This window comes from Macrosteles quadrilineatus, unplaced genomic scaffold (genome assembly GCF_028750875.1).
Source record: "Macrosteles quadrilineatus isolate MER2022 unplaced genomic scaffold, UCM_ALF_1.0 Scaffold_1__1_contigs__length_201487025, whole genome shotgun sequence".
Lineage (NCBI taxonomy): Eukaryota > Metazoa > Arthropoda > Insecta > Hemiptera > Cicadellidae > Macrosteles > Macrosteles quadrilineatus.
Window position 1 is genome coordinate 61,156,004 of NW_026542594.1, and position 72,089 is coordinate 61,228,092.

At 32.0% G+C, this 72,089-nt stretch overlaps 2 protein-coding genes across 3 annotated transcripts; both read right to left on the reverse strand.

Moving 5' to 3' along the window:
* Positions 1 to 5,086: 5,086 nt before the first annotated feature.
* LOC128997492 (uncharacterized protein K02A2.6-like) lies at positions 5,087 to 25,466 on the reverse strand. The gene is made up of 2 exons (XM_054423134.1): positions 24,782 to 25,466; positions 5,087 to 5,205 (listed from the first exon to the last, which is right to left on the reverse strand). Exons 1-2 carry the CDS (start codon positions 25,464 to 25,466, stop codon positions 5,087 to 5,089), a joined length of 804 nt encoding a protein of 267 aa, XP_054279109.1.
* A 13,710-nt stretch (positions 25,467 to 39,176) lies between these two features.
* On the reverse strand, positions 39,177 to 56,043 carry LOC129005875 (dopamine receptor 1-like). 2 transcript variants are annotated; one of them, XM_054434918.1, is made up of 6 exons: positions 55,982 to 56,043; positions 52,610 to 52,919; positions 49,591 to 49,867; positions 48,915 to 49,124; positions 43,662 to 43,838; positions 39,177 to 40,360 (listed from the first exon to the last, which is right to left on the reverse strand). In XM_054434918.1, exons 2-6 carry the CDS (start codon positions 52,768 to 52,770, stop codon positions 40,235 to 40,237), a joined length of 951 nt encoding a protein of 316 aa, XP_054290893.1. In that variant the 5' UTR covers positions 52,771 to 52,919; positions 55,982 to 56,043; the 3' UTR covers positions 39,177 to 40,234. The 2 variants fall into 2 exon arrangements, with proteins under 2 accessions (XP_054290893.1, XP_054290885.1); XM_054434910.1 differs by lacking the exon at positions 55,982 to 56,043 and having other exon boundaries at positions 52,610 to 52,932.
* Between the last annotated feature and the right edge of the window lie 16,046 nt (positions 56,044 to 72,089).

Genomic DNA, 72,089 nt, shown 5'->3' on the forward strand with positions numbered 1-72,089 from the left:
TTAATAATTTAGTAAGACATTTTTGTTATTTCTTAGTTTTAGTATATCCTGTATATGACTTTATGTCCTGTCATAAAATGATGTAATGACATGTAGTAAATAAATAAATTAATTAATTAATAAATAATAACCAAATATATACTATTTAAAACAAACCATTGTCCAGATGGTTTTATAGTCTTTTGGTGCACTCGCCACACTATTTATGATGCCATGCAAGATCTATTGATTGTTTTGCATTTGAGGCGAAATTACTTTTAAAAATTCACCTCAGAGAGAGTAAAAGAGGTGTCAAGTAAACCACAGGGGCTGTAACAAACGTGGCGGAGCGTGACTCGTTTAGCAAACCAGGGGTTGACGTAGTTTATTAAACGATGAGGTCCATAGTCAATAGCATTATGTCCCAAATTCAAGTTTTAATTTTAGAGAATCTCTTTCTTAGGCTACGGGACAAGTATTTAGTGGTGGTTTGAGAACAATCATTTGAATAAGCTACTTGTAAACACCTAGCCGTTTTAACTCATATTTATAATATTAGGATATTTTTACGATTTATAATTTTAGTGACTTATTAGAAGTAATAATCACAAAAAATTAAGCAATAAGTGCCATACTTACTTACTCACACAAACGCAATTAAAATAATAATTGCTATATACCAATCATTCTTGTCGATCACAAACAGTTGACCACTTTGAGCAAAAGTAGAGATACACTTTTTAGTTGACCTCTTCCTCGTCTTTAGTTCTATCGTGTTATAATCATTCTGTTAACAGTAACTGTAAAAGTAACTAATCAAATTTGGGTGAACTTACTTCCACTACCACATCTTAGACCGTTTTTATGCACAGGGGCAGTGGTTAGTACCACCGCGCCCGCTGAAAACCTACGGCTGAGGCAATTATAACTATCTGGCAATTAGCAGCCCGTAGCTATAACCACAGACAATGGTATATTCTCTGTGCTATAACTAGCTTCCTATACCAACCGTGGTAGAGAAAGTAAGTGTTTTCAATATCAATTCATTACTCTTTAAGAGATGAATTCACAACACTTTATATCGAAATTTGTCGAACGCTCGTGTATGCTACTTTTTAAAGATCTGGGCATTCTTACAGCCTTCAGTCATTGAATATCTTAATACTTCTGAAAGAGAATGTCCATCTGTTTGACCGAAGATAAGTTCATCACCGCTATGACACCCGGCAAGCACTACACCTTGACATGCCGCGATGTCGTCTCACCCCTTAAGAGCTATCCCCGCTATGCCATAAGGCTTTTTAATACCTTGCCGGATAAGGTGCGGGAACATCAGCTCTTGCAAAGTGGCAATGAGAAATAGCTTAGTAAATAGGCCACTATACTAGCTGGAGATGAGTGAAGAGCCCCTAAAAGTTACGTAAAAGCTCTTCTCTAAAAATTGGAAACTCGTTTTTTATTTACCGCCACAGCCTGATTAAGTTTATATGTATGTAAATAGTAGTGTTTATTTTGTAAATGTATATATAATAACGCAGTATATCTGACATTGTCGGTCAACGACGCAGCAAACAAGTATCAAGTATGATCTTCAGGTTTGACCTCAAACCTGATGTAAGGTTAAATTATCTGAACCTAACCTGTATAGTAAGCCAAGTCTCGCCGAGGTAATGAGGCGCTTCTATCTTGAGAGCTTTGTTGTCAAGCAGCAGGTCAGCTACCCACATACATCATCCATCATCCATCATACATCATTTGTCAGCATCCATTGGGATACGCTTTCTACACACTTGAAGGGCACACTTATTCAAGACATTGATTTAAAAACAATACCTTGCTTAAATGTTTATCCTCGCTATATAATCCCTAGTGAAGTTATTCTTGAATAGCAGGAAGGTTGTATGGTATTATATGGTATGGTAGTAGGATAAAATAGCAGGATAGTAAGATATATATAAACCTGCAAATAATCCATGCGTGTTAAAATGCAGAGGTGAAATATTCCAAAACAAAGGACAAAATTATCGTTTTTAAACGTATGAACACTACCTCTTTGTACTGATCTCACATAAAGCACTCCTTGCCCTCAAGGGTAACCTCGATGGAAATTAACCTGTATCATAATTTGTGATACAGCACCGTGATGGCGTACACATACGACCTCCTCAATCATGGGATGTAAGCTTTTTTAAGCTAGTAATGACAACACATTTAGCTGAAATGTATTTTGAAGTCATGTATGGCCGGCTCACAGTTTTAGGCCTTGCTTTACAAAACATTACATATTCATTATGTTTCTAATCACGATTGAAAAAAATTATATATTTCATTACTTATTTTGTAAAGAAAAAAAAGAGATTCTTCACTTATATTCAAAATATACTCTTTACTTAACTGATCATTCCATCAACCAAAATCACCTCACACCTTTATGTAATACAATTTGGCTATTCCATACAGGTGTGAGTATTATAAAAAGTTGCCCCGTGGTGGGGTTTGAAAATGAAATTTAATTTATTTAATCAGACTGCTGAGGACGTTACAATCACAGAGCTGCGCAGTGGAAATAAAGATGTTAAGTGTGGGCCCTGTAATTAAATATCCCAGCAGTCCGATTTATGGACCGTGAGAGGTCTGATATGTTGTCCTCCTTCACACCTTCTTCAGCTTAATTCTAACACTTCTTAAAACTAATAGATGTGTCTATTTGATCACTCCATGAAATAAAATGTGCTGTTCTGATGAAAGATTGTGATATGAATTGATACTCTGTAAAACTGTAAAATTGCAAATAATAATATTGAAATATTGATTGAAAATATTTGTGAAACTGTTTGTTCAGGAAATATTTATCAAAAGTATGACTTCAAGATGTTTATATATACTGGATTCGGTTAAGCCGATTGCTCATGAATTCACCAATTTAACATTAAACATTATGAACTGAGCTTATAAAAATTGCACTGTCAAAATATATTTACAAAATGTGATCATCAACACTCATTGTGAATACTTTGTATACCTCTTTCAGTTAAGCCATTTACCTCTTTACTTTACCAGTTTTATACTAATGATACTAACAGCTGAAACACAGGATAATGAAAAGATGGTGATTTGTAAAAATACTGTATAATGAATCAAAATTACGAGCTGTGATACAAATATTGAACGTAAACAATGTAATAACCTTTTTTGTGCACAATTTAACAATATTTTGAAAAAGAGAGTGAGAGAGTTGATTGTAAGATTGAATGTTCAAATTGGCGGTTTGTTCATTTTTTAAAACTGCAAAGTCTCGGGAAAACCTAGCCTTGATGATTTTATTTATTTGTTTTGGATCACCAGACTCCCCAAAGATGTTCGTACTTATCAAACTGGCCAGTTTACAATTTAATCAAACAGGGACTATTATGTAGGTTTGTGATCTACATCACTCCTTGCTGATCAGTGCAACGGGGCCAATCGACTGCTGAGTCGATTATTTGATAATTTTTTATTTAATATTTAATATTTATGAATTTAATGGGAGTCCATCCTCATGACCCTTTATCAACCCTAGCCTTCGACCGAGCACTCTGTTACCCCCATTTACGTTACACAATCAAACTCTCACTATTTAAAAAATGTAATACTATTCAAAAATTATTCTACACATGAAATTCAAACGTTTTAAATAATAATACTGACGATGATAGAATCTGACTTTACATAGAATACAAAAATAATAATATCACAGATAAACATTGCTCTTTAAATTAATATACCATTTCAATTCAATTTAATAAATAATTTTCATTTGACTAGGATCACTATTATAACTTAAATTCTTTGTATGACATGACCAAATTTAATAGAACATTTTATCCTGAATCGTGACCATGTGCTCTAAGTAGACCAAATGAAACATGAAAATCTCAGACCAAACAAAACATGATTCATAACTTGTAAAACGAGTGGTACATGTGAAAAAATGTGGCAGATTGGCAAGACTATTTTAATACTAAAACACAAATAACACAAACATTTACTTACGTACACATGTCGACACATTAACATTCATTCCGACGAAGATTCACGCGTACCGAACATTTAAAAACTGACTCGTGGTAATTTTGACTTTTGTCTGACCGAGCGGAATATCACGACACGGTTTTTTCTGGTGTAGGACTTATTAATTCTTGTTTTTTCGAGCTGGCGTTTAATGATTCAATTGAAAATACCGTCACGACGACCCGTGATTCGCTAGAAACTGACATTTGCTATCGATATGATGCATGTACGAATTTTCATCACGAACGCGAACAATCAATCCGGCATCTCAACTGTCTCGACTTAATACTAATAAAACACACACCCAAATGCAATTCGGCGAAATTTTGACAATTGCGATCGTTTGATGCACGTACAATTTCCGCCCGAACGCTAATTTCCGAGCTACGAATTAAGATATTAATAAATTCGTCCTACACCAGCGACAAAACGCGACTTCACATGTTGACTACGCGAGTACTGAGCCACGAGTGACTACGACGAGACGCTTTGCACACGGCCCGGTTCCCAACGGTCGTTGTATCCTTCCGCGTTACGTCATGTTGGACTGACTTGTCCATTGCCTGTCGCGGATTTTAAATCTTTTGATTTAAAAATCGGCACAGAAATCTCCCCTGCCAAAAAAATTGGCCCGAGCGACCTTCAGGTCCGCACGAAGGCCTTTTCCATCCCGGGACAATTTCGACCCGGCGCGACGACGCTTGACGTGGCAACAGACGCTTCATTCATACGACACATTTTTTTTGTTCATTTTCCCATTGATTTACATTTAATACATTTAACACGAAACAATTTTACACATAAACATTTGAAATTTGAATAACAAAAATAGAAAATCTGAAACTTTAACAATAATAAACATTTTGCTTTGAGGTCGGTACTGAGAAATTAAAAATTGTTGTCAACTAACACCTTGTGTCATAAACCAAAACTGCATCAATCCATCAACAATTTGAATGGTGTAAACGCGCACGCTTAACACACTGTAGAATTATCTAGCATTCAGCGTTGAGTAGATGTCAACAATCAGTTCATTGACCCGTAGCGCAGTCGACAGTCAGCTGTTGCCGATGGAGTGGGCGGGGGCGGGGGACATTGTTGTGGTGAACGGCCCGATGTCTGCCTGTCTGTGCGGGTAGGTTCTACTCTCGCCCCACCACAGCTGGAACGTGACCTCTGTTGGCCAGCCTTCATGTCGCTCACAGTGGTTACATAACATGACTCGGATGATTCATTGTTTCTCAAAATATGTAATTATGAAAATGTTTAAAACAATTGATCTCAGTTTGACTCTATTTACTCAAAATTGAAAACTATTGCACATGTAAATATAAATGTAAATATAAATATAAATAATCTCTGTACGAATATGACACAAATAAATAAACAAGTAAACAAACACAGAAATATCAATGTGGATAATTGCCTTAGAGATAACAACTGATACCCTTATCAATGCCAACCTGCCTTGGTAGTAATGCCAATCTGCTTCCTTGTTACCAGACCTCTCAAATTAGTGCTATCACTTTTTGTAAAGAAAAAAAAGAGATTCTTCACTTATATTCAAAATATACTCTTTACTTAACTGATCATTCCATCAACCAAAATCACCTCACACCTTTATGTAATACAATTTGGCTATTCCATACAGGTGTGAGTATTATAAAAAGTTGCCCCGTGGTGGGGTTTGAAAATGAAATTTAATTTATTTAATCAGACTGCTGAGGACGTTACAATCACAGAGCTGCGCAGTGGAAATAAAGATGTTAAGTGTGGGCCCTGTAATTAAATATCCCAGCAGTCCGATTTATGGACCGTGAGAGGTCTGATATGTTGTCCTCCTTCACACCTTCTTCAGCTTAATTCTAACACTTCTTAAAACTAATAGATGTGTCTATTTGATCACTCCATGAAATAAAATGTGCTGTTCTGATGAAAGATTGTGATATGAATTGATACTCTGTAAAACTGTAAAATTGCAAATAATAATATTGAAATATTGATTGAAAATATTTGTGAAACTGTTTGTTCAGGAAATATTTATCAAAAGTATGACTTCAAGATGTTTATATATACTGGATTCGGTTAAGCCGATTGCTCATGAATTCACCAATTTAACATTAAACATTATGAACTGAGCTTATAAAAATTGCACTGTCAAAATATATTTACAAAATGTGATCATCAACACTCATTGTGAATACTTTGTATACCTCTTTCAGTTAAGCCATTTACCTCTTTACTTTACCAGTTTTATACTAATGATACTAACAGCTGAAACACAGGATAATGAAAAGATGGTGATTTGTAAAAATACTGTATAATGAATCAAAATTACGAGCTGTGATACAAATATTGAACGTAAACAATGTAATAACCTTTTTTGTGCACAATTTAACAATATTTTGAAAAAGAGAGTGAGAGAGTTGATTGTAAGATTGAATGTTCAAATTGGCGGTTTGTTCATTTTTTAAAACTGCAAAGTCTCGGGAAAACCTAGCCTTGATGATTTTATTTATTTGTTTTGGATCACCAGACTCCCCAAAGATGTTCGTACTTATCAAACTGGCCAGTTTACAATTTAATCAAACAGGGACTATTATGTAGGTTTGTGATCTACATCACTCCTTGCTGATCAGTGCAACGGGGCCAATCGACTGCTGAGTCGATTATTTGATAATTTTTTATTTAATATTTAATATTTATGAATTTAATGGGAGTCTATCCTCATGACCCTTTATCAACCCTAGCCTTCGACCGAGCACTCTGTTACCCCCATTTACGTTACACAATCAAACTCTCACTATTTAAAAAATGTAATACTATTCAAAAATTATTCTACACATGAAATTCAAACGTTTTAAATAATAATACTGACGATGATAGAATCTGACTTTACATAGAATACAAAAATAATAATATCACAGATAAACATTGCTCTTTAAATTAATATACCATTTCAATTCAATTTAATAAATAATTTTCATTTGACTAGGATCACTATTATAACTTAAATTCTTTGTATGACATGACCAAATTTAATAGAACATTTTATCCTGAATCGTGACCATGTGCTCTAAGTAGACCAAATGAAACATGAAAATCTCAGACCAAACAAAACATGATTCATAACTTGTAAAACGAGTGGTACATGTGAAAAAATGTGGCAGATTGGCAAGACTATTTTAATACTAAAACACAAATAACACAAACATTTACTTACGTACACATGTCGACACATTAACATTCATTCCGACGAAGATTCACGCGTACCGAACATTTAAAAACTGACTCGTGGTAATTTTGACTTTTGTCTGACCGAGCGGAATATCACGACACGGTTTTTTCTGGTGTAGGACTTATTAATTCTTGTTTTTTCGAGCTGGCGTTTAATGATTCAATTGAAAATACCGTCACGACGACCCGTGATTCGCTAGAAACTGACATTTGCTATCGATATGATGCATGTACGAATTTTCATCACGAACGCGAACAATCAATCCGGCATCTCAACTGTCTCGACTTAATACTAATAAAACACACACCCAAATGCAATTCGGCGAAATTTTGACAATTGCGATCGTTTGATGCACGTACAATTTCCGCCCGAACGCTAATTTCCGAGCTACGAATTAAGATATTAATAAATTCGTCCTACACCAGCGACAAAACGCGACTTCACATGTTGACTACGCGAGTACTGAGCCACGAGTGACTACGACGAGACGCTTTGCACACGGCCCGGTTCCCAACGGTCGTTGTATCCTTCCGCGTTACGTCATGTTGGACTGACTTGTCCATTGCCTGTCGCGGATTTTAAATCTTTTGATTTAAAAATCGGCACAATTTGGATTTAATATTGATTAAATAGAATGAATCCAACTCATTGAAACAAAGGAATTCCTAAAATAGTTACGCCATGAGGTACAATTTCAGACATTCGTGCTCGGAGAACTGCACGAGGGACTTTAGCATCACAATGTTTGCTGCTGAAAGAGTAGTTTGTTAGTCAGTGTCTACTGTAAATAGCCTGCAACACTTTGTGGCAAAATTAAAATCTTATTTGAAGCTTGGAAACAACTCTAGTTACTGGGTATTCTTTCCACGTAAATACAATTGACCATTCATTTCATGGAATCGGAACGTGATTTTATTAAAACCTGTGGAACATCCAATATAAATCATTTGTGAAAATTTCTTAAACATATTTGTTTTGGTTTATGATTTACTCTTATGTATATTTGTAATATTATTTAGAAAAACTCTAATCTACATATCAATATCTAGCTTCAAACAAGATTTTCCGAAAGTTTGCAATTCGATTGACATAAAAGGCCATCATCATCGGGTAAATGATTATTTATATAGTGAATTATTTTAAATTAGTTTGAAAAAGATTTATTAATACAGTATGTGTATTGGTTTTATTTTTTCTGTCAATTATTTTAATGGTTAGGCCTGATATTATGATCATTTAAATTTTAAGGGGTTGTTATGGCTTGGAACACAAAGAAGGGTAATTGGAATTCGATTATACAAATGTTTATTTAATATTATCGACGCAATCGCTTAGACAACTACAGATGAATAATGATAACAGAACAGATATGTATTAACGAGAACAACGAATGGCAAGTGCTAAACGACAAAATATGATTCTGAATCAAATATTAAGGTTTATGTTAATATTATCAAAGAGGTATAAAAACATAGATGCAATAGAAGTTGATCTTTATGTAAATATCTACTATTGTTTTAAATAACTCTATCTTATACAATTTCTCATTTTATAAATATGAAAAAGTATTAGGTCTCCAACTGTATTCCAAAACTATCTGTGTCCTAAGTACACAAATAACTAGTTCAAAGTAAGAGTGGAGGACGGGTTTATCTTGGTTTAATCAGTGCTGGTTTCAGGAGGAGAGTGAGTCGTATCTTTTTGAAAACTGCCACCAAAGTTATTTCACAATTTAGCAACAAAAAGAGGGTAAGGCCGTGATCAGCAATTCGTTGTATATTGAAGTTACTGAATGCAGGAAGTAGCACAAATCTGCTTACACTCAGCAACCTACTTTACGCAACCGAGTGCTGAAAAAGTGACACCTACAACTATTTGATTGATTGAAAATCATATACAAAGTCTTAACACTAGCTGTTTGTTAAATTTGGTCAACTTTTTAGGAAAGAGTGTAACGTTTACAGGGTAGATACCCTTACTTATCACTCACAATCAATTATCAATTAATCAATCAATCAATTATCAATTATTTAAGATGGGGACGCCACTATGTGCGTATTTTAACCCAAATATGAGTGAAGGATGAGTGTAGGATGAGTGGCGCGATCTTGTATTCTTGTTAGTGACTAAGGCCGACATGTTCCTTAGGCACAGCTGTTAACTAATAGCCCATACAGCTAATGGCAACTAAGGGACCTACAGTTTATTGTGGAATCCGAACCACATTTTTTCCTCGTAATTAACGAGTTGGTCTATTAATTAGGATAGTACTGCGGATAGTCGTAGTAGTACTTACTAGTGCGGACGTTAATCCACACCAGGGAGCATCGCATCCACAGTGCATCCCTATAAATATCCACAATTCGTGACCTCCTAGTAGCTGGATTACAGGACGACGCCACCCGTCCCAGTCAGTTTTACTGTTTTAATAATTAAGTTTTTAACAAACGTACAATAAACGTGTTTACCTTACTAAAATGTTATGATTCAAGAGACAGCAGGAGAGCTGGAATAAGATTTTACTGCACTTTTACAGCCAAGAAAACATGGTTGTTCCTCAGGCGTCAGTCAGTTAATATACAACATTTCATACTGTGTTTATGCGAACGTAAAAATCGTTTACTGCTATCCGTGCAGTAGTAAAACACCAATATTGCTTAGGAGCATACAGTGTTTGAATACGCTTCTAGTTGTTGACAAACATGAATGTTTATGATGTTATCATTTGGTTTTAGCGAATTTCCCTATAGGGAAGTAGCTATTACCGTAGGTCTCATGGTAAGACTTAGGCCTGGCACCAATTTACTTTTTCATTTTGATGTCCCTAGAGGCCAAAAACACCATTCGTTCAAATTTTTATATATGTATATATACAGGGTGAATTTTAAATGAGTCCCCCCCCCCCTACTTTTTTCTACATTTCTTAAGATATCATCTCCGGACCACGTCAGATCATTGTTGAGTAGTAAGTATTTCATTTTGACTGGGTATACATTTTTGGCCGCCATCTTGGATCCGCCATATTGGATACAACATTTTTTTTTCAAATGTAAAGGTAGGGTTGTGACCCATTATTTCAAACTAGAATTTTACGTTGATTACAATGCCGCAATTAGTTTTTAAAATCTTGATTCGTTCTAAAGTTATGAGGACTTTTTATAACTTTATTTTTAGCGCATTTTAACATTGTGCATTTACAAACTAAGACCATAATCTCAAAATAGTGCTAGATAAAGATAAGTATACACCACCATTCATTGTCGACATATTTTCACTTGGTTATGACGGATGTAGTTTTTTCAGCCGCCATCTTGGATCCGCCATTTTGAAATTAGATAAATTAATTTCAATATGAAGGTGGTGTTGTGACCCATCATTTTGAACAACTTTTTTATGCTGAACTCAATGCCGCAATCCGTTTTTCATTTGCATCTTTGGTTTTTGAAATGTTGAAATTTTAAATAAGAGTATTTTAATATTTCATCAAGACAGCTTGATAACCAAAAACGGATTGCGGCATTGAGTCCAGTATAAAAAAGTAGTTCAAAATGATGGGTCACAACACCACCTTCATGTTTAAATTAATTGATCTAATTTCAAAATGGCGGATCCAAGATGGCGGCTGAAAAAACTACATCCGTCATAACCAAGGGAAAATATGTCGACAATGAACGGTGGTGTATACTTATCTTTATCTAGCACTATTTTGAGATTATGGTCTTAGTTTGTAAATGCACAATGTTAAAATGCGCTAAAAATAAAGTTATAAAAAGTCCTCATAACTTTAGAACGGATCAAGATTTTTAAAAACTAATTGTGGCATTGTAATCAGCGTAAAATTCTAGTTTGAAATAATGGAACACAACCTTACCTTTACATTTGAAAAAAAATTTTGTATCCAATATGGCGGATCCAAGATGGCGGCCAAAAATGTATACCCAGTCAAAATGAAGTACTTACTACTCAACAATGATCTGACGTGGTCCGGAGATGATATCTCAAGAAATGTAGAAAAAAGTAGGGGGGGAACTCATTTAAAATTCACCCTGTATATATTGTGTCCGTGAACACGATAACTTGAGTAATTTTTATCCGATTTTGATGAAATTTGGTTTGAAGGTGGAAGGTGGGATAAACTTGAATGAGTTCGCGATCCAGCATGATCGGACCGTGGAAACAGGGTTTTATGAGGGGTTTTATGGGTTAAAAATTGGTTTTTCTCACTTTTGACCCTCAAAACACAACATTTCCTAATTTTTCTCTAAACCTTCTTAAAGAGCTTAAAACAACAAACAATTCAGTATATCAAAGTGTTTTTGTACGGTTATTGGTTACGGAGAAAACTAAAAAGTGGTAAATTAAAAATTCTTATGTTATTCTTATAGAGAATAATATTGTAAAATGTTGTAGTTTGCTTGTTTATGGATATCTTTTGATCAAACTTGGCAAATATATTCATTTTATACTAAGCAATAATTGTTTTACTTAAAACACACACTTTATTAGATTCCTTGTAGCAGCAACCCTAGGTACTCGTTAAACCTAATGTTATTTAAATAGATCAATTGAAAATCAATTCAGCCAAATGGAAATTCGCTTAGACGGCAGGTTTGCTGCGGCGGGGTTATTTTACTCTTGGCTGTATGATAACCTCAGTAAGCAAGGAAAATGTTTCACCTTAATAATTAGAGATGTTCTTTAAATAACAGTATTAATTATACTATACATTACTATAGGGTAATGATAGTTATACCATTTATGATTAATCTACCAATTATAGTATGGTAGTTTGTTTATATAGTTCTAAAGGTCCACGTTATGAATATAATTTAGTCACACTCAAGATTTCACAAATGGTTTTACATGTATGGTTCTGGCTATCAATATAAACAGTAGAAACACTTATCTTTCGTTATTGGCATCATCCATTGTTAAATAGGATCCAGACTGAGGTATAAGTGATCTGTTATACAGAAAAAAACTAACTCTTTTGTAAATAACATTGGTGTTGACATCGTTACGTTCTATTATCTGTAGACGTTATACTATGTAACTACTAGTATGGTATCATTTCTTGTTCTTACAATATATGTATCAATCATTTAATTACTGATTACATAAGTATGATTTATTTTATTGTTTTTAAGACGTAATTTTATTTTTTGTGTTTGATTCTCGTGTACTTTTTACATTAAAAATATGCCGGTCAGGTATATTACGACGTTTCTTAGCATAAATCATCCCTCAATGACTCATTTTAGATTGTTTATCTGCGTCACACATTGCTCATCAAATTATTTGATTTCATAATGATACAATATTCAACGTTTCTGTATAGACCTCATGAGATTGATTATTCAGTGTGGTTTTAATAGTACTCTCGGGAGGTATTATTAAAGGTTATAAATTTCTTCTTGGAATGGATTTTTTACCCTTAATGTCGTTGAATAGACGTACAAAATACAATATATACAACTATTATGCTAATTCTGTGTTACGATTTGTGAAAACGGAGGTTTTCTTAAACTGCATACCAAAAACATAAAATGCAGGCCTACCTTTTCAACAGACTTGTGACATTTTGTTTCGTATACTTAATCTGATCCTAAATATAAAATGTACTTTAAAACTAACCCTTAATTACTTGACAATTATTTACGTAACCCTCCAATTAATATGAAGTTAACCGCATCGTATAATTTAATTTTGAAACTATACTATATTTGCAATACGAAAAAATACGTTTAAATGAATGTGCACGTAAAGCTGTTTAGTGTTTAGTAAAATCATAGCATGAAGAAGAGTGACTCTATAATATGGTACACTCTATAATCTATTACAGTTTTCGGCCAAATTCTCCTACAGAAAATCAGCTTATGTGGCAATTGTCATCTTCGAACCTATAAGTGAAATTGTGCTGCCAACATATAGCTACTTGAATTTGTTGCCAAATGTATGGATTATATGATATTGTTTTTAAGTTTTCATTATTTACACATAAAATATGAGTACAGTATGTATATATATATATTAATATCGTACTATACTATATATATATATATAGTAAAATATACACCTGGAGAGAGAATGACGTGTTTACTCTTTTTGGCCTAACTTTAAATGGTTTCCATGAAAGTAAATTTTTTAAAGATTCGTATATTGCATTATATATTATATGCCTATTGGTTTCTGATACATTAAACCGCCTGGTGTAATACCTTTAATTTCCAAAATAAAAAATTCAAACAAATATAAAAAAATGCTTGACAGTCTTGTTAAGGTATCATAGGACACCTGCTCTGAGTAATAGAACAACATAACAGCATTATCGTATTACATGTTCTATATTATTTAGTCGAGTAATATTAGTTTGTCCCGTTGGATGTATGTTTACACTTACCACGAGAGCGCGTGTGTTCGTTTGCGAGAGCGTGTTTGTAACAGGTGGTTAGACAAAGCGGTAATCAATGTTCCTCCTTCCCAGGAGCTTCGGTTTAATCATTAAGCACGTTCAACTTTACTTCCTTTGTCCCCGTGTATTTATTGATCAGTACAAAGTTGTTAAACCCCTGAACTTAAACTTAACATAATACAACATTTAGTCCATTTCAAATATACGAGAAAATGTATTCAATAGTGCAAAATATTTCAGATGAATTAATTAATAATTGATTAAGTATAAATAAATATTCTTTGTTCTTCATGGGCCAGATTTGTCCTGAAAATATGACGTATAGGCCTAATAATTATAATAGTAAACTAAAAGACAAAAATCCTACTAAAATAAATATAGCTGATTCAAATTTAAAAGCAGACTATAATTTATTATTCAAGCACCTTAGGATATATGTTTATTTGTGCAACTAGTGAGTAAAGTGGCGCTTAAAAAAAGAAAGAAAAACATGTTGGCACTCGTTTCTTATCGACCACTTCAGTTCGATTTGATGCACATTTTTGTCTACAGTGGTTATTCTGTGTAAACTTTAAAATCTTACTTCGGCGAAAAAAATATATTATAAAACATTGACGCCAGTAGTTAACATAACTGTATTTCATTTGGAGAAATAGCCTCTGGATCGTTGTTAAACATTGTTATAATCTAAGGTTTACCAATCCAATTAATAGAGGAGACCTAGGTTTCTACAACCCTTGGATTGAAAAGATCATGGCCATGCATCTAAGTTCTCCACTATTTCTCAATCAATCAATTAAAATATCCTTTATTCATATAAGTACAGTTGTACATGAATAGAGTGAAATCTTACAAAAATAAAATGTTTTACATGGAACAAAAATAAAACAGAGTACAGCATTTATTTTATTTGTTCTCCCAAAACTCTTCAAGAGAATAAGGGGCTAGTTTAATCAAATACTGCTTCGGACAATTTTTACACTTTTTTGTATAATTTTTAGTTAGAACTGTTTTTTGTAGATAGGATATAAATTTCTTTCCTGTGAATTTCGTTTTCTTGTTATAAAATTCTAGATTGTGTTTATCAATTTGGTTTGAGAACGAGTGTTATAATTATGACTGATTTTGTTTGATACCTGAGTTTTTGTAATATTTTTCACATAAATTCCTATTAATTCCTATAATTTCCTATAATAATTCCTATAAATTCCGCATAGTTTCCAAGGTATATAGTCCATGAACAGTCAGTATTCCAAGATCGGTAAAAATATGTTTTACCGAAACTTTCCTTTTCAAATTGAACATTGCCCTAATTGCCCTTTTCTGGTACGATAAAATCCTTTTTAAGTTTTTTGATGTAGTTGCTCCATACTTTATAATTTATACTTTTCGATGAAATGGCAACCATTCAAAGTAGGTATTTCAAGCCAAGTATGAATGGAGATGAGTGTATAATCAATGTTCCTCCTTCCCAGGAGCTTCGGTTTAACCTGTAAAAAACCAAATTATTAGTTGGAGCTTCGGAAAAACTGTAGTGGTGCGATCGTGTAGTCTTGTTAGTGACTAAGGCCGACATATTCCTTAGACACAGCTGTTAATAATTAATAGTTACCCCATATAATAATAGTTGCCCATACAACTAATGGCAACTAAGGGGATAATTTTACTGATCCCACTTATAGAATCAGTAAAATTATCCCCTTAGATCATTCAAATTTAGCTTACTAAATTTGAATGATCTAAGGCATATTGATATTAATGTTTTTAAGCTGCAAAACTTTATCATTTGTCTTAAAGCAGATACTCCAGAAGAATTTTTTTTAACATGATCAAAATGTTTGCCCCAGGTTAGATTTTAATCAATTAATTATTAAACCAAGAAATTTGGTATGTTCTACCTTCTGTAATTTATAATCTTCTAAGGTTATGTCTGGATTTAATTTTTTTGTTGTAGAAAACGATACAAAATTAGATTTTCAGGGTTTAAAAGAAGGGTTTTGCTATCCAAAATTGTTTTTATGATAGAGAGACTGACGATTGATGCTGTCTTTGTAAATATTTATGTACATTCAGTGTTTGTATTTTTTTTTTTTTTTTAAGTCTAACCAACCTACAATATCACAAGTAAGTGATAAAAAACAAAAAGTTTAGCTTAGTCTAGGAGTGACAATAACGCTCCGGCGTAGAAACCTAGGTCTCCACAATAAATCAATGGATCGTAAGGTAAGCCTTAGATTATAACTATAACTGTATTTTTGAGGTGACGGGGTAAAGAAATTAATTACCAGCTTCAAGCTACGGCAAAAAAAATACTTTCAGTGTTCAAATACTCCCCTGCTATGTTTAGCAAACATTTTATACTAGTAGTATGCAAAATTAGTAGGCCAGTTAAGCCTAGGTCGGCGTAGAAGAGGCGGCAGCTCAAGTCACTAAACTTGACAAATGTTCGCCGCTGTGACACACCCTCAGGCTTTATCTACAACCTCAGGCTACAAGACAACCTCAACACACTACACTAAAGCCAGCACGACTCGTAATACAAATGACTTTACATTAAATGTTTGTCAGAGCAAACTCTGTTTCTATAACTTCAAAAATAATATGGATGATAAATGGTTTCTAAAAGCGTATAACATTTTATCCTGGTTTCTTTTAGTTTTTGATTGTTGTAAGTAGTTTCATAGCAGGGAATTTGTTTATTGCCATATATAATTTTCTCATTTACATTTTAGATATTACTCAATACATTTCAATTCATTGCAATTATACCGCTGCAATTTCAATGGTGCTTATGCAGAGGAATATTTTGATTTGGAATTGGGAAGAAGGAACAGACTTAACCATTTGTGATGTTTTTATCAAACTTTGTTAATTGAAAATTTTTAGTATAAATGAAAATTGTTATCGCTTACACTTACCACAGTACAACTTGTAAGAGTTTCTATTGTTATTGTATGGGGTGAACTCATGGTCTTGGCACGTCAAACTAAGTCTATATAAGAATTTAGAAGCTTATAACTCCATCTTTGTACTTGTCATTTCAAAGTGTCATTTTCCATTTTCAAGCGTCATTTTCAAAGCGGTATTAATGGTTTCATTAACCCATTTTACCACGAAAAAATTATTAGTGACTTTAATTGGCTTTGAGCCATTGGTGGTCAATAAAACTTTAGGAATTAATTGTGTCACTTATGTCGACGTCAGAGATATTGGACACATATTAGCTGATAGCAATGTCCAATCATATCAAACTATTTCCTTTAATCATAATGACACATTTTGTTTAGGTTTTCTAATTTGTATACCAAATTATGACCGATGGATTTAAAGGACTAAATCATATCTAATCTAGATAATAACTCATCGAACACAATAATTTATCCTGTCATTAATCCTGCCATAAGCCCGGGCGTTTATGTAATACTATGGTATTGAGCACTACTTGATTATATTATATACTACTCTACATTCGTACTACACACTTAAAATTACAAATTGATGTTGAATGTGTTTTAGTGAACTGCATGGACAAATTATTTATGGTTAACAGATTGAGTCAAGGACAGAATATTAGACTATTAAAGCAAGGCTGTACAAGTCTAAATTCGTATTTTTGTTGGAAAATATTACTCCCCTGACTTTTTCTCATGATCACCCATTTATATTAACATACTTGAAAAAAGATACAGCCAATAAAACTTTGAAAGTCTGCATTTTTCTATAGAAGCATGTAAAGAAATGCTACGCTACAATGACTTCAGACGAGAAGCTTACAAACACCGAGAATATAATCCATATAACCAATGTAGGATATAATTATTTAAGAAACAGCAGAATACCCGTCCTTAATACGTGGTTGGCATATACTGTACATATAAAATGCTTATTGCAGTTATACTTGAGCTTTGCGTTTGCAATGGGGGAGGACACCGTTTGATAAAATTTGCTTCTTTAAATTTACGGTAAAAAATAGCTATAATATTCTACCACTTCACCTAAACAATAGAGAAATATAAATTATTAAAAATCCACAAAATATCACAAATTCAAGAAATTAATAACATAAACATAACTGTAAACAATCCTACTTTGACAGTTCTCATTGCGTATCACAGTTTATTGTTTGTTGCTGCTTAGTTCCAATTAGCTGTTTTTATAAATGCAAAAACATTTTAGTGCCCTGTTGGTAAATCTTGTAACTTTTTAATGCTTTTGCATATTATAGAACTAACTTTTTGGTTGAAACAGCTGACAAAATTCATTAATTCCCTTTAAATATGAATACAGTACTCATAAGGTTAACATGGGGAACTACAGAGCCACTAGGGTGGAGCCCGAAAGGGTTTGTGAGATAAGAATATGACTATATGTGTAGGTATGTGAGGTATCATCATGCCAAATCTAAGCCCAATCCGTCCAGTAGTTAAAGCGTGATTGGACTTCAAACTAACAAACAAACACACAAACTTTCACATTTATAATATTAGTAAGATAAACCTTACCTCATATATCTTTTATAAGCTCTGGTCATGCTGTGGACCATTATATCAATCTCAAGATTACAATACCAAGCACAGCGTAAAATAAGTGAACATAAAAGAAATGTCGCATCGGAAACGAATAAAAGTATCTAATAAAATGTAATGGAACTCCTCCAAATATTGTATCATACCTCTTACGGCTTAACATTCACAACTTTGTACTTTTATTACAACTAGTACCAGGGGGCCGAGCATTGCCCTGTGATTTGGTTTTTTCGTGATGTATACTACAAACAAACATAGGGCATACATATGTCAATAACATATAATTACATCTAACAATAACATATGTCCATAAAACATTCTATGCACGATTTTCATGAGGTATTACAAATATTTATGAATTGATTTAAAACAATTCACCATATTCTAGTATTGATTATTACACATTTTATCATCCTATGTGCTATTTCACAACAAGTATGAACGCAAAATTCATAGCCTGAAACTAATTTTTTTCTAATAATTAAATGAAAGACGCTTTTGAAACTGTTGTCCAAGCAAACCATAATCATTTAAACGCTAACATTAAACCTTACTTTATTGAAGCTTCCATCTATACTTATTTAATACGCAAGCAGGTTTTTTGTGACAATTACTCCTCCAAAACTACTGAACCGATTGACATGTTTTTGGTGTCATTGGAAAAAGCGGAACGTGAAATTGTGCAGGAAACTTTCTTTTTAGGGAAATAATTAGAGAGTGAGGCCCTGGGGCCCTTTAAAGTTTCGTATTTCCCCATAAGATTAACATGGGAAACAAACATTGTTATGAAACTCCAGCTGTTGTCAGAAATCAAAAGTGAGAAAAAGAAAATGAAGATTTGTTTCTTGATGCCATATGGTCAATGAATTACACTTTTGCATATATTTTAAATACAATACTCTATACAAAGTGATGGTAATACATTAAGAAATCTGTATTTAAATAATCAATAAGTATGATTGAATTTTGCCTATATGTTTCCTGATAAGTGTGTTGTAACTGTTTCTTAAAGTTTACAAAACCGAATTATTCTTTTCTGCATTCTCACCCCGTAGCGAAGCACGGGCAGAGCAACTAGTACTTATTTAATACGCAAGCAAGTTTTTTGTGACAGTTACTCCTCCGAAGCTACTGAACCGATTGACATGTTTTTTATGTCATTGGAAAGAGCGTAAAGTGAAGTTGTGCAGGAAACTTTCTTTTTAAAGAAATTATCAGAGGGTAAGGCCCCAGAGCCCTTTAAAGTTTCGTATTTTTCCATAAGATTAACATGGGGAACAAATATTGTTATACAACTCCAGCTGTTATCAGAAATTAAAAGTGAGAAGAAGAACATATTTTAATTGTAAACAGTCAATAAGTTTGCTAATTTAACAGTTTGCTACAAACATTTACTGACTTGGTTGAAATGAAATATTTACTATTTGAATTTGGGTTGGCGTAAATATTACAATGGAAAGAACGAGAGAGCCTGGATAAATTGATATACTAAAACTAAAACTGAATTAACACTGTGCTGCATTTCTTAGTAATAATTGAACGAGCCGATTTGCAAAGAATAGAAACATAGGAAAGTCATAGAACACCACCAAGGAGAAGAAATAGAAATAATGTTTTTTTTTATTATTATGGACAACCTAATGCGGCTATGAGTAAGGCTATTTGTAGAAAACGCTAAAAAACAAGATCTGCTTTTGAAAAATGATAAGATATTTAAAAGAAATGTTTATTATATCCTTTTGTTATGTGCCTCTTGAGTATTCCATAATCTTTGAGTCGAATCTTTTAAAGTCATTAAAAATTATGACTGTTATTCGTTTTAAAATAATGCATGTAATACTTAGCAATTGCTCGATTTCGAGCAACAGGGACACTAGTTAATTTATTTAAAACACTGTAACTCCAAGCTGAGTCATGTTTTGTTAACAATGTCAATTGTGTAGATTTTTTATGTTGGTGGCTTATAACGGATAAACGTCGACTCTCACATTCAAAATCATTGTAAACAAACAAAGATTTAGGCTAGGTAATAAAATATTTAGGGATTTTGAAAAACTTTGTCATTTCGGTAAATCAGTACTTTATATGTTCTAGCTGCTTATTAAATAATTAATCATCATCTATATTTTGTAGGCTTATAAGTTTAAGAAAGAAATTAATTTTAAAATATTTAAGTACCTATAAAATATTCGATAACTGGTAGATCCTTTGAATATGTAATGTTGTTATAATTCTTTGGACGCAAAGCAGGAGGAAAAGACTGGTTTGTTAGGAGACTCAAAAAAGTTTCAAAACTGTTGGAAATTGATTTCCACCAACGTGTACCAATAGATAACATTGAACAACATTTGGTTCTAGTTTTGATACGTTATTAAGGCCATACTGATTTGTTTAGCAAACCTCTGATGCACCAAAGAAGCAAACCCCTTACGCTTGGAATAACTCTATACTATGGAAAACGGCCTTCATAAAAGCTTTAAACTTTTTTCAAGGGATCAAAAACAAAAATGGCATTTTGCTTTGCCCTGATAAATTGCAACTTTAATAGTTAGAAAAAACTTCTACTAAATTCAAACTTAATCAGATATTTGTTTGATCAACTACTGACGAATTTCTTTAATTTGCTTTAACTGTCGTTTCTATTGGCCCGGTTAATCAAAGAAATATTATGTCTTTATTTAATTTTGTATTTAAATGAATCGTTAGATAATTTATTTGCAATAACCACCGTCACAAATAGCCAAATGAGGTTGGAAGCATTGGCTGCAAATCATAATAAAATACAGTAATTTTGTGTTCAAAGACACTTTCACCCAAACCTGTTAAAGCCCATTGACTTAGCCTACGTATTTTACATAACTGTTTGTGATTCTAAAAATATTCTTAGAATAAAATTTAATAATGCGCAAATATATTGGAAAAAATCATCAAGGGGCTAAGTATATTCCGTTTCAATTTATTATTCAGTAGCTTTCAATTGATTAAACTTATAACTTCAAGGGACGTTACTTTGCAATTTCCTGTTTCAGTATTAAGGGTACCATTTTTTGTCGTTTTTTATGTTAGAAACCAAGTTTCTTTGATGATTTCCCCCCACTTTTTATATTAAAATAACATATTATATCGATATTAACGATTTAAACCCATTTAAGTCATCTTCTTTAATACTAATTGTAATTTTATGATGTGATACAGCGTTTTACTTGTATACTCTTCATTCCATTGCCACTGATGTCACAGCTACAATCCATTTATCCGCAGGAAACACTGAGAGTAACGGGTTTTCAGGAAACTCCTTTTTCCCCTCCTCTGCTTCGTACACTTCATTGGCCGTTCACTCACTCGCACCAGATAAACGCGTGTCAATATTCTTCACTGTATGTCTCCAGTTTTTGTATCATTATCTGCCAACATCAAACTGTATGACATCAACATTAACTAACTATCCTCCTTAATATCTTTATTTGTAGAGTATTACGCAGAGAGAGTTTTACGTATTTGAGCTAAAGCCTCTTTGTCCAAAGAATCCAGTTATGCAATAAATCTGTGTTTTATAGATCAATACCGTTTTGTTTAACTCAACAATTATTAACAATCATTCTTATACCTAAATATGTTTTAGGCCATTATTTATGTACGATATACGCAGGACTTTGGCCTGGTTAAACAAATACTTTTCATACTTAAATATTTTTTCTTGTTAGTGAGTAAGGCCGACATATTCCTTGGACACTGCTGTTAATTAATATTATAACATTTATTCAATACAAAAAAGTAATATATAAAATATTGTTAAGGTAGTGAAGAATTGTTTAAGTAGTAGCTTACGGGTTGAACTGCAAGTTAAAGTATTCGTACAAATTCATAATGCTCATCACCGTTGTTCGAACTAATGACCGACGCATGCCAATTCAAATCTCGGAGAAAACTATAGAACTAACCTTTTGTTAATGATAATATTATTTCAGACATATTGTATCTAAAATGTTTTATATTTATTTCAGTTATGTAACTTATTTATATAATGATGCACTTTTGTTTTCTTTCAAATCTCATGCAATGGATGTATTTTTGTTGTCATGTTTAAATAACATGCCTCATAGAGCCATGTATAAAGGTCGTTTTACTGACTTAGTTTTTAACTGTACTATTTTGCTACACTTCGAGTCTTCTATGAGCTAATAATAAACATTATAATGGGGTTCAATGCATGACGGTTTTCCATCCTCAGTTTCGTTCACTTTATTGGTCACATGCTCATGTTTTGTAGATAATATATTATGATATTATCCTCTGAACACCCTGCCTTTTCTGTAGACCTTAATTTTTTATACCAATAAAACCTTTGGGTAAGAAATCAAACTGTATCTCGATGACTGTATCATTCTGTATTATGAATGGACCTAAAGTAATATAATTTGAAACATCTTACATAATAAACCTGCCAGGGCTTTTTATTACACGATCTGAAGCAATCATTTCACGGATTTTCATGAATTTGGGTTGAAAGAAATATAATTTTAAAAGGAAGGAAATGTTGGAGCCATAATTTTACTTTAAGTCTTTCGTTTTTTTATCAAGTTAATTTTTTTGTTTAATTCCATGATCCGACGCTGACGATTTAAAGTGGTTTCAGTGCTGGTTTAACTAACAGCTGGTTTCAAACTGGTGGTGGATCAGGGCTGGAAAAGTTATTAGTCTAAACAAATATTGATCGTCGGTGTTTGCCTTCGTACTGTTTCTCTTTACAGTGTAGTTTTTTCATACCGTAAAGGATTCCCGTTTACAGGAAATGTATAATTTATAAGGTGTCTAGAAACCCTTTCATCAAGCTACAGGGTGACAATAGAAACTAAACTCAATTTATATCGTACCATAACCATCCAGTAGCACAGTACTGTTCGGAAACTTAGGTACTGACCAAAGAACCTCAACACCTTATTGATGGGTTTGAGAATAGAGTGCAGAGAAAATATTCGGACCAGTTCAAGATATCGGATGTTGAGATACGAATGACAGAGAGCTAAGAGAAATGTACACATATCCAGATATAGGAGTGCTTTCCAAAAGTAAAAGGCTCGAATGGGCATGTTCATGGTAGAGAAAATATACATAAACTTTTAGAAGTATGCTCCAAAGAATACCACAAGGTATATGACCATTTGTAAAACCAAGAATGTAGTGGAAAGACCAAGTAAAGAAAGACTGAGATCTACATTAGAAGAGGCAGGGGATAGAAGAGAATGGGAGACCAGGATCCACTTAAGGTTTCAGTGGCCTCGGAGGTAAGATAAAGTGATAGTATGCAATAGGTGGTATTAGCAACCGTAATAAAACCCAGTGGGCGTGAATCGGCCGCCAATCTCACTTTTAGGCTCCACTGTATTGACTTTATATGTATGTTTTTTAACTAAATAAACGTTTAAGTAAGCTTATCATTTGAAAATTAAATCATATGGGTACAGAATTTCCATAAATGCATCAGCACCTTATATATAATTCGTACAAGGTGGCCTTATAAATTAGCCTAGCTTTAAAGAACAATATTTTTTCAAACTAAGAGGTTCGATTAAATTTTGTTTCTGAAACCAAAGGAGAAACTGTTGATTGGAGTAGTAGTTGAAGGAGACGTGGTAGTTGTGTGTGTGTGTAAGGGGGTAACTATTTTATTCAACAGATACCACTTTTTTCAAGGGCCACATTTTTCTCTTTAGTGTCATCTCCGTTACGAAGCACGGGTAGATCAGCTAGTTACAATTAAATAATGTCTCAATGTTTAATTGAAATAATATATTTCACTTCTACTTTTTGTAAAAAAAAATATATATATATATTATAAAAAAAAACAAGGACATGTGCGTAAACTAAGTTTTAACAGAAGGATACACTTCTTTTCTCCGAAGCGGGTTAAATAATGCAATACACACTTTACCTTTGAAAGATTACACCATTAGCCTTTCGAATCACTTGTAGTAAATGATTTATTCAACTACTGTACTATTATATTCAAATATAGCCTTGTAACTGGGCAAGTAAAATATTAAGTTGACGCATAATCATAATTATACAGATTGAAATGTATGAACGTTACACATTTTCAATCTTCATTTGAATTATCTCGTTTAACTGGACCGTAAAGAGTGATTCACCTATCATGCTACAACAACTGATATCAATACAAGTAGCCTATTAACCAATCTGCATAACCTGTTTCGTCTCTTGTTTTCAAAGTGACTGTACTAAAAAATACCTGAGGTTAGTTTGCTATTTACTAGATTTTCCTTTTAAACCTATAATGCACATTCGGCAGTAGCAGCTAGAAATTTGAATGCTGCCTCTAGAACTAGTTAGATGCAATGCTACGAAGTCGAACCCGTAATTGCCTTATCCTTTTATAATTACCATTTAAAATGACATCTTAATCGCAAAAATTGGCTTAGTAGAACAAGTAAAAAGTTAACGTTTCAGATAATTCTCTTATCGTGTTAAGTATATAAATTTAATTTACGAATACAGACATGGACATCTCTGAGAACACGTAAAAACTATAAATTACTTGTGTAGGATTATTGTTACCAGCTGAGTTTCCGAAACTATGTACATCATCATTTTCAGGTTCCATTTGTATTTTCCATTGAGGTGGATCAGTTGCACCTTCTCTTGCTCTCAGCTGGTCAGCGTGTTTTCTCTTTATATCTCCCCCAACTAAAACTGTGTATGATAGCTCTCCCGTCCTTTCTTGTACAGTTCCTGGTCTCCAGCCCTTCTTCGTTTCATTTTGAACCCATACTTCTTGTTTGGCAGAAAACTCCTTTGGTTTGGATTTTAAGTCGTGGTAGTACTTCTGTCGCCACACCTGATTTTCTATTCTATCTCTGCTATTACACCTCCACCTATCCAAAGCTCTTGGTAATCTTCTACCATAGAAAAGGACTGATGGTGGTTGTCCTGTGGTCTTTTGCGGGGTGTTTCGATACGCAAGCAACACTTGTAAAAGTGCAAGTGATGAACTGAGACCTTCTTGTTTGCAAGCACTGTATCGACTCTTGAAGGTTCTGATAATCCTTTCCACTAAACCATTGGTTTTTGGATGATACGGTGCCGATGTGACATGACATATGTTATTCTTCTTACAAAAAGTCTTGAACTCATGGGACGTGAAGGAAGTGCCATTATCAGATAAATTTTTTTTAGGAATACCATACCTCGAAAACCAAGTCCTTAATCTATTTACAAGAGCAGCAGTTGTCGTACGGTCCATAACTTCGATCTCAACCCATTTTGAGTAAGCATCGATTCCTAAATTGGGTGGGGAGAAATGTAGGATTATTGTTACCAGATGAGTTATGAAGTTATGAATCATCTGCTATTTGGTTTGTTTACATTATTGTTTTAGTTTTTGTAAATAAATAGTTTTTGGTTGAGTTTACTTAAAATGAGTTTTAATAATTAATTATTCTATAACTTGTTTAATTATATACTCATTTACTAATATATCGCGTTTATAAGATTAGAAGTGACAAATGTTGTTCTTAAACTATGTGGGAAGTAATATGAGGACAAGCTATCAATAAAGCAGGCTTAGCTAAAAAGTCATTATCAAGGGCCGCAAAACACTTAACTTAACAGCCCTCCGTATATTTTAGCTAATCTATTTTGGTGTCACCATTTGTCATCGCTATTTTACTTAACCAAACCCACTACTACGTAATGGGTCCAATCAATCTAAATAACGATAGTTAAAAATGTGAATTGTTTTGTAGCAAGGTCATGTAGAAAATATTCGTATATAAAATAGCCTACGACCGTAAGATTTGAAATGTCAACGTAAACACATATAAAATTAAAAGGCCTAACACATAAATTATTTAAGTTGTCTTTAAATGGTAACTACACTTTTTAAACCACAGATTTAATCGGTTTTGTACTTATTTCGCTTTACTATTAAAACATAACGTTATACATACTTTTGTTATACACCGCTTAAATATACCAACATTGCAAAAAAGTTCGATTATTGCTAATAAAAAATTACAAAGAACAATGTAAAATGGTGTTGCGCCAATCAACACGTGTCCTCTGTCGTTAGCATTGTACAAAAAGCTTATGTAAAAATATAACGTTAAACGTGTCTTGACATCATTGGAAAAATCACTTTTGCAACTAAGTTTAGAGCTTTTTTTAACACTCAACTTTTCCGCCATGTTAATGAATTAAATAAGTCAAAAAGTAAATTTCTAGTGTCTTTACATTATACATAATTTGTTCTTAATATCATTTAAATTTATTTAAATTATGGAAATCGCCAAAGAAAGTGTCTTAAAATAAAATTAATTCTTTTGGTGTATTTACTTTAGTAAGAAATCTATTTATTTAGTTTAAGTATTCAGTTTCTTTCTTCTTTATTTTTTCAATACATGTGCAGGTTTTTCACCTTATTAATTACATTTGTAGAATTACTGATAGGTAAATATGAGGTAGGTTATATGGGTTTAGCAACTTTCAGTTTTAGTAGCAGAAATTGTTATGTTAACTTCATTCTCTAGGCTTCTGCTGGTTCGGACAATAGTGATTTCTGTACGTTAACATTCTTCTTTTCTAATTTCTTTTTAAATCCAGACAAATATACCCGTGTAAGGTTTATAACGGTATCAGGTGTTCCGAGATTACCTTAGTTATGGCCTCAACATATTTCCCAGTAGCTCTGCCGAATTTATCACCGATGTTGCGAACTGCAATTATTAAGTTTCTGATATTTATATTTTACGCATAAAGGATAATTATGATATGTGTACAGTTTTGCTGTTTTTTTACAATTTTGTAAAATATTGCTGGTTTAAAAAATTTAACTAATGTAAATAACTAATCAAAATAAAAAATAAAAAACTAATGTTCCACATCAAAAGTAATAACTACTGCTTAAAAATGTAATAGAATTATTGTTTAAACTACATTTACATTGTAATAATTTTTATCGTCTACAATTTTTCGAATGTTACAGTTCAGATTATTTTGTAATTAAAACAAAACGTAAAGAACCTTGTTTGATGTAACTGTTTATTTCATTATCAGTTATAAACTCATTGTACATTAATATTATTGAGGCAAGTACATACTTGATATTATTGTGATAAATACATATTGTATTGCGAAAATAGGCCATTTACTCGACTGCAGCAAGATCAGTATCATTGTAACATTCTAGCAGTCCTGATTTGCGATTACTTATAATCCAAGGAAAGTTACATTGTACGTTTCAAAAAATATCTTAACTTTAATCCAGTCTTCTTCATTTGAAGGGTTTCCCAATTACTGTGAGGCTTTTAACATCATTTGCATTCATCATAACTAAGATATTGTCTGTGTGGGATTTCATGAGACTTCCTGTATGTCTACTTCCCATACTGATGTGTCCTTTATGATAGTAGTCGTTGCCAGTTTGCAGCCTTCCATGACAAATAGTTTGAGTATTGATTTAATAATGATTTCTTACAATGATGAGAAACTAAGAGTTTCTCTTGTTTACTGTATTTTACTCCAGACATTTTATTTGAAGCATGGTCATTATTCTTCCTTCCTGATTTTATAACTAAACCCTCACTGCAGTATTGCACATTTCTGGCATCAATTGTTTTTTTCATATGCACAAAGCTGTGTAGTAAGTGTGTAAATACTTACCTTACATTTCCCCATTGACCTCCAACTAGACCTAAATTAGAAACGTTCAGATAATATCCTGTTACTTTTAGTGTCTTTACTAATTTCTAGCTTGGTTATTCAATAGGTTTTTGACATTTGCTGGCTGGATATGTCTTTAGTCTATATATCTAAATATCTTTTGCAGCTAAAGAATCCTAAACAATATGATAAGCCTTGTCCTCTGAGACACCATCGTACATATTATGCAGTTCTAGTCATGCTTCCCTAGTCTTTGAAAAACGCATAACCTTTTTTAAAGTTTTCCAAGCCATGTTTATACTAATAATCAGTGCAATGCTGTTTGCCTTGGTTAAATTAATTATATCTAAAACATACCGAGCTCTCTCCTCTTCTGTTACTCCTGTATTCAGCCCCTTAGACATTAAACGCAACATGACAAATTTTGCCCGACGTCCAACACATTTGGTAAGTTTCTTAGAAGTATTTTGCATTTCCGAGGTGACCAATGTTTGAAATAAAAAAATATACTTTCGTTTGGTAAACTGCATTAATTATTATTACTAACAAATCATTTTGATGATGTTTACAAGCGTCAAAATTATTTAATTCTTACTTCTACACAATTTTAAAATTGGCACAAAGAAAAACATTAAATTGATTAGTTAATTTGAACTATGAACTCCTGCCACCATGTTAAATATTCCGAGAATATACGATTTAATAATTAAACAATGAAACAGTTATTCAATAAACATCTGAGTGATGCTGTTTATTCAAATTAAACATTAACACTAACTAAACCAAATGTTTTCAAACTGTTAATAAAGATCACATTACTCCTTCTAATTCTTAAACCTTTGCTTAATGCAACCAAACAACTTATTTTATTGATAAAATAAAATAATTACCTTATCTAACCACGGTTAATCGTCATACGACCAACTACGGTTGGACAAGGTGATTATTTTTTATCAATATTATATTCCCACCAAGGGTCACAATGAATTGTAAACTTATTTGAATACTGCCTTTTTTATACATTCCTTAAGAACCCCAACTTATGTAAACCCCAACTTGTGTAAGACAGAGTATGATGCAAATCCTCTTGGAGAACATACACTTTTTCAAATAAAAAAGGTTAATTACTGGAGCGTTATTACTTACATATTTGTCTTGGCCTTTGGTATAACGGTTTAAGACTTACAGTACAATTGGTCTTTTCTACTGATATTCAATGACTAAGGTTAATACCTGAATGTCTTAATACCTTAAGGATTCACTTTATGCTAAAACCAAATTAGAAGTAATACTGCATTTAAATGAAACCGTAAAAAATATCAAACAAATATCATCCAAACGGAGTTAATCATAATAGTGAAATCATCAACCCCCACTACAGCTCTTGGTTGAGAGCGTTTACATGTCGTGGGTACACACAGTCAAGTATTTACTGTTGTGTGTCCAAACAAGCCCATAAAGCCGAGATGTTACTTAAGTGCATCTTCGAACAATTGTACTACTTTTGTTATATAGTCGTAATACAAAAATTATATATTTAAATACTTGCTAAAATTTGAATTCGTGCATGATCTTATATGGAGGATATAACGCAAATGCTCATATAATAGCTATTCTGTTGGTTGTATTGCTGACGTATTATGTTTTGATTAAAGAGTAATCAGACTATCAAATTCCTTTTATTAAGCTAATTCTTTGATGATTTATAATGTTCTGTATATTTTTTCATAATTAATTGCCAAAATATCGGATAAGGGCTGTCGATTTCACCTGATGAGATTCTCTAAACAAATAATAAATTATATTTTTGTTACTCTGATATAAAAATAAATGCAAAACTCAATACTGCAATTGGACGTGTTTATTCTTGTGTTGTATCATAGGGTTTCACTTAAATGATTTGGACCGATTGATTTAAAGTTATTTTTGTCATATGTATTTTATTGCAAACATCACAGTATCATTATATTTATCTATAATATTAAAACGAAACAGTGTTTTTTTATTTCACGATTCTGAATCAACCACTCGACGGATTTTCATGATTTTTGTGTTGAAAGAAAGATAATTTTGAAAACTAGGGAATGTCGAAGCCATAACTTTAGTTTAGGGTCTCAGTTTTTTAGAAATTAAGTTTTAATTCTTTAAAAGTCTAGCAGCCGACTCTAAGATTATAAACTAGCTTTTGGCATGAAATAGTTTGCTTCATAACAGCTGTAAACATTCAGCTTTTGTGTCACAAATTCAGCATTTGGATAGAAATGTAAAGACATACTTAGGGTTGACTTTTTTATACTATCTGTAATGCTAATCATTAATACGTTGAATTCTTCTGTAAGAGGATGACAGATTAATTTAATATAGTGACCGCAGACAAGGAGTGTAATTTTATATTTTTTTGTGTGTGGTAATTTAGTTTAAGTTTAAAAATTGTAATAGATAATAACAAAATATATTATATGTTTTCAAGTCCTTAGTACCAACGCCTAAAAAGCTTCATTGAAGATCTACATAACAATGTCCCTGCTAATTCACACTAGTAAAAATGGGAATAAAATCAAAGAAAGAAAAGGTTTAGCAAATGTATAGTAATTAATAAAATTACAGTACCTTATGTTTCCAAAGCTTACATTTAACAATCAAGACAACAATAGTGTTTGAAATTAGTTTTTTATCACAATACGTTACTCCAAACTAAGACAAGAATCGTCCATAATGATACTTATTTCAACGGCACGGTTATAAATATTTGAATTTTGTTATACTTACCTGTAAATTTATTTGTCTATTTATAGCTGATTTATTGAACTTAAATGTCTTAATAATTGAGATTTATACGTTACTAGCTGTACCCGCGGGCTTTGCCCCGTTTTACTTCATAAGTGAGCTCGTTCGCATGGCTCAATCACGTCCTGGTTGAAGTTTGTTCGCTACGCTCACTCACCTTTAGGTTGGAGCTCGTTCGCTGCGCTCACTTGCCTTCAGGTTAGCTCGTTCGCTACGCTAACTCGCCTCCGGGTTGAAGTTCGTTCGCTACGCTCACTCACCTTTTGGTTGCAAATTAGCTGTTGTCATAAATTTAAAAAAGAATAATAGTGCTGAACCCTGTTGGTAATCCTTGTAACTTTAATGCTATTGCACATCATAGAACAGAACCAACTTGTTTAATTGAAACAGCTGTTAAGATTCAATAATTTCATTTCTCCATTTAATACATACATACATTGATACATTAATTCCATTTAAATATGAGTACTCATAAGGTTAACATGGGAAACTCCAGAGCCACTGGGGCGGGGCCCGAGAGCCCGATCAGAATAAAAACCACTTAGTTTTCCTATTTAATGCCTAAAGAATCAGTGTACCAAATTTCAGCCTCCTAGGTAAATGGGAAGTGGGAGAATTAGTGATGAGTGAGTGAGTGAGTGAGTCAGTGAGGGCTTTGCCTTTTATATATATAGATTCTTTGATGAACCAGTATTATATCACAACCTTTCCTTTACTGTAGCTTCATTTAATTTCGTGAAATATATAATTTATCAGTTTAATGAGTTTATTATAAATTCATATTGTATGCTAGGATGTTATATTAATGTATTTCGTATTATAATGCATATGCCAGTATCAAGTTATAATAACCATTATACCAATTATATCAATTATTCATGTAAAACGATACTCAATGTAAAATTATAAAGGAGTTTATCTTATGAAACATATACGTTTCTAGAGAATTTCCTTTATAGGGAGTAAGCTATTACCGTAGTACAAATGGTAAGACCTGGACCCGGGACCGATTTCCTTTTCCGTTTTACGGTCCCCAGAGGCCAAAAACAACTTCCGTTCAAATTCATACTATATATATACTTATAATACTTAAATGTTTATATATTTAGGAGAAACGAGTAAACCCACGTTTATTCTAACGAGTTCACAAACCAGCATGATCGGACTATGGGAACGGGGGTTTATGTGGGGTTGTATGGAATAAAAATTGGTTTTCCCATGTTTGACTCATAAAACGTAAAATTTCACAATTTATTTCCATACCATTTTGTAGAGCTTAAAAAAATAAATAATTTTGTATATTGAAGCGTTGTTGCATGTATAGCGGTTACGGAGATTATAAAAAAAAACTTTAAATTTAAAATTCCCATGTTATTCTAATAGAAAATAAATAAACTGTTGTAGTTTACTTGTTTATGCATATATTTTGCTCAAATTTGGCAATTTTGTTTATTTCATACTAAGCTATCAACATTTTAACGAAACAGACCTCAATATACCTTCTCTGTAGCAGCAAACCTAAGTAATCATTAAAATTAATGTTATATATTAAATGTTTATGTTAGGTATAGTTAATAAATCTAACAATTTTCAGGGAACATTTTAGTAGAAATCCAACCAGGTAAGTGGAAATTCGCTTAGTCTGCAGGTTTGCTGCGGCGGGAGTATTTACTATTAGCTAAGTAAGTGAAAAACATTTTGTGCAAGTGGAGCATATGATTTGTTGCCTTTCGTAAGACAATGTTGTTAGAAGTTGCATTAATAATTCATCGTGGCAGCTTTCTCGAGTGAGAGTCTATTATACTTAATATAATAGATCGACCTTTCATTCATCTTTAAACAAAATGCTACATATTTTCTCAGAACTGTGCTGTGAGGAGAATACTTCATTGTAACTTGATATCGTATTTAAAATTGATTTCGTTGAGAAATGAAAAAGGCTAATTTACTTGTTTGTATAAGCTAAGAATAGCTTTTTGAACTTATTTGTTTACCCATAAGGTGTGCACATGAAGAACGTTATGCTATACGTATTATTATGTAGCCTATATTATATGTAAAGATACAAGCATGGGGACTTTAAAAGAATAAACCATGTTAAGGGATTTACGAGGAATAAAAGTTAAGTTAATAAATTTTCGTTATATAGCAAGAATAAAAATACTCAAAATTAAGAAATAAACTACTAACTGTAGGCGTAGGTTTTCAAAATTTAAATACTAGGTTAGTGTCATATTTAGCTTATTGACAAAAATGGTTATTACAATTTAAAGTAGCATCGGAAGCAGCAACAGATTTACAACAATGGGCGATCTAAAGTAATAGATTCCGTTTGACGAATATTAACTCTTCTACGGGTCTATTGTCTTCTTAACTAATTGTTGATTTAGGTATTAGTATGCAATTGTTATTATTTTTAGTTCCAGGAAGAAGTGAAGTAATTTCACAGACGGGAGTAAACGAGACAGAAATTATCTAGCACGTGACATTTGTGATTGGATTGACAAATTGGTGGCAGCAGTGCAAGTGACGTCACTAATGAGTCCTCAGGCTGAAAGTTTAACTTAAATTTGAGTCCCCAAGTTAATTTAATGGTAATTAAAAGGTCTGGTTTTGCATTATTATACTCGAAACTACAGGTGTTACAAAGTAAAATGAGTATGGTAACTTACAGTATGGTCTTTTAAAATATGTTTATTCATGTACCACCAAACAGTAACAGTGGATTTTGAGCTTTGAAATTATTTCCATAAAACACAATTTAATTTTTATGATACCTTTTACAATAACACTATTTGTAAGATACAATTAGGTTTTAGTAAAAAAACAAATACTCACTATCATTTCAATACAGTGTGAAGAGTATGAATTGCTTTAACTTTTTTAATAGCAACTATTTGTGAAAGATTATATTTAGGCTCAAAGTATTTTTACTAATAAATTTGATTTGTAGCAGGTATCGAACGTAAATTATACTATTCTTACTGAGATATTAGTATTAAAAAAATGCACTGAAAATATTAGAATGGTAAATATTTGAACTGCAAATAACGTTTTCCTCAAACAACCCCATCACTTAATTCAGGAACTCTGGAATTCTTCCTAGGTCTTTAAGACCTAACATGCATCGACTGGCATTTGTTTTTTTTTTATTTGAATGGATATATTTTCAGATGTAATATTCTTCCCCTCTCTCTCGCTCTAATAGGGCTGAAATAGTACATTTCGTAATCAGGGCCGAAAATCCTTTCGGTCCGTGGCACAAACACTATTTTCAACCTCACTATACACAATTTAGAAAACTTAAACATTATGCATACTAACAGTCAACGCAAAAGCAACATTAAGGTAATGTGAATTAATATTTAGAGAACTCAGTAAAAATAATAATTGAGCGGAGCGAAGCGAAGCTCTTTGGGATCACCTTCAATGCAATTTTTCTAACTCATTAACTCAATAACGGCTAAACGTATTTTAGCCAATCTTACCAAGGCTGTTTTGTATGTTTGGAAGGTTTAGACGAAACTAATTTCAATTTTTGATAATGCCTATATAATTTTAAAAGTAACTCGAAGTTTTTTTTTTTATTTTAACATTAACCTTATGGGTTGCCATGATAGTTAGAAAATAACGACGTAAATGTACACAAAACAAAGAATCGTTGCATATGTTAAAATCAAGCCACGACCTAAACACAGTACAAAGGAAAAAAATCTGATTATAACCACTGATCAAATATTACTGAGAAAGTCTTTTAGTTTACATTTACATTTACAGGTCACAACTTTCAAAACGACCACTGATCGAATAGGTGCAGTATTTTACAGATTTTATGTACGTAGCTAAATAAGGTTATAACAAATAACATTTACCTTATTAGCTATTATGAAGATGTTTTCTTTTTATTGACTTTGAAATATTTTGACGATATCATCGTGTTTGCAACACACTTGTTGTATTGATTGTTGTGTTGGAAACGACTTAGAGTATATTTTTGCCTTATAAGGATAAAGTATTTTTGCGTTTTTCGTTTTACAAGAGAATTTCTAATTCACATAACAGTGTCATATTAAAGAAAATTTCTGAATTCATTCTCAAAAACATCAGGCAGTTTTTGAGAATGAATTCTGAAATTTTTTTGTAGACAATGACGACGAGCAATAAACGCCCAAAATGCACGAACAACTACTTCTTGCAATGTTTTGAGATAGCTGAATGTAGAACACTTGCTTGGAAACAATTTTGTTCATAATTAGGGTTTAAAATGTACAACATTTAAGAAAACAAACCGCATGAGGTACGGTGACAACTATTTGGTAACAACTATAACCGATTGATTTAGGTTCAAGGTCGGGTTCACAAGATGACGTTAAGCAAACACAGGGAAAATAGCAATACAAAGTAAGTGTATGTAATTTCCACATCTTTACGTATGAAACTTGTTATAGATGTTGATAGTTCTGAGGGAAACTGATATGTTAAATTGATGAAATAGTTGTATTTTTTATTATATATAATTTTTATTATTTTATCGTTTTATTAAAACCATGAAACGTGATCGCTCTCCTCAAGTGGCTTTCACTGTGTAGATATAAAGTCAATGCTGCTACGAAAGCAATCCCAGTCAATAGTTGCTATGCAGCGGTGACAATTAAACAAGTCTATTGCAATGCATATGGATACAGCTTGTGTATAATTATACATTTAATGTTTTAAATAAGCGAACAGCTGTTTTTCGGCGCTATGACCGCAAAAACCAGGTCCCCAAAAATACGATGACAACTGGCTTGGGCCTTTGTAAAACGGCTAAAAACAACATAGTGTGGTGAAAAGTATATTTTGGACAGTAGTTTTAAACAAGGTACTGATGGGTAAGGCAGAGTTCTCAATAGTCTTCCTCAAAATTACATAGGTAAATATGAACATTACCCATGTTTCCCATGAACATAAAACAAGTCATGGTTCACAACAACATACAACTTGGAAGCGTCAAACACTCATTACAGCCAATTAGCAGTAGTGCTCATTGATCGTCCTGCCAATTAAAACGCACTTTACGATGATTGGTTATTGAACTACGAAGAGATCGAAGACGCTCAAATATGCAAGAGTTAGTCAAGGAAACTGTCGTTGAACATTTCTTTCATTCTATAAGTAGTGGGGATTAAATCAATATACTTTCCAAATATCTCCCAAAACAATTTATTTTTACAATTCATATTATTATTCCGTTCATATTATTGTTCTTGCTTAAACAGGGTAGAAAATACAATATATTCAACTGTTAACATAATTAAAACTGTAAATGGTCTTAATTTTACATTGTAACAAAATACATTTAGACTTACTTTACAGAATAGTAAAATATTTTCACATCACAATCTTGTTTGGCTTACCAATCCATTGATACGAGTTCTATTGTACTACTTATTTTTTAACCCACTATTTGTTTATTTAAATCTAGTATATATTCTCCTTATTGTTATGTTTTTTTTGTATTACCCAATTGTGTCTTCAGTTAGAAACTATGTACATAAGGTGGGTACAACATACACCTTAAAGGTAACAACCCATCACACATCACAGCCTTTTAAAAGAGAAGGTAATATATCTATATTGCTTGTAACAGGTCTTCAAAAACAGGCGATCATTAATACTGACCAGATGCAATGTGCTTTCTGTTTTGTATTTTGTTAAAAAAATATATCTATACAGCTTTGAGTGAAAAACTATAAGTGGTATAGTTGTCAATCTTAAATTGTAAAAACAATAGTAGCAATTTCGATACGCGGACGTTATTGTTGGATAGAACGCTTTTATTTCAATGGAGAATTTGCGTTAACAATCTTTTCATTCAAACACAACGTACCAAATTGGCTGTAAATTTGAAATTTTTTTTGTTTAATTATCGGTAGTTTTTAAGCTAAAAAGTCTGCTTTACGTTATTTGTTAACACATCCACAAAACATGACCTTTTATCTTTTATCTTTAGTGTACGATTTATATCGTTTAATATTTTTGTATTCTTTTAAAGATACACTCCAAACGTAGATTTTTAAGTAAAGGATTGACAGGTAAATTTAAAAGAAGGATACTATGTCGCATTATTACATTAGTTTACATTGGTTAACGTTATCACAGAATGTTGTTTTCAAATATTAAGGTTAGTAGTAGAGAAACTATAGTTACAAGGTTTGTTATTAATTCACTCAATTTGTCACCTCGCTTATATTTACTTGTCACAATCCAGAATGTTACGCAGAAAAAGAAAAAAATACAATCAAACAAAACTTTAAAATAGCTATAAATAATTGATTTCGGAAAAGGTTGAATACACAAAGGAAAAGTACTGTCAAGGCAGAAGGCCAACAGTAGGCCTACAGAAGGCCTACATTAGGCCTACAGTAGGCATTCCTTTGCCTCGATAGGTTGACGAATACTGCTGAACTCAAAAGGTTAGTTTTATTTTAAATAAATAACTATAATAAAACAATCACCCAAACTGTAAAATATTGAGAATAATTAAGTTATAAATAGAAGTTTAAAGAATCATAAAACTGATAAATATTTTTAAAGAGTTGTGGCTTTATTAATATAAGCTATGTTTAATTACGAAAGTTCTTTTTAAGGATGCCGACTCCTATTATACTGTACATTTAACCTAATGTAATTATTTCCTAAGATAACATATTGCTGTGATGAAATTGTCGTACTAAGCCCACTCTTTCAATTTTATTTACAATACAATTCTTGGGACTTCATCTTACAACTAAAATAATTTAATTAGGTAATTTTTTTATATCAACGTAGAATTTACTTACATTTTTCATTCGCATTAATAAAAAAAATCTTTGCTACAAAGACACGGGCGTGTATAATTAAATTCGCACAAAAACTTACCATTGTAAATTATTGATAACTAGCTGTTAAGTATAATAGTCAATGATGTTACCCATGAGCTTCACAGCGTTTGACTTCACAAGTATTAATAAAACTATTAGTTAAGTTAAGCTAAAATAAACAAAACAGACTAAAGTTATACAAACAAATAATTACACCTGATTTTACTAAGGTAATAAATTGACGAAATAACAAACTAATAAGTACGGCTGAGGTATTTTCAACATTAGGTATATGGAATGTTCCATTTAGAAAGTAAATACGACTTTAAAAGGGCAATTTATGAAAAATAGATAGTTTTGCGCAAGGTTTCTCGTCATGGCGAACATTTTAAGTAGCCCATATGGTTTATGGGGGTGTGATTTGTTGTTTTCGCAAAAGTTCATGGGTACTTTGGTATTTATATATGGATATGTATTTAAACATATCTTTACAAAAAATATTGACAACGTAGACTTTAAGCAATACATGAGTCAAAGCGAGCAGTAGACTTTTTATCATAATACAAATTAGTACTGGTTGTAAACAGAGCACTCTCCTGCTCGATGCCAAAGTAAAACCCTTGCGTTCATGCTAACATAACCTACCGCTCTCTGTATGTATCAACAGATTTAAAAAATGTTATACCTGCTTGGAAAGCCTAATATTGACTTTGACGTGTCGCAAATAAAGAAATTGTGGTCTAAATAATATCACCGGTGAGTAAAACAAATTGAAAAACCTTATTTAAACTGCTTATTTCTGTTTTTGATTGACCATCATCAACATTTGCTCTGCTAAATAAATTATGTATATATATATATATGTATTTTTTTAAAGAGAAACAGGGTGATAATCAAAAAGCTTAAGAAAACTCTAATAAGTTACATGGTTTGAGTTTGGTATTTTTAATTAAGACAAACAAATTTATAGTAGAAAAATACTCAAAGAATGTACAAAGAATCATCCATCACAGTTCATTAAGTCGTATGTCCTATCTTATCAGCAGAGGAAACACAAAATAAACGAGACTCTTCTATTGTTTTACATTTTTTGAAATGCTATTTTACATTAAATTTTTTCCACCATTCTCTAAAATGACAAAAAAAATCCTCACTGCAAACCCCACTTTTTAATAGTTTAATAGTTTTGGACTCTACGTAACATTTTAAGATATTTTACTATTGTAATGTTTTTGGTAAACATAACTGTTTGGGATTTAATCTATAATAAGCCACAAATAACCATGGATATTGTATTGCTGTTTACAACAACATGTCAGTAAAGCTTTTGCATTAAAGAAGAAGATAATCAACTGATAGAGTAATCAGCTGATCAATTGTACATTAATTTAAAACAATAAAACATTTAGTATTCATTGAATTATTGTCCATGGTTTTATGATTGTAGTGAATAATTAATGTTCTCCTTTTATTTGAATTAAAATGAATTTAGACAATGGTTCAATAAATACTAAATCTTTAATAATTTAAAAACTAAATAGACAATTAATCAGCTGATTATTATTATTCCATCGGCTGGATATATTCTCATTTAATTCGAAAGCTTTACCAACATGTTTTAAACAGTAATACAATATCCATGGTTATGTGTGGCTTATTATGGCTGTAGATCCATCGGATAGGCTTATAAAAAAATTTACTAGAATAAAATGTTCTTAAAATTTTACGTTGAATCCAAAACAATCATAAAAAGTGAGGATGCCATTGACAAAAATTAAATATCACTACCATTTTGGAAAATGGTGGCAAATTTTGAATATAAAATAGCATCTTGTAAAATGTCACAAAAAAAAGAAGGGAAGTTGTTCATTTAAAGTTCTCTGTAAAATGCACGTCTAACAAGTTACCTATTGTAATACTTTGAGTGAATCAACCCGTATTCCTTAAGAGCATTGCTGCCAATTATACTATAAATATTCACAATTCTGATTTCTTCAAGCCTTTTGACTTTTTTAAATGTATTTGTTACGTAGTCTTGCAGGTTGTATTATTTTGGGCTGTTCTATCATTCCTTCGGGGATGAAATTCTGTTTCAATGGATCTAGAGGAGTTTATAGAAGAGTGGACGGCCGTGCAATATTTATAGGCTTTGTAGATGTTCAACAATCTGCTATTCGCGGGTTAGCCTAGGAGGTTGAATTGGCCAAGATGTGTTATCTACAAAGGCACTCTCTGAAGAGGTGACCTTCGCATGATGGAGCAAATTGATGCTTCTGTCAGTAGTAAACTCATTCGTATCTTTGACTGTACTTCTTCATCTTGAACAGCCCTATTGTCTCGTACATAGTGGCCAAATCACGATCCATAGTCTTGAGCTGACACCCTCCATGGAGGGGAGACATCTACCATCTCATCTCCCAGCTCATTACTCCGAGTTACGTGGATTTTCTGGTGCGAAAGCCTAACCGACCGTGGAGTTATCCTTATTTGCTCCAAGTGATGATTGGTCGTACATTACACGAGGACTTACATAAGTAACTCACGTCCGGTTATCTTATCTACCAAGACGAGTTCTTGCACTTTGGCAGTCGTATCTTGCAGTTCATCTGTTTTACCCTGACCGTACGTTGTAGAAAGCCAGTACTACGGTGAGGACTCCGGTTGTCTATTCCCCAGTAAAATCTCCCTACTAGACAAGCTCCTCATGTGTGAAACTAGGAGGTCAGATCGCGCATGTCTCCTCCTCAAGGATAACTTTGTCTGTAGAGTTAACCCTCGTCTGTCGTAGAGAGCCTATGCTGCTGCGAGGACTCGAGCTATTTACCTCTTTGCGACCATTCTGCTTTATCTGAAACAGAACCGTACAGAATAAAACTATATAAATGAATTCAAAATCTATGCTAATATAAAAAAGTGTACAAGAAACAAGCTTTATTCGAGTAAAACTATTTACAAACATTAAGAACTTAACTTAATGTTAATTTTCCAGACTTTAAGGACAAATAAGCAATAAATAAAGTATCCCGGTAGCCTACATGTAAAGCGGTAGTAAAATATTGACAACTATTTACTGCATGATTTGAAGCTTTGCAACCTCAGGCATCATACGTACGAACCTTTACAGACCTCTCAGTCTTCCTATATTGGTAATAATATTATTTATAGTATAGTATTAGCCCTTTTATCTCTCTTGTCGGCCGTCAGCCGACATCGGCGTTTCGCAACCGTACCGTATTATTTGCAAAAAAAATATAAACAAAATTGGCACATTTTTTTATATTCTTTTATTATTAGTAGGCTATTATTTGAATTCAAAATACTGGTAGGCTTCATTATCCGCATAATAAATTAAACCTAGGGCATGGGGTGATAATTTATACTAATATATTAATAATTAATTAAGTAATATATTATACTAAAACCCACATTCATAATTACTGTATTATGAATGTGGGTTTTAGTATAATATATTACTTAAATTGTTAATGATTGGACTAATCATTCCAACGCCAGAACGTTTAAGTTCTAATACGGATCATATAGGAGAGTCTTCGTACTTTTTTACCACAAAAGTTATTAAATTAACAAACTATATTATGAAGAGTTGAGAGTTTTATTTCGCCACTTATATCTTATTATGATTTTTTTTATTTGATTAACTTTTTTATTTAGAAATATAATTCAACTCTTTACGATGGATGAGGCTTTTAATATAAAATAATATAAAATGTAAGTATTTTTAGCACTCTCTAAACTAAAATATGAGGTATTCAGCTTAATATTGATCATGTTATTCTGTGTATGATATTTTTTATGTATAGCATGTTTCAAGTATCAATTCAAGTTTGTTAAAACATTACCACGTATTTTTTTAAACTGGGCTGAGCAAGCTTTGTAGGGCAAATATCATGTTGATCCTACTCTTAACAGCAAACGGGCAGTCAGAAATATTTGTTGTGCCCCATAGAAATATGTAAAGTAGGATTCTTATCCCACACACGTTAAACAATCACCGTTTGAGAGTGTTTGTCTTCAGAGGAGTGCTTGAAAATCAAACAGGTACGATTGTGAATAATCATAATACACCGTGCACTTTCAATTTAAATAAAGAGCTGGAAACATAAAGGTTTTTGCTATTGTTTATGCTGAAAACATTTAATGTCAAAATGGTTATGAAATTGGTGTGAATGTATTTAGTTTGAAAAAGGGCAATCATTAATACTCTTTCACAAAGACTGTTACTGTTATATTTACAAGCGGTACAATGAAAAGAGTGACAATCATTTGTTCCATCGTAAACAAAGGGAACATAAAGTCGAGCGTCCGTTATTTAATTGATCGCCTACGTTGATTTACCGATAAAATATTGTTTACTGCAGTTTTATGGCTTCATGCCGTATAATCCTGTGCTTACCGTATTGTAACATGAGCTTAAAACCTGCGATTTGAACAATCCAGGATGCAATGGCGTTTGCTTGTTATGTACGAAATATTTTACTACAGTATATGAACTGTACTCCAACTACGAAAGTTAAGTTTGAAACATGTAATACATATTGCCATTGAAGAGAATTTTTTTCATGGATATTATTAAGTTTAACAAATTTAAATCGAATTTTATATCTGTCAGTGAACACTGTAATTTTTTAAGTTCATCCTAAATCCAGATTTGTATTAATATTGGCCAAATAAATAAATAATTCGAGTATAGATTTTAAATTTTTGATGTAGAAATAAATATTACCGCTTGTCCATAAAAGTCAAAACAAAAAAATAGTGGGAATTGAACAACAGTTCACGAGGCTCACTACCGGACACCCCTCTGTAGTCTATGTATAGTAACTGACACCTGGTCCTGGTAGTAAATACGTTAAACTATTATAAATGTTAATATTTTAAAACTATAGTGTTATAATGATACCATAAAATGAATAATACTATACTGTACAAAAAAAAACCTAAACACAAAGCATACCCGATAAACACCCTGTATTATACTCCACATTATTATGAATCAGCTTTATAATCTATGAGTAAAAAATCATCATAACATATATATGAGATATATGATATGTGAGGTGTACCGCTGACTAAATAATTTTGTTCATAGTTAGTTAAAACTATAAAAATGTTATTTATGTTAGCACAGGACTGCACCTTATACAGGGTTAGGTAAAAGTCTGGATCTTTTTAACGCGTTGCAGTAGGAAAACCAAACTCGGCACATATTTACAACATAAGGAATTGCACTTTTTCGTCAAAGTTACAACTTTGCCCCAGCCCCCAAAATGGGATATTTTGGGGGAATCCCCAAATTTTCAAATGTAAACACCTATCATGTGACCCCTCATTTAAGGGTTTCTCAAGACAAATTAAATGGTGCAAATTAGAGGTCAATATCGCACCCATAATCAAAATGGCATTAATTTTTTAATATCCTCTATTAACTTTTTAACAGGTTATAGCAGGAGTACTTTGAAGAATTCACGTTTTGGTCGGTATAAAAAATATTAAATTTTTAATGTTAACAAGGGGTGTCCAGACTTTATCTTGCTTGCTCATCTTAAATAATTGAAATGGATGTCATTTTGATTAGGGGTGTTTACCTCTAGTTTGTACCATTCAATTTCTCTTGATAAACCCTTTAAAATGAGGGGTCACATGATAGGTGTTTACATTTGAAAATTTGGGGATTCCCCCAAAATACCCCATTTTGGGGACTGGGGCAAAGTTGTTACTTTGATGAAAAAGTGCAGTTTCTTATGTTGTAAATATGTGCCAAGTTTGCGTTAAAATGTTAACTGGGGGTTCCAGACTGTTGCCTAACCCTGTATAATAATGTACTTATACTGAGCCAAGCCTTTTGCGATAACTTTGTTTATATTGAATAAGTTTTCTTATCTTTGGTACGACTTCACCAATAATATCTGTATTATCGTTGTTTTCTTATACTAAAGTGTAGCCGATAGGCCAGCTAGTTGATCCTTTTGCTTGCAAATTAATCACTTTAATGCAAAGATTTTTTTGTCATTGACCATTAGCTTAAGTAAAATGATGTCTATCTGACAGGTACTTGTGCAAACGTAACCTGGTACCTCCAACGCTCAGTATGTCATTATTTTTCTTACGTTAATTTCCAAATGCCCTACCTTTGCTTGATGATGGTTGGCCCCCAGAGCGACGGTGACGTTGTCATAACGTTTACAACAACATGGTGGTGAATGTGCAGTAAGAATCTTGCGGAACGCTTCTCGAAACTCCGTGTTGAATATGGAGTAAATAATGGGATTGAACGCTGAATTGGAGTATCCCAGCCATGTCAGCACCTATGTAACAGGGAATATATAGCACAAGGAATGTCGTTAAAAAACTACGAAGTAGCTGTCAAGGCTTTTGTGGTCTATTTGTCACTAAAATGCCAAACTGCCAAAGGTAAAAGTGACATATACTATTTAACTAGTTTTATAGAGTAATTTTTTGACAGATTGATTAGATTTTATTATTAATCTTTTCTAACAGTTTACAGTGACTTAATGTAAAGATTACTTATGAAGTCTAAGGACAATGAAATTAGGTTAAACATATTTTACTTTTGACATTTTCTAAATTAGAACACATAAATCTTATGTTTTATGTGTTACTAAGTGTACTGCTAAACATATGAATTATATACTTTTAAGTTCAAAGGATTACGCTATTGGCATCTAGAAAACTTTACTCAATACTATAAATGTAAATTACAAAAATAAATAAAATGACTTAGTATATACGATGACAAGAGTTATGTTCTTATGTAGTCAAGTATCTAAATGAAACAAAAAGATCGACATGTAAATGGTAAAATTCCGCATAATAATATATTCTTGATAAAGCTCGAAAGACTGGTCCTATTTAATTTAGGCTCTGCACTTTACTAAAGGACTATTATAATGTGAGAAAATTAGGTTTGTATTTATAATTTATTCTATAGTAGAACATAACCAATGCTGTAAAACAATATAGTTTGTTAATGTTAAGTTTTATTTGAACACAATTGGATGTAGGGATTCCTAAAGGTTGACTTTTTGATATTTCATGATTCAATGGATCTAGACAACTAGGCCTATTCCTTTTGAAAAATAATAATAAACTAAATAGGAGCCTATTAGCTAACCGTCCCATGTTTTTACTGCTAAATTAAATATAAGAGACAGAACATTCTATATATGTAACTATATAACGCTTTTTTATAAATATAGGCTGAAACAGGACGGGTTGAAGGCTATAATAATTAGTTACAAATCCTGGCACTACTTGCTAATTATATAAATTGGAAACTGCAATTATTTACACAATTAGTTTGGCAATAAATAAAAATAAATAGAGATTAAGTTGTTCTATTTTTATATTATAGTAAATTTCCCTTTAGGGGAGAAGCATATTGTAATGTGGCAAGGAAAGACCTGGACACGGAACCAATTTACTGTTAAATATTTATTTTCCCTGAGGCCGAAAACATTATTTGTGTCAATTTTCTTATATATACAGGGTGATTGATATAAGTGTGCCAGCTGTTTTATTCGAACGTTATATGAGGTATCAAAATATGTTAAACTGAAACTGCCTTGGATTTTTTATTAAAAAAATTGTGGACAAGTTTAAAAGATTATTTTAGACGCCATTTTTCCAATATGGGTGCCAACTTTGATTTTTCGTATGAAAGACCCTATATTTTATGATTTATTTAGAAAGTAAATGCAATTTTAAAACTTTTTATTCCTAGAATTATTTTCTCTAAGGCTAATCGTTTAGGAGTTAAAGCGGGTAACTTAAAATACACAGTTTACCTGTTTTCAAACTAGCTGTCATTTTTTAAACAATGGAATTCATATGTTTTATGTAGATGCAATTTTACGACTTATTTACTCTTAGTATTTTTTTTTTAAACTTGATCATTGAGGAGCTACATGATGCGGAATTTACCACTATTCATTTTTTCTTAGTTGTAACACGCTGTAACTCCTAAACGAGTAACTTTAGAGAAAAAGATTCCACGAATAAAAACATTTTAAATGGCATTTACTTTATACAAAAATACATATAGTGTCTTTCATGGGAAAAAATAAAAGTAGGAGGTCAAATTGGAAAATGGGCAGGTGCAATAGTTTGTTCAACTTGACAATTTTTTTTAATAAAAATTCAAGACAGTTACAATACAACATACTTCACACACACACAAATACAAACACACACATGTACATATTACACTTTTTGATATCTCTTATAACTTTCAAATAAAAAAGCTGGCACACTTATATCAATCACCCTGTATATAGGGTGTCTCATCTAAATGGAACCAATAGCTAACTCCTTTATTGGGTTAATGCTATTCGCTTAGGAGATACAGCATTGTACACACCAAAAAAACCAAGTGTTCCAATATTAAAAGTTAGCTGTCATTTTTGAAATAGTAGAATCAATATTTTTAATGTATTTTTATACAGTTTTTAGAATTAAGATGTGATTTTAAGGCATTTATTCCTTGCATTTTCTCTCTAAACTTACTCGTTTAGGAACTACAGGATGCATATTGTACACCACTAGCATTTGTTTTTCTTAGGTGTAACAAGGTTTAACTCACAAACAAGTATCTTTAGAGAAAAAATGACAGCAATAAAAACGTTTTTTCTGCATCTAAACTCTAAAACGCAGGTGTTCCTATAAAAAGCAAGGTGTTCCATAAGAAGTAACAAAGTTGCCGGCTATATTAAAAAATGGCGGACATAAAAAAATTAAAACCATCACAAAAATATCCTTTAAATAAAGGGGAGAGCCCCAAAAGAAGTTAACTCTATATCTAGTAATTTAAAAAAAAATAGCTATTGGTTCACTTTAGGTGAGACGTATATCCGATTTTAATAAACTTATAAGTAATGCAAACAGAGGTGTTGTATCATTTTTGAAAAAAAGGGGATTTTGCATGTTTTTACCTTTAAAACATAGCAATGCCCCATTTTCAATACAAACATTGTGTAGAGCTAAAAAAGAACTTCGTATAGTTCAGCATGGTTTTAGAATAAAACAAGATGGAGAAACATCTGAAAAAATGTTACGTTTAAAATTTTATGGTTAGTTGTGTAAAGGTTCCTTCTGGCCTGGTACGAGGTATGATTTCCAGGAATTGCCATTGATTAAATAATGGAATTTCTAAGATTCCCAGAAATTAATTGCTTGCTTGCTTATGGATAAAATTTTGTTCAAATTTGTTAAAGGTATTTTTTTAATCCTGTACTATTCATATTTTATAAAAAAAATACACTTCCCCTTCCCCGCAGCAGCAAACCTTATTACTCGTTTGATGTTACGTTATTTAAATGATAAATAATTGTGACCTATTTATGGAAGCATTTTATTTAAAATCCAATCAGAAATATTTGCATTCGATTAGTCTGCAGGCTTGCTGCAAGTTGGTGTGTTTGAGGGAAGGTATTTTGGGGTATTTCAGTACAAATGTATATTTTTTCTCATTTCCTGATGTTGTTGAGAAAATTAACACATTGCAAGCGAAAGAGCTCGTAGTGCACACTTTCTAGAACAAAATTCTTCTTCTTAGTTAATCAATATACTAATAAATGGATTAGAGATACATATTTCATTAATTTAGAAATATTTTAGATTATCTTTTCAATGATTATCGTTTTTAACTTTTAATTGGTACCTATACATTTTGTAAACTAGAGTACGTTTTATTATACAACATTTCATAGGGCAGTGTATTTAAAAAAAATAATTACATAATACTAATGACTATTGGATACTGTAGTATTATACTGTTGTATTAATAGTCAAAGATAATACTAGCTCAAATCAGTAAAACATAGTAAATTTATATTAAAATTCATATCACAGTATAGCAAAAAAAAATCAAAATTTGAAACACCCTTAAAATAGTGATCGAAAAGTATTAAACTTGATGGTCTTGTTTAGAGCTAACCACTGTGACAGCCAATCAATTCAGGTAGGTGGTTAAATGGCCCTTTATGTTACCTACATAAGCCCTTCGTCCCTTTAAACCTATCTATCAAAAGTTAAATAATTATATGTAAAATATATCTCAGCTGTTAGTGATTGTAATTAGAGTTATTTAAATCAAAGTGGTAGTGTAGGTTGAAAGGTTATTACAAATAGTTGCAAAAAACTAAAACTTTACTTATTTTCTGTATGATTTAAGTTGTAGCAAGGACCTTGCACATATCTGGAACACACTCTAGTACCCCATAATCCATTTTTAACATGGTAAGAACATTTAACAACACAATACATTTGGTTTTTAATCGTTTTCATTGAACTTATTTCCTTTTTTAAAGTAAATATGACATTATAGTTAACAATAAAGCCAATGAAGTTTTTTTTTTCTTTCATTGCCTGTCACTCTTAGTAAATTTACAAAAAATGTGCAATATAAAAATTGTTATTCCTTATAAACTTTGTGTGTATATCTTCTTTAAGCTCGTTGTGTGTTATTAATTACTATTGTAGTTACAGTTTATTTATCACATTGTTAAATGATTTTACTATTTAAAAATAATCAAAGGAATCTTTAATTTAATGTAAGATTTTATTTATTCTTGGACACATAAATAGATAAACATGATATTATCATGGCGTTTTTAATTATGTTGTAGAACTTGTGTTAGTAGTTTTAGCATAAAACAAACAGATATTATTTAACAGACTAAGGTAATTAAATAGCTAAAATATTGGATGAATGGACAAGTGACACTTATTAGCCTTATAATCAATATCCCGTTAGACGGGTTCGTAGTAATGCAGTTGAACAAACGGTTATTTTAACCGTTGACTTCTAAATTATTGTTAATTCTATAATAGCTCCGGATTTTTGCTTGGGAATGTATATTAGTTTTAGGCGAGACCATCACGTATAGGCCGATTGTAAATATTTTATAGAAAAACTATAATACGGTAAATGGATTTGAAATGTTATATGTCAATTTGGTTGTATAGGTGTTTCAACTTTTGAGCTCAAAGGGTAAAAGATTTGTAGGACTGTAAGATTTTCAAAATTAAACTTTAGAAAAATATATTTCAAATTGTTCAAATCAAATAATAATTTTTGATCCTGATCAATCTATAAATCTGTAAATTTGCACACATAACAAAAAACAAAAAACACATACATATTCATAAATAATACTAAAAACGTATTTGATTAGCCTATTTCACTTTTGACTACGGTGGCGATCAGTAAATGGACTAAACGAGCTTAACATTGGTTAAATATAACATTTTATCTGACAGCGAAAGGAGTAATAAATATCGTAAACACCATGTTAAAGCATGTTTACGTGAGTGTTTACATTGTGGTTCAAGCATATTTGTGACATGTTAAGGGCAAGACTCACCTTGAATGCCATTCCAGGGATGCACGTTTTACAGAAAGCGGCAATAATATTGACGCAGAAGAAGGGTACCCAGCAGAGTAGGAAGGTGCCCATGATGATTCCTACGGTGATTGCTGCCTTGTGATCGCTGACGTGGTATGGCGAGGACGCGTGGTGCGTCACTGGAGCCAGCTGCGATGACGTCAATGGCCGCGTCACTGCCCGGATGTTCTGTCACGTCACATAGCAATGTTAACAAGTTAAAATCGTGCTTTCTTTCTAATGTTTTGAAATCAATAATTATTATAAATGGATTTCAAGCTAAGCTTCTAAAACTTAAAACTTAGTTAAAACTTGGTAAAACTAGAAATTATTCTGGATCCTGTGTATCGGCACCCTTATTCATGTAAAGTGTACCCAACCTACTTAAAAAACTACCAATCATGTCAGTTTAGTAATTTTAATTAAGAAAATGTATGAAATAGAAACAATAAAAATACACAGATATTTTAAACTACATATATTCCCGATTCGTGAAGAGCGACTAATCCGAAAATAAAATTAGTTAAAATGCAATATTAAAACAAACTACTGATGAACAGTGGCCGGACTTGTTTTACATGTATTAAATTGTCTTATATACCAATGATATTTTGGTATCCTTGAATATAATATCCAGTGATTGCACATTGTTTACCTTGACGTGTTTCTGTGCGTAACAGTACAGTCTACAGTAGATGCCCAGCATAACCACGCAGGGGAAGTAGAAGGATACGCAGGAACTGACGACTGCGTAGGTGGGAGTGAGGTCTAGTGCGCAGGTCGGGTACTCAGTGTCTCCTGCGGTGAATACCAGAGGCTGTGGCGGTCTGTGCAGACCAAGAGAGATGGGGACAAAGGAGATGAGGCCTGCCAGCAGCCAGACCACAGCAATCGTCCCTACAGCCACTCTCCTAGTTACCCACCTACTGTACCTGTCGACAGGTTGGAACATTAGCAGGTTGCTGCAGTCGGGGGGGATTAATATTGATTCAGTCAATCATTTACAAAGTACCCTAATAAAACCTTATTTACATACATTTGATGGTAAATGTACGGTTTTAATGAATACTCTGAACATAATGTGTGGGTTCAAGTTGTTGTTTATTCGTACATTATTTGGAAGGGTAATATATTTACTAACACAATTTGTGTAAAATATTATCTTTAGTGAATAACAAATAAAGAAAAAAAAACATAGTTGTATGCGAGGTAAACTATTGAATGGCTGAGTTAATAATTTATATGAAACTATCACTCACTAAAACTAGAATAGAGAACGTCTCTTTAAGTATGATGAGATAATGTTTATTATATTTTTATTCTACAACCTATCTAGTTTTTAGAAATCAAATCTGTCTTCTCGGATTGGTACGGTAAGCTATAATTTTCTTATAAATTTCATACACAATTTTCGGGAGAAACATTTAAAAATATAAGCAAGACTAATAATAGTTAGGAAAAATATCAATGCCCAGGGCAATGGATGACCGAATTAACTGGAAAGGTAACATTAACTTTTTAAATTGTATCTACGTGATTTAAAAGAAGTCACTGTAAAGAAACTTGTATGCACAACTCTTAGCTTATGTTTAAGGTACATGTATACTGGCTTGCTAAATGTTTACTTTTGAAACCTTTGAAAACTTCAAATACCAACCTGATAGTTTATAAGAATGTGTCATGAGTATATTTTATTACAATTAGTAGATAATATTTAAAAAAATCTTCGTTTTTCGGTGGTGATAAAAAAAGCACATACTGGTATAAAATTACATAGAATAAATTCACATTATTTCATGACTAAAAGCGAAGTAATTCGATCATATCACATTACAATTCTATATTATATTGTCAAAAACTTATAACATTTGAAGGAGAAGCTACAACAAAACAATATTGTGTTTACAGCTACATTGTTTTCAGAATAAACGCAGGCGCGCTCCCTCAAGCCGTAGGCAAACAATGAATACCAGTACTCTGATCAACACAATAACATTACCTAGCTAGCTTTCTACTTAGGATTAGGTATTCAATAGTTGGTGAACATAGACTGTATTTACTCACCATATCTATTCATATTTGCATTTACATTATTAATAATCGATCTTATTAATTCACCCTATTCATTTATTTTTTTTATTGTAGGTTACTCTCGGGTTTAACTACCAAGGCAGTACGAAGCTAAATAGACAGTCACACATTGATAGTAGACTAATTAGGCTAATTTATAAAAGTTTCCTTTTGGCAATATTACGGTAGGTGTAACCCTATTATAAAACTTGCAATTCTACAAAATTTTTGTAAGTGATTATTTTTGTAATTGTTATTAAATAATAACAAACACCGTAACATATAAATCAATTAATTGTGAAAGTGATGCAACGGCCAAAAGAAGAGCATACTTTATCTATATCACCACTTAGCCCTTCTAGGCTAGGTACGACCTGGTTTATTGAGCCGATGACTTTTCCATGTATCTTCCATGAGGTAGACCTAAAAGGATTTTGCCAGTACTACTAAGTACATCAATGTTAATTTCATCAACAATGCCTATCTTTATTAGAACGAATTAGTTGTGGTTTAAATATTTCGAGGGATTTATTGGCCATATTGGAACAATCATTATCTACTATCTATTAGCTTCTTTTAATGCTAATAGACAAATCAATACCAAGGTAAAAAAAGAATAACCACCTCGTTTCGTACTCATTAAGTGTATATATTCAGCTGTGGTTAGGAGCTTGGTAACTACATTGAAACAACCCATGCGTTCGACATAAGGGACGTGCTTTGCCAATACTAATAGGTAAGATCAATACCAATGTAAACAACAATAACTGCCTTGATTAGTACTAATTAGTTTTGAAACAGTTGTAGTGATGGTATTAGTGATCATTTCAATATAGGTTACGCCATTGATAATGAATAATAAACTAATTTTGCTATATATTACTGAAATTCAATTCTACTTTCTTCAACTCCTCACAGATATTACAGTTGATATACTAAAATGCAGTAATAAATTAGGTTAATTTCTCTGACACACAGTTATAACTAAACTTAATTTTTATTCTAACAGCTGATAATTAAATAAATTGCAGACAAATTTAATGTAAACAAAAACCCAAAACAAATGGTTTCTCCTATACAAACTCCATGCTAAATTTGACCTTTTGCTGATTTGACCATGCAGGGCCCATTGAGAATTTTGTAAAATCGCTTCTTATAGTCTGCCTACACAATGAGAGGAATTTGTATGCAAAATTCTCATGCTTCTAGGTGCTAAGGTTTGGCCTGTGCGTTGATCGGAATTAATTTCGCTTTCTTATATATAGATGTACATTATATTTTACATGATGAATTAATATTTTTTTGTATAACAAACTGGAAAGGTATAAAATATGCTCGTTTGGAATAAAACTATGAAGCTGGTTCTAATACACGATATAAGAAAAATCCTGAAACAAGTTCCAAGTGTCAGAAAAAACTAATCTAAATTAGCGACAAACATTAACTCATTTTTTTTGGTTTTATACCAAACCGCAATATGATGGCTTATGTTTTTTGTTATCCTTGAGTGAAATGTCAGCGTTGATGTTCGAGTGGGAAAGACAATGAAAACACACCTTTGGATAGTTTTACCTATGTAACTGTTTCTAGCTATTATTTAGTACCTGAGAGGATCCTTGATGTGAATGTATCTGTCCAGACTGATGGCACACAGGTTGAGGATTGAGGCGGTGGAACACATGACGTCGAACGCGATCCACGTATCACAGAACTGAGCGCCGAAGATCCAGTAGCCCAGCAGGTCGTTGACTACGGCAAACGTCATGACCAACGCTGCGACAAACAAGTCTGCGATGGCGAGGGACGCCAGGAACAAGTTGCCGATCCTCCTTAGCCCGCGGTCCGTGTAGATGGCCACACACACCAGGATGTTGCCGAAGATGGAGATGAATATGAGGAGCGATAGAAACACTCCTGCAACCATCATCAGACGGATTAAACTTGTATATTATGTTGTTTGGAGCTAAACAACGTAAGGAATGCTATTAGAATAGTGTGAATATAAAGGTATTTATGTCTATTAGTGTGGTAGATAATAATTTAAGGTGTAGGTAGATCGTTTTCGTTGGAATATAAAGCTAATATACGAGTCAAATAACAACCTTCATAGTAAATGTAATTTTGCGCAATGGAAACCACATTATTGCACTCATGCTAGCTGCTGTATCAAAACATTTTAAAATTTATCTAGAATGAAAAACTCTTTAAAAACGTTTGCATTCTCTTATTAAAGCTAGAACACACTAATATTAAAGTTTAATCAAAATATGAAGTTTAAAGATAATTAAGAAAGGCAATTGTAAAAAATCGTCCTCTACAGATGGTTACGTTTGGTGCTTAGAGGGATAGGACAAATATTTACTAGGGATCCGGGCCAAATCTAGCTGAAACCCTGATGAAAATCCAATAACAATAATAGGCCTATAGCCTGTTGTTATTTGGTAGACAAAATATCTCATAAATATGTCACATAACAATCATTGTCAATTTGAAAGATATGTTTATACCGTACTACAATATATGTCGTCATATGAATTCATGGTCGATTGATTGGATATACGCTTCAGTGGATTCAGACAACGTGTTTGTGGTTGATTGCACTTTATAAATATGTAAATACCACACCAAGGTGGTTTGGATATGTCAATACAACTCTTCTAAAGATTCACAATACAATATGCCCAGTTTATTATTTCTTTATTCTTTTTGATTTTTATCTCTTTCGCGTGGAACTTTTGGATGACCTAGAAACGAAATTGTCTATCGATGTACACGTTTGAATGTACCTGCTATATTTTCTTTGTTGCACAAATCACATACCAAAGTAAGGAGATTAAAACAATGAAAGTGTTAAAGTAATTTCAAATCCTGTTTAAATAATTCCTATAAAACACTGCATAGCAATAATTTAACATAAATTATATACCATTACAATTTTCATTGACTGATTATTGGCATTAACTTTGATATTTCAGGTAGCTAACAAAAGTTATTTTAGTCTCTCATTTATAATGTTTATTTTGGGTTAAAATTGGTTAAATGTAATGCAGCAATCAAACTATAAGAGCTAGTTTACTTGTAAAGCTATTTATTACAAACAAGTATTACACTATATTTTTAACAAGTGATTCATTTAAGTCAATACAGTATTACGAACAACTGTTAATAAAACATTATGGGGAAAATTTACTTAAAAATTAAAATCTCATATATGTCAAATTGTACCTTTGTCTTCAGATAGTACATCAAAAGGCATATTGTACGTACACTTAGATTAAATTAACGGTTTCAATAAATGAAACAGTACGCGAGTTAAATCAGGTGGTTGCTTATATGATACTACTGCACAGACAGTTGCAACAGGTTACTGTATTTTAACAAGATAACTTTGTACAACGATCCACAACTAGTGTTTAGTTATAAGTTAATATTGTACAACGATCCACAACTAGTGTTTAGTTATAAGTTAATATTGTACAACGAGCTACAGCTGGTGGAATCTTGTAAGGCAATATTCTTCAATCAATGTAGTCATTATAATTCCATTATTAGCTCGAGCTTCTTAGATTAGTTACATTGTCTAATTAACACAACTCCCATTAAGCGATATCGGTTGTAAAAGGAAACAGCCCCTTGGCGCGATAACCTTCCTTTAGTTACTTTAGAGTAACAATATTATCGATAACCAAGCAGTACATGGAAATACTGTAGAAAGTAACGAGTGTCCTTGCTACAATAACAGGAATATAAAGCAAATATACGAGTCAAATAACAATCTTACAGATTAGGTATCGGTATTATTTATGGATACAAATAATTTTATCTAAAAATACATAATTTATTTGATTACATTTCTGTAACGTACCTAAATGTAGATTATAACTATTATATGAAACAACCTGGTTTGATTCCATTAGAATTTAGAGTATTTAAATAGTTAATTGGTATCGTTGGCATGTTTGTATTATGTATTTAAAACGACATGCAGAATATTTTTTATAGGGTGCTAGCAAATAAGTCCAAGCTGACTAAATGGAAACATTTTTGGAAGTTTTTCGTAAATAGTATACCGATACTTAATTTCGCATACTCAAATGATAGTTGGCTGTCTTGGGTTCAAATCCTGGTCACTGCCACCAACATTTTATCAGTACAGTTCACCTTGTACTGTACCACCTCACCCCTTGCTTTGCTAGATTTGCTCCACGCACAAATCTGTACTCTATGCGGACGGGCAAATGCAAGTTAAAAGAGGCCGCCAAACTCTTAAAAAAAATATTGTTAACTAAAATTAAATTAAATTGTAACTATCTGTATTGTTAACTCTCCCTTCCTCAAAAGATTGTACCTTTATTGATCTACCTATAAGATTAAAGTTAGTTTTACAGTTAATGCCTTAGCTAACTTCAATCTTAAAAACACAAACCCACAACGAAACTGTAACATGTCAAGACCTGTTTTTATTCCCCATAAACAAACCCTCTAAGAGTCTATGGTTTTTAACGTAGAAAAAAATTTCCTGACATCATCCTGACTCCAGTGGCACTTTTTATTACGGCTTAAATAAAGAGGGGGCCTGGGGGCAGAGCCCCTATCTCATTTCCACTGACATTAATCATTGTACCTCAAATTAATTGCACCAGTAAACAATTGAATTGTCTTGAACAGCTAATTAGTTGAAGTTTGAAGCATTACAATCTGACTTCTATTCTCTTAATCCTTGAACCTATTTAGTCCGTTACCTGTGTTGTTAAGAAAAACCAATGCTGTCATGTAAGTAAGCATTGTTGTTAATTGGATCTCAATTCTAAGAACTGAACTGAAACTGCTAGTACAAAAAAAAACCGTCGAAGGTAAATGAATATTACTGCTTCTTTAACTTAAACATATAGTTTAGAGTCTGGACCTGGTAATATTCACTCTATCGGCTTGCTCTTGTTTAGAATATAAAGTTGTACGTAAGTGGTTAGTCTCACCCACGAATATGAGAGAGAGGGTAGTGAGAGTGTCGGCTGTAGGCTCCGTGGCATCCGTTGGGGTGGTGTGGTTCACATCCTGGAACAAAACAATCAATACAATACGAAAGTGTTCGTTGTACGGTAGAATCAAGAATAAATAAAACATGGACGCTATTTTCATAGTAGGCCTATTATTGTAGATTTTATTAACTTTTTATATTTTATATTTACAAAAATTATTTGTTTAGTGTAAATGTTTGGTAAAATTTTGTCCAAAATCAACAGAACCTACGCGGTTATACATTTATGGTCTTATAAAGACAAATATTAAAGAGTAGTTGTATGTTCAACAGAGTAAATAAAAGTGACAACTAATTCCACTATACGTAAATATCTGAAACATGATAGTTTGCTACATAACCTGTACCCCATTATGATCAATTCATCAAATCTAGTTTCACTTAGCCAAAGTTGCAGTTTTGTCCCTGTAAATTTAATGATGATTTGGGCTCAAGTTAATTTAGGCTGGGTGTATTTATTACCAATACACTTTCTGGGTAGCTGAGTGGTTAAAGTACATGTCAAACAATCAAAAGGTCGCAGGTTCAATTCTGAGTTAAGTCAGTAGTTTTTTATTGGTTCGAAACCGGACCCAGCTGTCCCTGATCATTGGGCTTTAAATAAATAATGATCCTGACTGATGAAACAGATGATCTTAGTCAGTAATATAGATCATCTCACAGCATTCTACACTCATCCTTCACTCATATTTGAGTTAAAATACGCACCTAGGTGGTTCTCCACTAACTGAAATGTTATAATAATTGAAAATTATTCGAAGGTTTTTTTTTTTTAATAAGGGAAACATATTATTAATACTACAAAATAGGTTTACAATTTTAATTTAAAACTTAATAAAAAAAACAATAAAAATCACAGATTATTTTGATTTGCCAATTTTTTTGTATACCATATTTTAATAAAACTATAAAGATTCTGTATTCATTACCAACCACTTATAAAGAATAAGTATAAGAAATAAACGTTTAAAAAAACATGGAGGTAATGGTATTAAAGCTCGACCCTTGCCAAAGGTTTTCGCTTTTCTCTACAAGTGTACTGTAAAACCACCTGAACCCTGGGAGATTTCTACACGGTGATAAACAAACAGAGTAAATTACTTCCACGTCTTACTTGCCCTCAAAACTCTTAGGATTGTACGTTAAGTTATTTCTAGGTGATACATATTTTTAAGTAAATCAAATCCTAACTTGAATATTTAAAGAATTATAACATACTTAAATAATATTTTATTATTGGGTCTTTAGTATATTAAAAAATACATGTTACATAGTTCTCTGTTATACAGCTTAGTTTGCTACAGTTATACAGTTTGGTAATATTTTATACCTTAACTCCGCAACCTAGAAATAAGTCTCTTAATATTCATTAAATTTTTGTCTTGATTACATGCTTAATTTTAAGATAAACCCTAAGTAGAATCTCATTCAAAACCCTAATGTTTATGTATTTTTCATATGGTAAATTATGAGAGGTATTGATAAATTACCTTTATTATAACAATAAATGTTGTTCTTACATAGTAATATAAGTAATTTCATAACAACTAAAGTTTTTCTTTAAATATCTTTAAATATCTTTAAATAATGTTTTTCTATTACTGTTTGAGTTGGGAACCTCAAATAGGCACAATTCAATCCGCATTAGCATTAAGTTTTACAGAAAATTTTATTAAACACTTATGACGGAACACCCTGCATAAGGAAAACGTATTAAAATTACATTGTTCGCTCAAACAAATGTAATTGCCTTTACGTTTGACTATATGAAAACCATTACTTAAAAAAACTTAATTCTAAAAGTTTAATATAACGTTGTATTCCAGTCAAAGATAGATTGGAGGAGACGTTTGAAAGGGGAGCCAGAAAACAATTGGATGGTTTCCAGTGTGCTCCAAGAAAGGCACTCTGCTGTTAAGGATGCTGGAGCAGCCTGATGATTAAATTGGGGATCCTGGTGAAAATTGTATCAATTAACTTGTATTAAAAACTATTAATGTTTTAATATTTGCCATTATTTTTCGGAAACATTAAATAATCTTTCCACTATTAAGACCACCAAATATTTTGTGTGAGGTTTATTTAATATTATTGGGTATAAAATATGCCCATCTTATCATTTTAATATCACCCCCGACATATTTGCTTTGACCCAAATCAAACTAAGCTAGATCGTATTTGATAAATTTAATGCAAATCAATTTATGACATTTACATATTCATTCCGAATATTTTAAAGGATTTCTTTAAGTAAATTCTGTTTAAGTTAGTTTGTGCTCTGCAAAAACCTAATCAACGGTCTCGCGTAAACCACTCTATGAAGACGTGAGTTCTTTTATTTTCATTAGTAAATATAACATTGTTTTAATTAATAGTTTTTTGTTAATTATTTGTACTGCAATACAGGTTTCTATGTGGAGTTTTACTTGTTATTTTCTTTTTTTAGCTGAGCTTATGTACAGATGTTGTTAGTTATTTGACAAATTCTCAACTGAGGACATAATCTGACTCCAGATCATAAAATCAAAACCTTGTTTTAAAAAATGATTCTGATGGTATATAAAATGCAATAATCTATCAAGAGTTAACTCACCATCACCACTAATAGGTTTTAAACGACGAGTTCTCAGCAAACATTTACAGCATAATATATTATAGTTTTTCTTATTACAGCCCTTCATATTAAATACAAAATAAAATATCGACAAGAAACCCGTATACAGTACCTACACATATCTAGTATATAAAAGGAAAAATATGTCTATACTGTATATATTTATTATCTTAAAGTTAATAAAAATATTTTTTTTCAAGAAATTACTGTTACAGGTGACATAAAATGTGTTTATTAAAGATAAGTTTATACTGTCATACTCAACCTACTAGATCAATAACCCAAAAATATAAATAGCACGTAGTTTAATTTTAAAAACATGACATATATTTTCATATAAGCTTAAATAGCTTATTTAGCGAGTTTTGACCCCTGTACTCGTCTTTGCTGCATTTTGCTTTCAAGTGTGTTTATTAGTCACAACGATAGGTAAGCAACTTTCAAATGAGTTTACAAGGTGTCCAATACCAATGAATACAAACCCTTAAGAAGCGAAATGCTTATGGAGAATAGTCAGGCTGGAATTTTGCCCCCGAAACGAGATTCGCGCGGCCGCCAAAGCTCAACAAAACAACAAGCAAAACTTTATTTACTTCCATGGCATTTGTGTTTTAATTAACAATAAGGCTATGTTTCATTGACAACTTTTCCGAGGTATCAAGGGTGATATTCTTGGGTGTTTTACAACTTTCAAAACGAAGTATGGAAATGCGTCATAGTGTTTAGCCTATAATATTCTACTGCAAAAGAAAAAGAAATCATATATATGCCCATATTTAATGGTATTAAGATTTGTGTACTATCATAAAACAGAAAAAGATATGCTACACGTTTTTCATTATTGTGCACATTTATTTTTGTTTCAATATTAACAATATACCCGACAAATGTAAGGTTTGCTGTTGGTATTATACATAAATATACGAATAAGATTGTTTTTAAACAGATTTACAGAATTAGGCTAAAGGATAACACGCTCTCTAAATATCAAAATTAAATAACGTTCACACCACTCTGTAACATAATCAACCATATTTTATGGTTAATTATTTTGCCGTCGTTTATACTCGTCGATGGAAAAAAGTATATATCTGAATGTAAAAAAATTTAATAGTAGTATTGTAACCTAAATATTCGTTCGTTCAAATTTTAGTGTTAAGACTTGTGGATTACGCTGGTGATATGTAAACACTAGTTAGATCCTAATACCTCTATCAATAAGATAAAGCCAGATTATTCGTAATAAAAAACTTAATAATAAATGGACGACTTTTATTACACAAGGTAAGTAAAGAAATACATCTTAATACAATGCAGTTGGGTTTTTATGGTTTTCTATATAATTAATACGCGACATGAAACTTTGTCGGTTGAACTCCTCCGCCATTTCTTAACCGATTTTATCCATTGATGTCTCATTGGAAAGAGCGTGTCGTGTAGATTTGCAAACTGACCTTACATTTTTGAAAACGTCCCTTGAGCTCTGCCCCAGTGGCTTTGAAAGTTCCCATGTTATCCTTATGGAGAACATAATTGTTTACATTTTGATCAGCTGTATAATTTAATTGCTGTCATTTATATTTCAATTCAATGAAACCTAGAAATAAGTCTCTTAATATTCATTAAATTTTTGTCTTGATTACATGCTTAATTTTAAGATAAACCCTAAGTAGAATCTCATTCAAAACCCTAATGTTTATGTATTTTTCATATGGTAAATTATGAGAGGTATTGATAAATTACCTTTATTATAACAATAAATGTTGTTCTTACATAGTAATATAAGTAATTTCATAACAACTAAAGTTTTTCTTTAAATATCTTTAAATATCTTTAAATAATGTTTTTCTATTACTGTTTGAGTTGGGAACCTCAAATAGGCACAATTCAATCCGCATTAGCATTAAGTTTTACAGAAAATTTTATTAAACACTTATGACGGAACACCCTGCATAAGGAAAACGTATTAAAATTACATTGTTCGCTCAAACAAATGTAATTGCCTTTACGTTTGACTATATGAAAACCATTACTTAAAAAAACTTAATTCTAAAAGTTTAATATAACGTTGTATTCCAGTCAAAGATAGATTGGAGGAGACGTTTGAAAGGGGAGCCAGAAAACAATTGGATGGTTTCCAGTGTGCTCCAAGAAAGGCACTCTTCTGTTAAGGATGCTGGAGCAGCCTGATGATTAAATTGGGGATCCTGGTGAAAATTGTATCAATTAACTTGTATTAAAAACTATTAATGTTTTAATATTTGCCATTATTTTTCGGAAACATTAAATAATCTTTCCACTATTAAGACCACCAAATATTTTGTGTGAGGTTTATTTAATATTATTGGGTATAAAATATGCCCATCTTATCATTTTAATATCACCCCCGACATATTTGCTTTGACCCAAATCAAACTAAGCTAGATCGTATTTGATAAATTTAATGCAAATCAATTTATGACATTTACATATTCATTCCGAATATTTTAAAGGATTTCTTTAAGTAAATTCTGTTTAAGTTAGTTTGTGCTCTGCAAAAACCTAATCAACGGTCTCGCGTAAACCACTCTATGAAGACGTGAGTTCTTTTATTTTCATTAGTAAATATAACATTGTTTTAATTAATAGTTTTTTGTTAATTATTTGTACTGCAATACAGGTTTCTATGTGGAGTTTTACTTGTTATTTTCTTTTTTTAGCTGAGCTTATGTACAGATGTTGTTAGTTATTTGACAAATTCTCAACTGAGGACATAATCTGACTCCAGATCATAAAATCAAAACCTTGTTTTAAAAAATGATTCTGATGGTATATAAAATGCAATAATCTATCAAGAGTTAACTCACCATCACCACTAATAGGTTTTAAACGACGAGTTCTCAGCAAACATTTACAGCATAATATATTATAGTTTTTCTTATTACAGCCCTTCATATTAAATACAAAATAAAATATCGACAAGAAACCCGTATACAGTACCTACACATATCTAGTATATAAAAGGAAAAATATGTCTATACTGTATATATTTATTATCTTAAAGTTAATAAAAATATTTTTTTTCAAGAAATTACTGTTACAGGTGACATAAAATGTGTTTATTAAAGATAAGTTTATACTGTCATACTCAACCTACTAGATCAATAACCCAAAAATATAAATAGCACGTAGTTTAATTTTAAAAACATGACATATATTTTCATATAAGCTTAAATAGCTTATTTAGCGAGTTTTGACCCCTGTACTCGTCTTTGCTGCATTTTGCTTTCAAGTGTGTTTATTAGTCACAACGATAGGTAAGCAACTTTCAAATGAGTTTACAAGGTGTCCAATACCAATGAATACAAACCCTTAAGAAGCGAAATGCTTATGGAGAATAGTCAGGCTGGAATTTTGCCCCCGAAACGAGATTCGCGCGGCCGCCAAAGCTCAACAAAACAACAAGCAAAACTTTATTTACTTCCATGGCATTTGTGTTTTAATTAACAATAAGGCTATGTTTCATTGACAACTTTTCCGAGGTATCAAGGGTGATATTCTTGGGTGTTTTACAACTTTCAAAACGAAGTATGGAAATGCGTCATAGTGTTTAGCCTATAATATTCTACTGCAAAAGAAAAAGAAATCATATATATGCCCATATTTAATGGTATTAAGATTTGTGTACTATCATAAAACAGAAAAAGATATGCTACACGTTTTTCATTATTGTGCACATTTATTTTTGTTTCAATATTAACAATATACCCGACAAATGTAAGGTTTGCTGTTGGTATTATCATAGATAAATCATACTCCCTTAGTAGATTTGTCATCCTTATGGAACAGCTGAAGCTAATTTTATTGTTTATTCTGTACGTCCAACTGTAGAGGTTATGTTTTGTTTACAATTTTTTTCTTGTTATTTCAGTCATTTAAATCATAATTTAACTAAATAAAACGATTTAATCATAAACAATAACTGGTCTCCTGGTTATATAACCAAATAATAAAGCACAAATCATGAAAATAACCCTAAAATAATATAAACAAAATGTTGTCTACCCCAGCGATCAGTGTGGACGTACATGAACTAGACACAAAAACAAGCTTCAAAATTTACAATGGGATGAGGAGTCTACTTGTGTTGCTTAGTCTATGGTATTATACATAAATATACAAATAAGATTGTTTTTAAACAGATTTACAGAATTAGGCTAAAGGATAACACGCTCTCTAAATATCAAAATTAAATAACGTTCACACCACTCTGTAACATAATCAACCATATTTTATGGTTAATTATTTTGCCGTCGTTTATACTCGTCGATGGAAAAAAGTATATATCTGAATGTAAAAAAATTTAATAGTAGTATTGTAACCTAAATATTCGTTCGTTCAAATTTTAGTGTTAAGACTTGTGGATTACGCTGGTGATATGTAAACACTAGTTAGATCCTAATACCTCTATCAATAAGATAAAGCCAGATTATTCGTAATAAAAAACTTAATAATAAATGGACGACTTTTATTACACAAGGTAAGTAAAGAAATACATCTTAATACAATGCAGTTGGGTTTTTATGGTTTTCTATATAATTAATACGCGACATGAAACTTTGTCGGTTGAACTCCTCCGCCATTTCTTAACCGATTTTATCCATTGATGTCTCATTGGAAAGAGCGTGTCGTGTAGATTTGCAAACTGACCTTACATTTTTGAAAACGTCCCTTGAGCTCTGCCCCAGTGGCTTTGAAAGTTCCCATGTTATCCTTATGGAGAACATAATTGTTTACATTTTGATCAGCTGTATAATTTAATTGCTGTCATTTATATTTCAATTCAATGAAACGCATTGAGTACATTTATTTACTATTTGAAATTGTGTAAACATAACCCCCAAGACGGATCGTGTTAGTACGGTTGTATCTCAAATTTGTGAATTTATCGTTGTTTTGTGTCGCTATGACGGATTGTGTTAACATGATTGTAACTTAAATTTGTGCGTTTATAGTTGTTTTGTGTAGCTATAATTTGTCTATTTGTTGTTTTTTTCTTTTAAATGCCTCCGACGCGACGACAACGAAACATAGACAGGAGGCGTAATCGTGATAACGACCGCAGCTACAGAACAGTGGCGCGTAATAGCACAGAAAACATACCATAGTAGTATGTTTTCTGTGGTAATAGGCTTAACTCATCACAGTCAGCACCTGACCCTGGACAATCTCAACTATTAGGTTACAAATGCGCCCTAACACTACCCCATAAAGACTTTTCGTTCTCAATTGGCCCTCTATCAATGACCTGTGTTGCCTGTACAGCGAGGCATTTTGAGAAGGAGAAAACCGGCTGGAATGCTTTAAGTTTATCAATAACGAAGATAAACATGGTCTGAGTTACACACCGGTAATCTTTGAGTTGACTCTTTTAAACTCATTGTAAATATGACTGTTATTCGTGTTTTAAAACTCCTGTAATACTTTGCAATTGCTCGAATTCGAGCAACATGTACACTAGTTACAATTAATTGGTAATTTAGTGAGTCGGTAGCTCAGTCTAGGCTCATTCGGTGACATAGAGGACTTAAGGACCAATTCATGGGTTCAGTCAGATCCTAGTACTTGCTACTCATTTTCATTAGTACTATTCACCCATGGTACCTATGCTGGTCATGTCCCACGCACAATAATTCTAAGGCCATTGTCAGAAACTTCTAAAAAATCCGGTTATATCAGATATATACCTAAGTAAAATTCATCACATCAAACATATAAAGAAAATACAAATCAGCAATCTATACTAAACTATGTTTTTATTTGTAATACAACTTATAAATGGTAAGTGTGAAAATATACCAATAACACGAATCACAGCTTTCACATCATGCTCTTTCTAAAAGACATCTTCTAAAACACTTCTTCAATTGGACTTCTATAAATTTTATGAAATAACAATTTGTTTACTTCAAGACTTAATCAAATACGAAATAAGACATCATTAATAAATGTTAACTGTAAAAAATATGGTTTTATTGAAAAATAAATTTATACAAGTTATTAAAATAAGTTAGTGAGGGAAATAAGAAATATGGTACTTTGGAATACAAACAACACAAGAATATTACCACCACAAGAAATACCAACGACACCGATGAATCGACTTCCAAATAAGATTTTAATTAGTTTAAATAACACAATCTTTCTAATCTAACTAGACTTAGGTTAGGTTAGGTTATGTTTAGCTAGGTTAATTATCAGGTGGGATCGATAGGTATGGTTAGTATAATACCAAAGTACCAGATATATTTTAAGGTTGTTTTTTAATCAGAATGGCACGGAAAAGCAATTTTTAATTTTGAGGTAAAATAGTGCATAGATCCATTATTTATGAGGGATCGCAAACACAAGCGGTTTTGCACAACGTTCTAAAGAAACTGGGGCTGGATGAAGGAGAGTGTAGCAGAATGATTTGTTGCCTTTCTCTCTTAGAAGTTAATGTTTTTAGAAGCTGCATTAATCATACTCTCGTGAGGACCTCGTGTGAATTGAATTTGTAAATTTGGTCGTTGTATTTTTATTAATGCAAACAGTCAACACTATACACATTGTATAAAAAATACATTAATTGATATAAGCAATAGTTTACCTTAAATGACTAGGAAATAACCTGTTTCAAAGCTTATGAACCAATTTCATTACAAGTGCTCATCAGCACTTTTCAGTGTATAAAAGAGATGGAAAATATAGGATACGTTTTATAAGGGATAGTAAAATAATATTCAGTGTTTTACTGTTGTTTGTAAAAATATTAAATTTGTTATTACACTTATTTAGGTACTTTACAAAACACCTTAGAAATATTTCCTCTAGTGTTATATGAGACTCTATCTTCATCTATGGAAATATAGTGATTACTTTTTGTATCAATTTCTTTTCACATGTATATGTTAATATTGTATATATCATATTATAATATGATATTTTAATATTGAAAACTTGTAATATTATAAAATATTGGCATAGGTCCAATAATTTCAATAGATGGTACACATTCATGGCCAGTGGTAATAACATATTCGTGGCTAACAATAAAACTGTCACAATATCATGATAACCTATCTTTAATACAGTTTATTGTAGTTTGATATGTATTGTTCATGAGATTCAGAGTAACAGATCAATACAACTATTCAAACTTCATATTCCGGGATATTGTGACGATAAGCTAGCTGTTTTCCTATAGTTATTCTATCATTTCTTTTTTGCATTTATGCAATATGTCTACAATTTATCAGACCTGGAAATATTCAAGGTGAGATCGATTCCATTTTAGGTTATCACTGAATTTCGCTATTTAATAAAATATTGACCTTACATAGGAACAAAGCCAGCGTTCAGACCATTATCTTAAACAGTTAAATGTCAATGGCAGAAAACAAACAGAATAAACTTTAAGACATTTTACAACTGAAATCGTGTGAATCTTTCATTAAGTCGTCAGGGCAGATACACGAAACCCTCAGATCATAAAATGTACCTACAGAAAATGCATATAGTACGAACTTGCAACTTCTAAACCTTTCAAAAATAGCATGATATTCCATGGATTGTGTGTTAACGAAGCAAATGTGCAAATGTAGACTAGCGCTGTGCACGAGTGAACAGTGCTAATCACTTGTTAATTTAGGCGCATTTGAATGTGCATCACTGTTGCAATTAAAAAATCTTCATTTTAATGACTGCCTTTTTGGTAAATTTTTGGTGTACAATAGAGCAGATATAGTTTTAGCGAATTTCCCTATAGGGAAGTAGCTATTACCGTAGGTGGCATGGTAAGACCTAAGCCCGGGAGCGATTTACTTTTTCATTTTGATGTCCCCAGAGGCCAAAAACACCATTTGTTCAAATTTTTATATATGTATATATATATATATATATATATATAGATTTATATATATATATATATGTGTCCGTGAACGCGATAACTTGAGTAATTTTTGTCCGATTTTGATGAAATTTGGTTTAAAGGTGTAAAGCGGGATAAACTTGAATGAGTTCGCGAACCAGCATGATCGGACCATGGGAACAGGGCTTTACGGGGGGTTTTATGGGGTAAAAATTGGTTTTTCTCACTTTTGACCCTCAAAACACAAAGTTTCCCAATTTCTCTTTATACCTTTTTAAAGAGCTTAAAAAAACAAATAATTTAGTATATAAAAGTATTTTTGTACGGTTATTGGTAATGGAGAAAATTTAAAAAATTGTAAATTTGAAATTCCCATGTTATTCTTATGGAGAATATTGTAAAATGTTGTAGTTTGGTTGTTTATGGATATATTTTGATCAAATTTGGAAAATAAATTCATTTGTTACTAAACTACAGTATTACCTACCTATTACTTATTAGTACTTACCTAAGTACGTTAAACTAATGCTATTTAAATAGGGAATGAATGTTACCTATATTTTTTTTAATTTATTTTGTACTAAGCTATTAATATTTTACTAAAAAACACACTTTATTAGTTTCCTTGTAGCAGCAAACTTAGGTACTCGACCTATAATGTTATTTAAATATATTTAATTGAAAATCAATTCAGACAAATGGAAATTCGCTTAGTTGTCAGGTTTGCTGCGACGGGGGTATTTAATGTTTAGATAGTACTGTAGTTGTCACGAAACTGTATAGTAAAAAACATGATTTTTAAAATATGTTCTATGGAAGCGGGATGGCTTTGTCATGTTTTTTCAACAATTTTAAATACAAACAAATTTTTTGTTAAGTGAGAGTTGACACGTGAGGTTGTAATGGCCTTTCATGGCTGCTTTTGTCAACAGTCACACTGTCACATATCAGATATCCTTTCAGCGGTATTGTTTAGGTTTAGGTTATGTACGCATGGTTTAGAATTTAGCTACAAAAACTTAAAATATTACTCTCTTTGCCTAACTTCACAGTTTTGAAAGAAAATATATAACATTTAAAATTTTATAAAGTATTTTAATAAAATTTCAATTTAGCAATTTTGTTCAGTTCATAATAAAAATCAACATTTCAATAAGCAACGCACTTCATTACATTCCCTGTAGCAGCAGACCTCAGTATTAATTGGAATTAATGTAATTTCAATAGAAAGAAAATCTCACAATTTTAAGACAATATTTTAGTTTAAATCTAGCCATTCAAATGAAATTGGCTTTGACTGTAGATTTGCTGCAGCTGGGGTTTATTATTATCATAACCTGTGCTGTAAAAAAATATTATAGTGTTTAATATTTGTTAGATCATTGTTGATTCTCTCTGTTTTGTAGTATTTCTAGATAGGAAAATACAAAAATTGCAATTTAAGAATGCTTGGTAATGAACATTCCTCTTCTTTATTTTATTAAATTATTGAGTGGATGTACAAGGTAAAGAAAGATAAGTCAAAACTATCATTTTTTTAAGCAGTTTTGTTATAACCAGAACTGTGCATGTACATTAGTGGGAATCAGTCAACGTCAGAACTTTCTTGATTCCGTAGCCTGCCTGTTTCAAGTAAAAGACCAGCAAATTGCTTTTCAGCACTTACTTATTCTATTTATTTAAGGTTTCTTATGTAATTTCCCATTATATTCACAACAGATTTTTTGGGTACGTGAAAAAATTACTGTCGCAATATAAGAAGGTACATGTTTAAAAAGTCCATACAAGTAAACGTTATTGAAGACTTAAATGTGTAGTTTCAGAACTTGATATATATTTTCTAAACGAGTTGATAGGCATTTTTGTTGTTAAACGTTGTATTGATCTCTTATCTATATTAGAAAATAAATGTACTTGTTCCTGAAACAAACTAAACAACAACGATAAAAACTTTAACAAACCTTTTATATAGTTATTTGTGTAACTAGTGGGCAAAGTGGCACTTTGCTGCACACGAGAGCAATGTTATGTATTGGAATGATCTCGAGTGCAGCAAAGGCCTTTTGCACTCGTGTTACACATTATATTTTCCTACAGTCACTACAAAGCATATAAATAATTAGTCTTTCAAACACTATACAACACGTTTTTAGGTTCAGCTTGCAACACAAATAGGTGCCCTAGAGAAAGTAGTACCCGCGGTCCGTATCTCTCCGCTATCCTTTCCTCGGCAAGAAATGTACTCCGCGACTTGAGAATATAGTTCCGTATGTTTTTGTGATTTGAAGCGGTTTCCGCGCCTAAAAAAATGCTTTAAAAGGTATTTTCTTGTTTATTAAGTTCGTAGTAATGTTTTAAAAACGTTTAAAAGAAAAGTCCAGAAAGTTCAGAAATACCGAAACTATAAACACGAAATGGCAGGTTAAATGGTAGTTATAATAGTCAATCAGCTGCTCATAGTATTATTGTCTTTAAGTGTTGCCAACCTATTTTCAAGCGTACACGGATTACTTGCATAATAGAACCACGCTGTTTTGTGTTGTTTCGTTGGAATCCTGATGTGCGCCAAACTATAAACCGCACGACAAAGTATAAATATGCAGCAATTAGCAGCTTTCTGTACTATAAACAGTACAAGGAAGCCAACTTTGTCGGGTGACTGTAGGAAAAAGGATTTTGTTTACAGTAATAGAAAATGAGGGGTCTGTTGTCTCCGTTTTTATTTTAGATAGCTGAAATTTATGTGATTAAAGGTCTGATAATGACTGATGAATAAGGAGAAAATATGGGTTACAGATAATTGAGGCCTCCCATGTTCAGTGGTTGTTTGGGCCATTAATTAGGTGATCGCTTAAAAGGAGCGATATAACTTAAAGATTGGGGCACATTGTTTACGATCGATGCCTTGAAAAGGCATCCCTAAAATTTTTTATCTAAAAATAAAAAAAAATAATATACATAAAACTTAGTGTGTTCCAGACAACACTGCCAACTTCAAGTTCATTCTTTTCAACCGTAATAGTTTATATAAATGTGCCCTGTTGACCTTCTACCTCACTTTTTTACAATGAAAACCAATGAACTCTCCCAAGACAAACCCATAAATTGAAGGAACAAAACAGTGCATATCCATTATGTAATACAATCGAGTGCATTGCCCTTTACTTCTTCAACTATCTCATTTGATTTTAACTGGTAAAAAGACTAGATTCTTAAAGACGGGACCAAAAAGCTATTTTAGAAAGATTTAAAACGAAGTTGTTATTTGACCTTGTACGATAAAACAAACAAAAATAGACTTTTACCACTGAACTCTGTCAAATATGGTCCAAGTAGTATATGTGAGCAACTTTGCCTTAGCAGCTTAGGTTAATGACTAGGTAACTACAGAGTCTGCCTTGACTCAGAACCTCGAGCCTGAGAAATAAGCTGTTCGGAATTGAAGCTATATCCCAAAAACAACACGTATAAGAAAGAAGTAGTTGAATTCCATTCAAGTACACTTGTCAATAACAAATTAAAAGTGAATGAAAAGGTCCTCATGGTAAAAAGGGTACGATATTAGAACGAACACTGACTTTTAGAATCATTTACAGAAATTTGTTGGAAAGTATAAATCAGAGGCAGTTTACGGGTTATGTTAGCTAGCAAAATTATATTTAATTAATTAATTATATAAGAAATTGAATAATTATTTCCTAGGTCCCACTGACGACTCCTACCTGAATTGCTGAAATGTGCTAAAAAAAAATGTTTATGTATTATTAAAATAGTTCAGGGAATCCATGTCTGTGTCTGGCTTACTTGTCTTACAGAATCACTCACAAAATATTTCACCATTGAGTCGGTATATCAAAATAATATATATCGGTATGAGCAAAATTATTCGATTTCGATGTTATTTGCTACAAACGTGTAAACCTTTGTCAATTGGAACGAGTTCGTAAACCAGCGTAATCAGGCTATGTAAATGGGGGCTTATGGAGGGTTTTATCGCTTAAAATTTGTTTTTCCCATTTGAAATTTAAAAAAACATAAGTTTTCACAATTTATCTCCAGCCTATTTTGGTAGATTAAAGCATTTTATGTGCCTTACAGTTAAAGGGAAAATAAAAATAAACTGTTGGTTCAAAATTCTCATGGCATTCCTATCAGAATAAACAAACTGTTGTAGTTTGTTTGTGTACACACTTATTTTGATCAAATTTTAAAAAGGTATCCATTTCAGACTGAACAAAAAAATCTATTAGCGGTATCAAAGCCTAAATAAATACCCCTGAATAAGTACTTCCGTACTCATTGGACTAATGTTTTTTTTTTTTTTTTTTTTTTTTTTTTTTTATAGAGGATAAATCTGAAAATTTAAAGGAGACAGTTTATTTATAAATATGATCAGGCAAGAGGAAATCCGCCTAGTCTGCAGGTTTTCAGAAATTTTGACCTCTTACCCGAATGAACAGAATTATAGCCTACAACAATAAGTAAAAAATAATGTTTTATAAAAAAAAAACTAGTGATACTAGTGAGTAGTTTTATATCAGCTAGTTAATACAATGAAAAAGTGCTCTCACAGAAGTTTACTCTGGTTGAATAAGAAAATGATAAATACGTTAATCCTTTTGTTCTACTAGGTTTAATTCGTATAAAGTAGGTAGATTGTAAGTGGCAGTCGAAGTGTATTTTTCAGAGAGTGGGAAGGAACATATTTCTGTCAGTTGGCAATTTGATGAAGGTTTTGGATCCACATATCAAAACGGTTCATTCAGGGACCTAAGGTTAAGAGTGGAAGAGTTTTGTCACCGTGTGACATGAGTGGTTAGGTCTTGACAATAAAAGTGATTGAGGACTAGGGACGGGCTATCGATCACAGATTATTCAGGTGTTCAGTGGAGGGCTGTGAGAGGCTCCTGACCGGTAATGTCAACATATAAACCCTTTAGACTGGCCACTGTTCAATATACTGGCTCCTTCAAAGTCAACAAGTATGTTTTATGCATTTACAACGTAAAATAAGTTATTGGACTAACTGTTTTTGTGTATGCATTTACAACGTAATTTATCCGTATGTAATTTTGTTTGATATTTTGGTTGAATAGATTTTATAAAAAAAAATGAAAAGATGAGTACTTTCTTTATAACTAATTATTAAAAAGTACTTAGAATTATGAAAACGTGCCACATATATTAACATGTTTTCGTCACTTTCAACGATAAAGATTTTGATTGTTATGTCTATTTAGCGAATTTTCATATTGGGGAGTAGCTATTAGTGTAGGTGGTAAGGTAAGAGCTAGACCTGGGGCCATGTACATTTTTCATTTTGATGTCTCCAGAGGCCAATAACATTGCTGGTTAATTTATATATACAATATATATTTATTTATCTATGTGTGAACGCAATAACTTTGTCCGGTAATCTTTGTCCGGTTTTGATTTGGCTCAGAGGTGTATAGCGAGATGGACTGGAATTAGTTTGATAATAATACCATTGAGATTGGGTCAACGGTTCGGGGTATTATGGGGTTTATATTAAGTGTTGTGCAA

Excerpts from the sequence above, each read along its gene's own strand:
- LOC128997492 (XM_054423134.1), bottom strand. The coding sequence starts at position 25,466 with ATGGACCGTACGACAACTGCTGCTCTTGTAAATAGATTAAGGACTTGG. Across the intron at positions 5,206-24,781 it reads TAGTTTCGGAAACTCAGCTG|AGGTCACGTTCCAGCTGTGG; the intron begins GTAACAATAATC and ends GCTGGCCAACAG.
- LOC129005875 (XM_054434910.1), bottom strand. The coding sequence starts at position 52,932 with ATGATGGTTGCAGGAGTGTTTCTATCGCTCCTCATATTCATCTCCATC. Across the intron at positions 49,125-49,590 it reads ACGCACAGAAACACGTCAAG|AACATCCGGGCAGTGACGCG; the intron begins GTAAACAATGTG and ends GTGACGTGACAG. Across the intron at positions 40,361-43,661 it reads CCAACCATCATCAAGCAAAG|ATAAAGCAGAATGGTCGCAA; the intron begins GTAGGGCATTTG and ends GTTCTGTTTCAG.